This window comes from Podarcis erhardii (assembly GCF_964252035.2).
Source record: "Podarcis erhardii genome assembly, chromosome: 6".
NCBI lineage: Eukaryota > Metazoa > Chordata > Lepidosauria > Squamata > Lacertidae > Podarcis > Podarcis erhardii.
Window position 1 is genome coordinate 87301476 of NC_138510.1, and position 72089 is coordinate 87373564.

General features: G+C 43.3%; 1 long non-coding RNA gene across 1 annotated transcript; it reads left to right on the plus strand.

Annotated features, from left to right (window-relative positions):
* The first annotated feature begins 36978 nt into the window (after window positions 1–36978).
* On the plus strand, window positions 36979–38087 carry LOC309343965. Its single transcript, XR_014157449.1, has 3 exons — window positions 36979–37379; window positions 37587–37768; window positions 37966–38087. It is a non-coding gene; the product is annotated as an uncharacterized lncRNA (long non-coding RNA).
* Window positions 38088–72089: the final 34002 nt, after the last annotated feature.

Here is a 72089-nt window from a genome sequence, read left to right on the forward strand (position 1 = left end):
TGTAGGTGCTTCTTTCCTCTTGGCAGTAGGGAAAGGGAATTATGTCTATACCATATTGCAGTCCTGTCTCTTTTCCTACTCTTTTAGACATGGCAGCTATTTGGAACGATGTCATGCCCCCACTGTAGCTATTCTTCTATTGGTGCCCATCACACTTTCCCAAAATTCCAAATGTGTCTACTTGCCTCGAAAGTGACCTCTGAATCTGACCATGGTAGTCTCTGAATTATGTAAAACAACACAACAGCAACAACAAATCCCCTTACTTTTGGGTGGACTCATTTTGCCTTCAAACTCTAGTTTGCTACTGGAGGAGATGATTGATAGGAGACTCCTCATCTCTGTGAAAACTTTTTGCTTCCTGAGGATCTCTGGGGTGGTGCACCTTAACCTGTGGCCATGACCCTTGGACCATGACTTGATGAATTGAATATGGGGAGCAAAGGAGACAGAAACACACATACAGAGAGAGATCAAATTTAAGCCTGAAGCTTTATTTGTGATGGCTGAGTGGTTACAATGAATACAGAGCGTGTATGAGGAGATGAGCACTTGGGTAAAGAGATGAAATGCTGCAGTTAGAGAAGAATGCCTACTCTCTGGGTACTGTGCCATTGTCAATGGAGTCCATGTTTCAGGGGTTGACTTAAGAACTCTCCAGATTCCTGGACTCCTTGTTGAGGACTGCTGCCACTAATGCATAAATATGTAAGAATAAAAAATAACAGATCAGTGAATTTGGATGCCATCTGGGGAACATACATGATTCCTAATAATCTGAAAGTATTAACAACTCATTATTGTAATTTATTCAGATAGTCAAAAAGACAAACAATTTAGTTTTGCTGCCTGGAATACTTATTAGAAGCCTGCTTTGAAAGTGAGATTGCACACCTTATGGCATGCAGAATTAACATATTCTGCATTGAACTGGAAGTTACAATGTATATATTTTTTTTCTGTGTCAGATATTAGGGATGTACCTCCTCAAGCACCAAAAATTTGGATAAGCCTTAACATTCTGAATAGAGGCTGAGGTTCATATTGCTGTCCAGTCCATGCTATACATGCAAAGTGTGCCAGGTTTAACCCTCTGACATCTATGGACTGGAAAAGGCTCGTGTCTGAAGCCCTGGAGCAAAGACAGTACAGAGCTAGTGGGATCAATTATCTGATGTGGTATAAGGCAGGTTTCTATTGGATACTTAGGTGTGCAAAAATGGTATACATTGGCCCCATCCTCTCCATGTGCAGTCCCAGTTCCTCTGACCCTGCTAACAGCAACTCTATATTAGCTGCTGTTCAGAATCCATTTATCTTAGCATATAATAAAATTGTAAGGATGTTGTCATGATGCAGTACTTGTGGCTGCCAGTAGGTGGCCACATAAAATGCAGCATGACAACAGAACAGCAGGTGGGCAGCCCAGGCAGGCAGACAGAAGAACTGGTAAGGCAGGCTAGGACAGTGGGACAACTCCCCAGCAACCATCTTGTTCCGATGTCTCTGCTCACCTCACATCTTTCTCCCATTCATTTACACACACACACACACACACACACACACAGCAGAAAGGGGAAAGTCTAAATTGCCTAGTACTGATCCTTTCAATCTCCAGTGTCCAATGACCAGCACAGGGCAGCCTTTGCAAGCCCTTTGCAAGTGTTGGGGAGGAAATGAATAAAACAAAGTATTTCCATCCTTCGCCTCACTTCCTGCTTGCTGCTGCAGATGGAGGGGAAAGAGAAAAAATGCAGGCTTCTTTCTCTCAGCAGTGGAGAGGGGAGAGGAGTCAATTCCCAAAACTGCAGGTTGCTGCTGCTTCTTCAGAGTGGGAGGTGCAGAGCACAGGAGCTTGCATCGTTTGTCTTTTTTTTTAATAAGATATTTATTGAAATTTTCCAGAATAATACATTATAAAACAACAAAAAAAGAAACAACAAAAATACAAAAATACAAAAAAAAAATACAACTAAAAAACACACAAAATTTCCCTTTACCTATTTTCTTTTAACTTATTTTCCGGAACTCCTCGTACCTCCCTTTCTTATATTCCACTTCAAATTATAAATTATAAATTCAGCAAATCCTCACCATTAGTTTTTACTTAATTCAAAACCTTATTTTCCATATCTCTTAAAGCATTACAGCTGGAAACCACTTAATTTCTGTCCAAAATCATTCTAGCATTCATTAATTTTACAATATTTCTGCAAATATTCTTTAAACTTCTTCCAATCTTCTTCCACCGACTCTTTTCCCTGGTCTCGGATTCTGCCAGTCATTTCTGCCAATCCCATGTAGTCGATCATCTTCATCTGCCATTCTTCCAGAGTGGGTAGATCTTGTGTCTTCCAATATTTTGCGATGAGTATTCTTGCTGCTGTTGTCGCATACATAAAAAAAGTTCTATCCTTCTTTGGCACCAATTGGCCAACCATGCCCAGGAGAAAGGCCTCTGGTTTCTTCAAGAAGGTATATTTAAATACCTTTTTCATTTCATTATAAATCGTTTCCCAGAAAGCCTTAATCCTTGGGCACGTCCACCAAAGGTGAAAGAATGTACCTTCAGTCTCTTTACACTTCCAACATTTATTATCGGGCAAGTGATAAATTTTTGCAAGCTTGACTGGGGTCATGTACTACCTGTAAATCATTTTCATAATATTCTCTCTTAAGGCATTACATGCCGTAAATTTCATACCGGTAGTCCATAACTGTTCCCAGTCAGCAAACATTATATTATGTCCAACATCCTGTGCCCATTTAATCATAGCAGACTTCACCGTTTCATCCTGAGTGTTCCATTTCAGCAGCAAGTTATACATCTTTGACAAAACCTTAGTTTTGGGTTCTAACAATTCTGTTTCTAATTTCGATTTTTCCACCTGGAATCCAATTTTCTTGTCCAATTTGTAAGCCTCCATTATCTGATAATAATGAAGCCAGTCTCGCACTTTGTTTTTTAATTTCTCAAAACTCTGCAATTTCAATTTATTTCCCTCTTGTTCCAAAATTTCCCAATATTTTGGCCATTTGGACTCCATATTAAGTCTTTTAAAAGCTTTCGCTTCCATTGGTGACAACCACCTTGGGGTTTTATTTTCCAATAAGTCTTTGTATCTTATCCAAACATTGAACAATGCTTTCCTGACAATATGGTCCCACTGATCGGCTTTCCTGTCTAAAGGCAGTCCATTCCCAGGTTTTGAGGCAGCGGATATAGCTTTCTTTCCACCTTTTTCATGCAGGTAAAGATTGTTCAAATCTTTCCCCCTCCACTCCTGCAATTTGGAGGGGAAACCGCTTTCTTTTGGTGTTGGATTTTAGGTCTTTGCAAAACGTCTTTAAAGGTTTCCGCTTTACAGTCTCTTTGCTTTGATCAATCTACAAGCAGGGGAAGGCAGACTTCCTGCTTATACCTTCCCCTTTCGGTACCGAATTTATTCAAATTAATTCCTCTAATTAGTTTGAACCTACTCATGGGTAGTTGCTTTAAAGTCCAATTGTTCAGGAAAAAGTCGGCGCTCTCCGACAAACAGCTGTGCAGCTTCACTCCGTGGAAGAAGCAGTCGACTTTCAGCACCGCGCCGCTCACTCCCGTCCCGTTCCGAAGCCTTTAAAAAGGCTCTTTCGCAGTTCGGGGGGCGCGAATGGTGCCCACTGAGTCCCCACGCTCACAGGCTTCCCCCGCCTGTGATTCTTAAGGGTCCCCGCTTTGCCGCAGCGGTGATACCCGATCCCGCGGAGCTGATCCCTCCAGAGATCAGAGGGAATCCACCATTTGTCGCTGGCGCTAACCCGGAAGTGACCGAGCTTGCATCGTTTGTCTAGCAGAAGGAATATCAGATTGGCTCTACTGCTGCATGCCACACTTACTGCACCCATCCCACACAATAGCCAGAAAGGACCTATGGTGCTGGGAAGTCGAGACAGGGACAGAACCCCACCTGTACCAGTCACCATAATGAGCAGTCACTATAATGAGAGGGGTGTTGGTTTGGGGTGAACTGTGAAGGGAGGAAGAGGAAGAAAGGGTTTAGGGAGAGGCGCCAACTTCTGAGGGAGAAGGGGGGGCTGACGTCATGCAGTGTGTGATGCTGCAAGCATGATGCCAAGATGTCAGGAGGAGCCAGGGGTGGAATCGAATGTGGCAGCAGCATGTCTTCAACAGCCATGGCTGCTCCTCCTCCTATTCCCACCTCTGCCACTGAAGGAGCCATCCACAGAAGTTGCCCTGCCCTTGACTTCGTGCTTGGGTTCCTCTACCCCACTGAAGCCCCTTCATGGATCACTGCCTTGTCGTGGTGAAGGGGCTGGAATAACTCAGAGAAGCTATGAACTATGCCGAGCAGGGCACCCAAGATGAACAGGTCATAGACATCACCTTGCCAACAAAGGTCCTTATAGTAAAAGCTATGGTTTTCCCAGTATGATGTATGGAAGTGAAAGCTGGACCATAAAGAAGTCCCATGGACTGCAAGAAGATCAAACCTATCCATTCTGAAGGAAATCAGCCCTGAGTGCTCACTGGAAGGACAGATCCTGAAGCTGAGGCTCCAATACTTTGGCCACCTCATGAGAAGAGAAGACTCCCTGGAAAAGACCCTGATGTTGGGAAAGATGGAGGGCACAAGGAGAAGGGGACAACAGAGGATGAGATGGTTGGACAGTGTTCTCGAAGCTACCAGCATGAGTCTGACCAAACTGCGGGAGGCAGTGGAAGACAGGAGTGTCTGGCGTGCTCTGGTCCATAGGGCATGAAGAGTCGGACACGACTAAACGACTAAACAACAACAACCCCATTGAAAACATGGGACACTGTTGTCCATTAAGGGGGAGCAAGAAAAAACCAAAACACATAGCAGAGTTCCCAAAAATAGACCAGAGGCAATTGTACTTAATCCAGGACAGCATTTACTTGCTACTGAAGGCAAATGAGCATAATGGTCACTAATCCAGTACATTCAGAATTGGCACAGTCCATAAAAATCCAGCTGCAGCACTTACAATAAAACTAACAAAAACTTATAATGAGACTAAACCTGAACACTATAGGATGCAGAACAGAACCCCAGAACGAAAGAGATAGAAAGAGAAGGTAAGATCCAGGCTCCTTCTGGTCTATATTTATAGTCAACATGACCTTACTTGGAAGAGATAAGAGAACCAGTTCAAGCCATCTGTACTCAGCTTCTCTGGAGGTATAACCCGAACAATCATGAAACTTCCTTCATACAGAGAAGCTTCCAGAAACTTCCAGAACTCTCTCGAATGAATTAGAATCGGAAAGATCCCTACACATCAGATCAATACTTTCTGCACTAAGAAATGCAAACTGACAGACACTCCTCTCCCCAAAAATATTGGGTGCCCCCAACAAAGGGAGTGGTTTGGCAAGTGGGTGGGGTTGGAAATGGGTGGTAGGTAGATGAGGTTGGCAAGCAACACAAGCAGGGGCACAATCCTTGGTTCTGCAATAAACAAATTGTATTAAGGGGGCAACAAATGACAGCTTATTGCAGGTGCGTCATACTTTAATCTTTCATTGTGGCAGCATCACACACATGGAGAACCAGACATATGCAGGCTCTCTTCTGATTATAAGTATTGCCCTATTTTCCATGCACAACTCTGCATCTCATACATTTTTACATCCACCTTTGATGGTGCTTTCCCAATATGGGCTGTTAAGGTCTACTCTCTTTCCATTTCTTTCATTCCTTGGGCATCCCTGAAACATCTGAGCATACCAGTGGTTTTACAAAGGCACACACTGTAATTATCCAGCATCCCAGGTGTTCTCAACTTGATTGTTCAATATTAAAGCGTTAGGAGACCACCTACTGAAGTCCAAGCCTCTACATGAATAATGATGGAAAGAGATGTCACGGATGAAGAGGAAGAAAAATTGCAGGATGAGCTGAAATATTCCCGTTGGGTTCTACACATTTGGTTTGTGTTGCTGCTTAAGCAACTGCGACATGATTTCAAATTCAGCAAATGGTTCAGGAGTTCATTGTCAAAGGAGGTCCTGATCTAAAGCCATATTCAAGGGGACATTGTAGGCAGGGGTGGCTGGTGCCCATTAAGACTGGCACGGCAGAAAGCAGAGAAGTCAACTGAAAGAGGAGCTTGTGCCAATGGCAAGCAGAGTAATCTTTTCCAGGACAAGTTGCCCAAAGGCAAAACTGAGACTAAGAAGGAGAAAGCTTCCAGCTAGGTCTGCCTCCTGGATTTGTTGCTAAGAAGGTTGATGGGCTTGGATGAATGGGCCCCTTTTTGACCCGGGGCAGGGGTACAATGTACCCTCTGCCCTCCACTCTCCTGGACTGAGGTTGGTGAGGCAGTGCCCCATTTGCCCTAACAGAGCTGACTCCATTGCTGGTAGACCATCTAGTCTAACTAATGAGGAACTGACCCCAGACATATTGGCGTTTTCCTCTTTGGAGTTCATAATGTGACTACAACTTTTAAAATGTTGATGCCCGTTTTATTTCACTCTGTGCTACTTTTATTTGATTTTATTCTCTCCCCCACTGGATAATGTGTTCTATGCACTCCTTATTTTCTTTCCTTAACGGTGATCATTGACCTTAATAGTAAAGATTTGATTTGATCAAACAATTTAAGAGTAGTACCTCAGATTCTACCAATTTACCTTAGATTTCCTTTTTTTTAAAAAAAAAAAAAGAATGAATTGGCCGAACCAAAGAACAAAAAAACCAAACACTATTTTTCTGCAATATTACAAGTTACACGTTTTATTTGTCTTTCACCAACTACTCAAAAAACATTATCTAAAAATGTCATTGATATTGCAAATAAACAGAGAGCCATCTGTACCCAAACCATTTTGAGAAAAAGGAGGGGGAAACTGGGATTGATTGTTTACTATATTATGTTCTCTCTTGTGCCTTGATAAGTCAAATAAATGGATTACCCCCCCCCCAAAAAAGCTCAATAAATTATCTTTAAGAGTGTAACATGCCAACACCCTGTCTTTAAGCACACACACGTGTACTTTGTTTTACTAAATCTACACAGGGGAAACGCCCAACTCATTAATCCATGTTTCAATACTGACTAATGGACCCTACAATTAATGATCTAGCTTAGCTCAATCAAGGAGTTGGAACAAAATCAAAGTTTTGAATTTAAAGTAAAAGACACCCAAGACTAAGGATGCCTATGCCTTAGTATAATGTCACTACAAAGTTTTCATTTGTCCTATCTGGATGGATTCACTTTTTGAAAGCTTATACAATCATTTCATTTTCATTTTTTGTACATTGTAGTACTCCCCCCACGCTTTTGACTGAAAACGCCTTTTGATAAAAATGTAACAAAAATTCATAGAGAACCTAATTGGATTCCTGATTAACAAACATTTGATGTGTAGCCAAGTATATTTCCACTTGAATCTTTATATCTGTCTACACAGTTGACACCATATATGAGAGTGAGGCATTTGAAAACTCTTTTTAAGCATGTACTTAAATCTTTACCATTAAAATCAAGGGGACTTAACATTGCTTAACTTTGGCTAGATTGACTTAAGTGCCAATTTTCTCTCTAAGCAATATAATTATTCCTTGCCCAAATGAGAGAGAGAGAGAACATGCCTTGGAAAAAGAAATGCAAGTTCACATTAAGAGTTTTATTTTCCAAGAGGATATTGCTAAAAATATTACGGCCAACAATAAAAAAGTGTGTGTATATGGAGATGCCCTATAGTCACCATGACTAGCAGCTATTGGTAGGCCAACAGCTAATTCCTTTTTAGGTTGTGTACACAGTACTGGCATAAAACACAGCAGGATCATTTACACACACACACACACACACACACACACACACACACCCCACGCAGCTTTTCAAATTGCAATTGCATGTCATACACACCATTACAGTTTTATGTGTTTCCACTGTCTGTCCACATCCACTGCCTGTGTGAAGGGTGTGTGTGAATGTTTTCATAGGTTCTGAAATCAGACCGAAGCTGGTTTAGGGGAAAATGCATCAAAACACAGTTTTACTCACAAAACTACAGGATCAATGTGAGTTGTGCTAACATGTGTACACAGCTTGACAAACCAGTGGCGGAAGAGCAGTGGATTCAGAGTAAACAGCCTTAAAGCCCGTGAAACCCACAACCATCAACACATCTTGGGACTGTTAATTCCATATTTAAGTGTGCATTGTGTGAAGAAGTTCTAATTCTAAGAAGTTGGGGAAATCATGGGATCATTGACTCCTCCCATTCCATTGGAAAAGCAGCTGATCCATGCACTCCCTCCCCACACTATTGGCTAAGGTGGAAGAAGAGTGTGTGCATGTGTACATGCATGGGAAGAGGGGAAATTCATACTCCAGAAATATTGGCATGGGAAGGGCAGAATCTTGACTTTGATTAAGGAACCCCCAATCACATCTGCACTGGTTTGAAAAGATGTGAAACAATATATCACAAACCCATGATACCGCACTCTAGATCTTATCAAGAAATGCAAGCATCACCTCAATTTCTGATTCCTGAACCATCCTTTCTTCACTTTTCAATAGCCTAGGAAATAAAAATGGACATGATAGATAAGATACCATCCTTGTTGTTTAGTCGTTTAGTCGTGTCCGACTCTTCGTGACCCCATGGACCAGAGCACGCCAGGCACTTCTGTCTTCCACTGCCTCCCGCAGTTTGGTCAAACTCATGCTGGTAGCTTCAAGAACACTATCCAGCCGTATCATCCTCTGTTGTCCCCTTCTCCTTGTGCCCTCCATCTTTCCCAACATCAGGGTCTTTTCCAGGGAGTCTTCTCTTCTCACGAGGTGGCCAAAGTATTGGAGCCTCAGCTTCAGGATCTGTCCTTCCAGTGAGCACTCAGGGCTGATTTCCTTCAGAATGGAGAGGTTGGATCTTCTTGCAGTCCAGTCTCCTCCATCACCAGTAGATGCCATCCTACTGCCCTTCAAACACAACTAAAGTAATTCCAATAAGGAGTTATAATTGCTTTGTATTTTAGAAAGTGCTATGTCTGTTCATTTGTTCATTTGTTATATATTCAGATGCCAAACTTGGCACAAAGGTTCTGGGCATGGGGGCAGGGCTCTTTGTCAATTGTGAATCAAGTTGGTGAACCCAAACATGACTTCATCCCTTTTGTGACTTCGTCCTTTTTGGGGGAATAGGTTCGACCACCACTGAAGACATCATCGCCAAACTTAGTTACAAGGATTTTGTTGAAGTTTGGATGCCAGGAACCTTTTAAAAACAAGATGGCAGACCAAGATGGCAGACCAAAACAATATCAGCATTGAGCATTTGACTCAAATTCCTGTGGTTCCTTCCTTGGAGTAGACTGCCGAAAGCTTCTAAGAAAAAAGGGGTCAAGTACACAAAGTAGGCTCAATGGAGATTTATTAATCAATAAGACAGCACTGAATGGTCAGCCACAAGGCTATTGCCACAAGCATGGTCTGACAACGGCACATGCCCTCAGGCTCTTCTTATATACTCCTCTTCTATCAGGTAAATACATGAAATCCTTGTGTCTTTATCATTTACGCAACATTATTGGCTGAAGCAATGAATGAACAGCTTGTGGACAGTCTTCTAGCCTTCCAATTGGACACACCATAATTGGAGTTGTTTTCCACTTAGAAACCCCCATTATCTTATTAAGGTGTCAGCCTCAATCATTCCTTTTCAGGAGGTTTTGGCTTGCATATTCTGTTACTTTTCCCTCCCAAACTTTTCCTTGGCAATTCTCCTTGTTTGTGCCAACTCCTTATCATTACATCCCAATACGTTTTCCTCCTCTTATCTGGCCAGCTATTAATCTCCTGTTAAAGAATATAGTTGCTGAGGGCAAGGTTCTTGCTGCTTACATAAAGGTAAAGGTAAAAGGTAAAGGACCACTGGACGGTTAAGTCCAGTCAAAGGCGACTATGGGGTTGTGTGTACATAAGCAGCAGGTAAAGGTAAGGTAAAGGACTGATGTGCTTTCAAACTGCTAGGTTGGCAGGAACTGGGACAGAGCAATGGGAGCTCACCCCATCAAGAGGATTTGAATCGCCAACCTTCTGATCAGCAACCCAAAGAGGCTCAGTGGTTTAGACCACGTTGCTCTGTCTCAGCTCCTGCCAACCTAGTAGTTGGAAAGCACACCAGTGCAAGTAGATAAATAGGTACCGCTGCGGCAGGAAGGTAAACACCATTTCCATGCGTTCTAGTTTCCATCACGGTGTCCCGTTGCACCAGAAGCAGTTCAGTAATGCTGGCCACGGAAAGCTGTCCGTGGACAAACACCGGCTCTCTTGGCCTGAAAGCAAGATGAGCGCTGCAACCCCATAGTCGCCTTTGACTGGACTTAACCGTCCAGGGGTCCTTTACCTTTTCCCTTTACCTGATACTTATGTACATGCTTTGGACAGGCAGTTCTAATTCCAAGCATAGACAACAATTTTTATTTCAAATACTCCTATAATATCCATAGAATTATACATGCCCTATATATCTAATACACATATTTCTAACACTGACTCCCCATGGAATATAATAATATTATATCCATGTTAGCCCTCAATACAGGTGAATTTGGATTTGGATATAAACTCCTGAATTCAACAGTCAAATGATGATCAAAGTCAAATATGAACATTAAATTGAAAAATTTGAAATTGTGCCATATTTCAGTTCACTTCTAATGTCTGAGAACTAAAATTATGCACAGATCATTCTAAATGAAATGTCCATGTAATATTCTGTAGCCAATTTATTTGAGTAATTGTAGTTTCACTGCCTTAGGTACCCTTGAGCAAACTTTGAAATTGCAATTTCAAAAATATATGTATTTCATAATACACACAGAGACATGCAGATCCACAGCATAACTTTAGTTCCTCTGAGACAGAGAGAAGAAAAATGGGATTGTGTTACTTTTGTCAGTGCTTATAGAGGCATTTTATATTCTAGGATAATACAAAACCAAGCTCATTCAGGCATAAGTAAACTTAGTTAAGAAGCAGAGTTCTTTATTTTGCTTCGATCCCAATTCAAAAGGCTCTGGTATGCAGCTCAAAGTGACTAGAAGAGACACAGATTACACAGAGGGATTTTTCAGAGGTTTCATGGATGGTTAAAGTCCAGTCAAAGGAGACTATGGGGTTGTAGTGCTCCTCTCACTTTCAGGCTGAGGGAGCTGGCGTTTGTCCACAGACAGCTGTCTGGGTCATGTGGCTCTGTGGCATGCTCCTTGGTGATCCGTTATAACAATAACAATAGCAACAACAATAACAATAACAGCAACAACAATTTATTATTTATACCACGCCCATCTGGCTGGGTTTCCCCAGCCACTTTGGGTGGCTTCCAGCATATACAGAATCATAATAAAATACCAAACATTAAAAACTTCCCTATACATGGCTGCCTTCAGATGTCTTCTAAAACTTGTTTATTTCCTTGACATCTGATGGGAGGGCCTTCCACAGGGAGGGCGCCACTACCGAGAAGGCCCTGTGCCTGATTCCCTGTAACTTCACTTCTCGTACTGAGGGAATCACCAGAAGGCCCTCAGAGCTGGACCTCAGTGACTGGGCTGAATGATGGGGGTGGAAACACTCCTTCAGGTATACTGGGCCGAGGTCATTTAGGGCTTCAAAAGTCAGCACCAACACTTTGAATTGTGCTTGGAAATGTACTGGGAGCCAATGTAGGTCTATCAGGACTGGTGTTATATGGTCTCGGCGGCCACTCCCAGTCACCAGTCTAGCTGCTGCATTCTGGATTATGCCGCCTCCTTGGTAGCCCCTATGGCACTACCCCAGTGGCTTTGAAGACACTCAAACTCAGGACGCAAGAGAGAAATGTGCTAAGAGGAAGGCACGCTTGGCAAATCCACACCGTGATCAACTCCCACCCGAAAACCAATGTCCCCACTGTGGAAGGACGTGTGGATCCAAAGTTGGCCTCCACAGTCACTTACAGACTCATTGCTAAAACCATGTTTATGGAAGACCATCTTATTCGGCTACGAGTGATCGCCAAAGAAGAAGAAGGAAGACCCCTTCCTTCTCAGAGGAAGGCCTCTGAGCAAATAGGAGGCATTGTTGGTTTCCTCCCACTGCTAGGGGAAAAATGGCAGGGGGTGTCCTCTGGGGTCTCCTGGGCTTTGCACCCATCTAGATTGATTCAGAGTAGGCCCCTTTGACCCAGCGATGGCATTTGGATGAGGTTGATTTGATTCCCCACCTTGTTCCCAATATATATCTTCACTACTCACTTGTCTCCTGGTGGGAGCACACTATTTTGTGGTTCATCTCAGGTGCCAAAATGTCTTGGGCCAGCTCTGATTACTGCTCTTTTATCCAGGCAGGGTCAGAAGGTCAGGTGCCTTGTATTTTTACCAGTCCTGGCCAATCCAAAGGGTTATTGTTGTTGTTTAGTCATTTAGTCATGTCCGACTCTTTGTGATCCCATGGACCAGAGCACGCCAGGCACTCCTGTCTTCCACTGCCTCCTGCAGTTTGGTCAAACTCATGCTGGTAGATTTGAGAACACTATCCAACCATCTCATCCTCTGTCGTCCCCTTCTCCTTGTGCCCTCCATCTTTCCCAACATCAGGGTCTTTTCCAGGGAGTCTTCTCTTCACATGAGGTGGCCAAAGTATTGGAGCCTCAGCTTCAGGATCTGTCCTTCCAGTGAGCACTCAGGGCTGATTTCCTTCAGAATGGATAGGTTGGATCTTCTTGCAGTCCATGGGACTCTCAAGAGTCTCCTTCAGCACCATAATTCAAAAGCATCAATTCTTTGGCGATCAGCCTTCTTGATGGTCCAGCTCTCACTTCCATACATCACTACTGGGAAAACCAGAGCTTTTACTATATGGACCTTTGTTGGCAAGGTGATGTCTCTGCCTTTTAAGGCCTTATAGTATCTGCCAATTGCAAGGGCTGGTGTTGCAAATCCTTATATATAGTGGTACCTCTGATTAAGAACTTAATTCGTTCTGGAGGTCCTTCTTAACCTGAAACTGTTCTTAACCTGAGGTAACACTTTAGCTAATGGGGCCTACCGCTGCTGCTGCGTCGCCACATGATTTATGTTCTCATCCTGAAGCAAAATTCTTAAGCCAAGGTACTATTCCTGGGTTAGCAGAGTCTGTAACCTGAAGCGTCTGTAACCTGAAGTGTCTGTAACCCGAGCTCCCACTGTATGGTCTCCTAGCAATAATACCAGGTAAGCTTTTCGGTGACACTGAAACCTCAGGCTATGAGCTTCGTCTTTCAAACCAGTCACCCGGGATGGATAATTGCCAAGAACCCCAGCAACTACCCTTAGATATGTGTTCCTTTATTCAGCTCTCAAAGTACCCATAACCAAGCAGATAAGAGGATTACTTCTTTCAAGATTGAATAAGAGCATATTTTCTCGAGCGGCACAGCTGAGTTTTTAATCTAATTTCTTTACAGCCGTCAGGTTGTTAATTGATAGTGATCAATTTCCCAAGTTGTAAGAAATATATTTACATTCCAAGGGAGTGAAATTTGAAATTCTCTCTCCCCCCCGCCCCCATATCTTGTTTGTATCACATACAAAGGGATCCTTCATGTCCATTAATTAAGAGGCAGCTTCACATTTCGATCCATCATACGACTTGACATTATCAATCAATATGTTTAAAGTGAACAACTAATTTAGAGGTAGCAACATTAACCTCATTTGAAAACTGCCAGGTTCAGGGATATGTGTATTCCCTGCTGGTATAATTAAGAGTAAAGTTTCCATCTTTTGTTTTGGTACTTCTGGCTTTTAGCTGTTAACTAAGCCATTAGACTGTTTATTAGTATATAAGGATAGCACAGGGCTGAATAATATCCTGGGTTGAATAGAGATATCTGACAAATTATATATTTCCAAATTCCTATACAGAATGAGCTGATCTGGACTTCTAAAACTAAGGCACAGGGTGACAGAGCAATCCACCATATTTTCACTTCTCCAAATCTTGGCAGTTTAAGTGTTTTGGAATATGCATTTAAGAAGTATTTGAACTGAAGCACACATTTACATGAATATTAGAACAAATGTTTAAATATTTTGAGAGGACCTTAGAAAAATAAACCACAGTAGGGTTGTATCAGAGTAGACCTGCTGTAATTCATGAACCTTAGTCATGTCTACTCAGTGGGTCTACTCGATAGGACTAGCATTGGGTAGAACCATTCGTGTTTAGCCAAAGTCTTCCAGTTCAGTATTCATAGTGTGCTTGAACAAATCCAGAATCGAAGCAGATTGCTTTGAAGTGAATCAGGCTTTGACCAAGGTGAAGCAGAACTTCCCCAAAGACTCTTGAAGCAATTCAGGTTGCTCTGGGAAGCCTCCGTGTTGCCTCAGAGATTCAGATGAAACAGAGAGTCTCACTGTTGGTTAAAAATAGTTTCATTTCCAACAAGGGAATAACTTTACTGGGCCTCTTCCTTGTACTTCAAATCATGGTGCCTTTGGGAACAACGCAGAAGGTAGAACATTTCACTTGGTGTCAGCTGAGCAGAAAACAAAAATAAAGCCTCAAACTGTTTTTCATCACTCATAAGTCCCTAGCACTTCCACCTATTTTTCTGAAATTTTTAAGTTTACTTTTCTTGGGACCTCTCTAGGGATGGGTGAAGGTGTCAGTTTATGTTTCTCTCTGCTTCTCATTTTTCCAGACTTAAGTCCAGCTGTTCACATTTCTGCATCAGTCTGAAAATCTTTTAAAAGCCCTCATGGAAACTCATCAGCACATCTCTCTAAATAGGCACATTTTTAATACCATTTTGTACAATATATACATTTTTTGCAGGCGATTTCCCCTAACATAATATATTTTGCTACGTTATTTTCACCAATATATAACATTTTTTGCATACGTTACTTGACAGGCATTGCATTGCAACAAAATGGCTGCACCTAGCAATCTGAACAGTAGTTTTATTTCACTCACTAAGGGATACAGTGCCTATTAGAGACATCAAATTATGTCAAACAGTATGTGACTTTTGTTCGGTTCCCCACATAAAGTATAATAGCTAAGAAACCTCTGATATCCCCAAGTATTGGTTTCAGACCCAATGTTATGTACTGAGTTGAATAGGATCCAAATGCAGCAGTCTGACTGGTCCTAGAACAATAGGATTCAGAATGCAGCAGTATGATTGGTCCGCAGGAGCCACCCAATCCAGCTCCAGGTGGAAGTGAATCCACAACCTGATTGGCCTACAGGAGAATCCCAGAATTAGCCAATCACGTGGGGCCCATTATGTAAATAATGTATATAAAGCAGACAACCTGGGAAACTTCCATTCCTCCTCACCACTATGAGCTGAATAAAGAGCATGAAATCCACTCTCGACTCTGAGTATATTTCACCCAAGAACCAAGCAAGTTGTGCCCAATGAAGTTCTTGTCAAACTGATCCACTTCTCGCAATGCTGTGCTGCTTTTGAGCTGAATCTTGCCTTTCATGTACAGCTTGCAAAAGGGACATTGATCAGAAACATTTGGATCTGCCCATGCCTCGGATTTCATTTTTGTTCTCCCATAAACTATCAGCTCCAACTGTTGGCCTCTTCATCAACAGATTTAAAGCACGAGTTCCATGAGCATTTAAAACAAACAAACATGCCTAGATGACACCTTTCCCTCTCTTTTTAAAGCACTTTGTTGGTCAAATTGGTCGAGATGTTTCAGAGCTTTCTGATGGAGACAGACAACACAAGTTGATTATGATTTGTGGTGATGATGATTTCGGCAACAGTAAAAAGACTTGGATCCTGATTGCTTGGATCCATGATGTGAATATTAACTAGCATGCCTATTTCTATCATCTAGATTTTTAGCTTAGCTGCCTGAACATATGCTACTGTTTGTCAAACAGCTTGGAGCCAATTTGCGTTCGGAAAAATTCTAAAATGCACTGGCCACAATTCAACAGAGGGTAACACGTGCTTGATCTCACTAAGTTTAGGTGACAAACCATGCTTAGTTCCATGCTGGATTTTGCCCACTGAAAAAGTATAGCAGGCAACAATAATATTTTAGGGTTGGTTTAATTTTTATTTACAACTAGAAGTGTATAGGAGGGGTGGGGAACAGAAAAATTATAAAGGACACATCATTATTGCTTGGGAAATAAAGTGATATCAAGTAGCTCATCTGGTTAGAGTGTGGTGCTGATAATGTCAACTACACACCTGATGCAATGATATACACATCAACATGGCTCTAAACTGCAGTTTTGAGCGGGGACCATAAACAGCAAGCAAGCCAGCTTTGTATGTGAAGTGGAAGCAAACAATTCTTCCACATCAGCATAGTCTTACTGGTTAACCAAAAAAGATTTAAGGCATTTGCTTCAGACTTCAAAATAACACAACAAAGCCCTTTAACTGATTTTGTTTAAAGACAACTATACCCTACTGATAAAATTATTCAGATCTCCTGGTGAAAACAGCATAGCTGTGTTTACAGATTACACATCCAGTGGTACCTCAGGTTAAGTATTTAATTCGTTCCAGAGGTCCGTTCTTAACCTGAAACTGTTCTTAACCTGAAGCAGCACTTTAGCTAATGGGGCCTCCTGCTGCTGCCGTGCTGCCGGAGCACGATTTCTGTTCTCATCCTGAAGCAAAGTTCTTACCCCAAGGTACTATTTCTGGGTTAGTGGAGTCTGTAACCTGAAGCACATGTAACCTGAAGCGTATATAACCCGAGGTACCACTGTACTAAACATGTGGTGTAGTATGAAGGCAGGCATTTTGAAAAAAAACAAAAGGGACAAAATTAACGCAGGCATGTTCTGAATCCAGTTTACAACACTGCTCGGGTAACTTCCTGCACCTGGGAAGAACAGCCTCCCCTTAAATAACATTTACATTAAATTTATCCCCAAAACTGTTTACAGGAGCTTTCTGACATGCTTTACTTAAATACCTTGAAAGCAGCATTTAGCAACACACTGCCATCTGGACCAGACTTTCATCCAACTCTGGGTTGAAATGTTTCAAAGACCCATCTGGTTTAGTGTCTCTGAAGTATATGCAGGAGACAGAGGATCTGTTTCTGGCAGTTGCACAGGAAACATAAAGTCAATTGGCACCTCTCGAATCTTAAACTCCTGATCCATGATAACATAAATTTTGGGAGGATTTCAGCAGTCTTTGTAACCTTAAGCCTTTTCCAAAACGAGAAGAGTATTCAGAAGTCTTGCAGAACATCAGTAAAAACAGTAGCACTTTTAGTCTGCTAGTACTGCCTCTCTTTAATCAGCAAGTGCATCAAAATAATTTTAGCTAGACCTGAAACCAACATCTGTAAACCTTTGAAATGTACCATAATCCCTAAAGATGCCTCTCAAGTTTAAAAATTCATAATTCGAAATTTTTAATGGGACATTTGAAATTGGGAGAGCTTTTGACTTGATGCCATCTTGTGATTGTGAGGGAGGTCGGATATGAAGTCTCATAAGCTGGCAGCTGTCAAATCCTAAGTAAATAATACTGATGCCTCATTTATCAAATACTACATCCTTTTGCATATAAGTTGTTATACACAGTAAAATATAAAATGTCATTGGATGTCAGTCATCATATAACTGTCAGACACTGAACAGCACTACAGAGCAATGAAACATGATCAAATCCTAGTCACATGTCACCTTTCAAATGAGTTTTCAATGGTTAACTATCAAATGCTTAAAGAAAAAATGAAATGGTGTTCAATACAGATATCGACTATTTGACAAATATTTGGCAATGGTTTGGATATCTGGCAAACATTTGACATAAAAATTTGCTGAATAGAATTTTGCAGACCGGGTTTGGTTTAACTGTACTTGAAACATTTATGTATGCAACAACAGCAGCAAGAATACTCATCGCGAAGTATTGGAAGACACAAGATTTACCCACCCAGGAAGAATGGCAGATGAAGCTGATGGACTACATGGAATTGGCGGAAATGACTGGCAGAATCCGAGACCAGGGAGAAGAGTCGGTGGAAGAAGATTGGAAAAAATTTAAAGACTATTTACAGAAATATTGTAAAATTAATGAGCTTTAGAAAAATGGTGGAATGAAGTTATATGGCTTTGGCAGAAATGTTATAAGGAACTAGGTACAGATAGATTGTTAATGTATTAAAGGGGGAAAAACAAGGTATGAATATGTTAAGATTAATTACAGGACAGAAAACAGAGGAAGATGGAAAGGAATTGCTGAAACAGTTAATTGAAGTGGAATACAAAAAGGGAGGCATGAGGAAGTCAATGAAACAAGTGAATGAAAGCTAAGATTGAAAATATTGGAAGTGTTTTTAATTGTTTTTGTTTTGTTTTGTTAATTCAATGTTCTATGTAGTGTTTTTTTTGTTTTTTGTATTGTATTATATTGATTTGTTTAATTCTTTTTCTTTCTTTTTGTAATCTTTAAACTCTTAATAAATATTATTTTAAAAAAATAAAATAACTGTACTTGAAACAGATTCAGTCAGAACAGGACGTACTTCACTTTTCTCTCCAGTCAGTCCCCTTCTGTATTTTCTTTCTGCTCTTCTCCACCCCTTCCCCTAACTTTCCCCTAAAGTAAGCTTTGTCCTACACCAAGCACTTTCCTGAAGGTTCTCAAAAACCTTCACAAAGTGCACCAACAACCCACAAGGATGGCACTTGGACCCAAAGACTTTGACATCTCCAGAGATTCTTCCTCAGGAAATGACTGTTCACCTCATGGCTGATAGGTCACTCTCATCTCAACTGTTTAGTCAAACCGACATTTTGACCCTCACAAAATCCACACAATAACAATCATTTCTTCACTCTTTTCCCAAAGGGTATGGCATTGTTAACAAGTGGGCAAGTATCAGGGAAAGAGAAAGACATCCATGTTGTCAGGTCAGCCTAATTGGCATTCCCTCAGCAGGGAGATAGGTTCTGTTAAACATACAGGTAGAAAACACCTTGCACTTGGATACTGGAATGTGCATTTGTTTGTTTGTTTGTTTTTTTGCATTTTCCTTTACAAACATTCATTTCTTTCTCTGTTTTTCTCTCCCCCCCCCCCATTAGCTCGAAATGTGCATTTGGATGTGCACCCCAGTATAAAGGAACTGTTGTCTCCATTACTTCAGGGACAATTGTTCTGTCACACCAGCCCAGGCAGCAGCCAATCAGTGTGGTGTAGTGGTTAAGAGCGATAGACTCGTAATCTGGGGAACCGGGTTCGCGTCTCTGCTCCTCCACATGCAGTTGCTGGGTGACCTTGGGCTAGTCACACTTCTTTGAAGTCTCTCAGCCCCACTCACCTCACAGAGTGTTTGTTGTGGGGGAGGAAGGGAAAGGAGAATGTTAGCTGCTTTGAGACTCCTTTGTGTAGTGATAAAGCGGGATATCAAATCCAAACTCTTCTTCTACAAACAGGGGTGATGATTGAAAGACAGGTGGCTCCTCCTCCACCACAGCAACTTTCACAGTAAAAACCACATCTCACAAAAATGGGTGGAGCACTACTCTGCATGGCTCCAAGTGTCCTTGGCGTAGCAGGAATGAGAGTTTGAGGGGATGAAAAAAGGTGGGTTTTTTTGGAGGCGTGAATGAGCTTCAGGTTGCTGACTCTGGATTGGATTATGAGATGTGAGTCTTCACCATGTATTTATTATTATCAATAGAACATCCAGCACTATAACCAGTTGGATCCAAGAGGAAGCATTTATATGTGCTTATATATAAAAAGATGTTTCAGCCCCTTGAGCCTTTGTCAGTACAATATGCAGAAGACTATGCCCCACCTACATTGGGGGCACTTAAGAGTAGACATGTTTTCTTCCTCAAGTGCAGCATTTTAGCATCCCACTAGAAAAAGCAAGCATTTTAGTCTCCCTAGGAAAAGCAAGTGGTATGGAAAAAAGTAAAGATATGCATTGAGGGACATCATTTGGTTGGGATTAAGTATGTGATGAGTGGATCCAGTGTCTGGAATAAGGTCCTTCATTTGACTTGGTTTCAACAGCTCCAATTTAACTGAGATGAAATGAACAGATTGCATTATGGGTGCAAAACCTTCTCCTTTCCCAACAGTTTCTCTGAATGTCTCGTTGTGTCTTTTCCACTAGTGGCCATCACTCAACCAAGTTGGATCTCCCATGCTTCAGTTGGCATGGCAACAGAAGTGAGACAGATAATTTTAAAAAAGCAATACTTTTCAAAACACTGGCCCTAGCATGGGGTGGGAGGGACATTTCCCACTTCAGACAGCAAAATGCCATGGACTGCCATTGCCCAATGATTCTGTAGTTGCATAGGGCACATAGATGTCTTTCAACCCCCCCTGGGGTGGCCACAATTTACAGGCTCTCCCACTCCCCACACACCTGAACTTACGCAGTCTCCCCGCCCTGATAATGACAGCCATTTTAATGATAAAGGTTCCACTGTAGACTTGAGCAAGAAAGAAATGACATGCATTTCATCATTTTCCCATGTTAGTATAGGTAGCTTTCAAACATTGTCCTTGTTATTCAAAGAAACAATGTGACAGAATGAATTAATTACATCTTTGTTGGCAGATTTCTCTTCTCTTCCTGCTGGGTTACCGAATGCTAGCATGCTTAATTTGAAGGTGTTTTGTTCACATACACCCCTTTCTTATGTAGCACAAGTGATTTTTACCCTGTTTTAGCATATGTCTTACCTTTTCTTTCAACACAACACTTCCCCCCGCCCACATATGCATTTTCATTCCTAGCCCCAGTCTTTTCACATTATAACAACCTTGACATGAAACAATTGAACGGCCAGTTTAAACAACAGTTCACTTTAGGCTGGGAATAAGAGCCGGCCTGGTTCCTGGGGAGAAAAGAGCTTTTTTTTTTTTGCTCTTTGAATTAATCTACATCAAGTACACTTAAGGAGGATAGAAAAAAGACAGGGTGCATCTGAAACATTTGTATGTCAGTCGTATTTGTCTAGTCTATGTTTGTGCAAGAGCGCATACATATTCATGGAATACATCAAATGCATTTGTTTTTGACAAGCTACGATGGCACCATAAAATAAATGGGTTGCACTAAAACACTTGAAAATTTACTTTTCTCCACTTCTCCCATGACAGGAAAAAAATATAGTAAAAATATTCCATTGACTTATCTACTTCAGTGATTACAACAAAGAGGGGTATTGATTTCTCCCCCCTCCCTCCGTTACAATACTATTTTGCATAAGGAAAAGCATTTCAAACGCAAAGAGAAGCCATAGGCACCTGAGTCACAGAGAGTTAAGTGTGTGTGTGTATTTCTTTGTGTTTATTCTGCGTTAGTAAAGCCACATTTCATTCTGCAACCACAGATCTGTCTTCCAGGCTGCTACTGAAAAACACTCCAAGGCCAATTCGTGTGTGTGACTGAGCCAATGGAAGTCACACAGACACATTTTCCATCCTGTTTGTTGTCATGCATTCCTGTATAAGCAAAACTCCATACCCTAATTCTAGATTCAGGTAGGTAGTCATGTTGGTCTGACGCAGTTGAAATATATATAAAAAATAAAAAATTGTCCAGTCGCACCTTAAAGGTAAAGGTAAAGGTAAAGGGACCCCTGACCATTAGGTCCAGTCGTGACCGATTCTGAGGTTGTGCACTCATCTCGCTCTATAGGCTGAGGGAGCCGGCGTTTGTCCGCAGACAGCTTCCGGGTCATGTGGCCAGCATAACTAAACCGCTTCTGGTGAACCAGAGCAGCACATGGAAACGGCGATTACCTTCCCTATTTATCTACTTGCTTTCGAACTGCTAGGTTGGCAGGAGCAGGGAGCGAACAATGGGAGCTCACCCTGTTGTGGGGATTCAAACTGCCGACCTTCTGATCGGCAAGTCCTAGGCTCTGTGGTTTAACCCACAGCACCACCCACATCCCTAGTAGCACCTTAGAGACCAACTAAGTTTGCTCTTGGTATAAGCTTTCGTGTGCATGCACACTTCTTCAGATACACTGAAACAGAAGTCACCAGACCCTTATATATAGTGGGAGGGTGGGGTGGGGTTTTTCTCAGGAGGGTAGTAGGAGATGGGTGATTGACTCAATGGGTATGGTAAACCTGTTGACTACTGTTAATGACTGCAATTAGTCCTACAGGAAAAAGCAAGGCATAGTATGTAGATGATTAGCATATGTAATGAGACAGGAATCCAATATCTCTGTTAAGACCAGGTGTCTCCATAGTTTTCAGTTTAGTGATAAGTTGTAATTCAGCAACTTCTGCATGCACACGAAAGCTTATACCAAGAAGCAACTTAGTTGGTCTCTAAGGTGCTACTGGAGAATTTTTTATATATTCCATACCCTGAATTCTTCATGCAAAAATGCCCCAAAGGCACTTCGGTTGTCAAACATTTTGGAAACCGAACAGGCTTCTGGAACGGACTGCATTTGACAAGCAAGGTCTGACTGCATACTAATAGTCTTTCTTTGCTTCCAACAGTGTCTCTTCAGAAACTTGAAATGGTTACTCTAGTGGCAGTAAGTAAACGATCAGCCAGTCCCCTGCTATATGGAACAAACAGTTTCTCGGTAAAGAGGTCTAAAGGGCTAACTGCAAGGATGACATTACTGTACCTTTTAAAATAAGGCCAATCTCACATAACACAGCATTCCTAAACAATTTGACTCAACGACATTACCTCCATATATGCAGATATGTTCCTATATCTTGATATCCTCTCCAGCACCTTTGTGAGGAATACAGAAGCATATGTGATCATCTTTGTCGAGGTAAGTATCACTTATGGATCCTTTTTGGAAAACATTTAAATTTGCATGCACTGCAAAGAGGTAGAAGGGTAATATAAGCAGGGATAACTTAGATATTTATATCTGCAGTCCCGATTCAAACTAAAGCAAGCACACGCATGTAGCGTGGTGGTGGTAAATTAACCAATAAAGCTCCAGTATAGATAGATAGCTATTGAAATATTTGGAATATTTTTTTCTAATGCAAAAGAAGGGTCATCACAGTTTTTAATTCAGTACAACAAATCCTCATTGGGCAGAGGCTGAAGATAACTTCAATATCCGGCACTTAGAGACTCAAGAGTCCTTCAACATTATTAACAAGATGGATGGAATACAAATTAATCCATAATGTATCCCAAGGTATTCTTAAACATCTGTTGCTGTTTTTATTTCAGAAGTCATGATCAGAGGTCTTTTTCTTTTTTCTTTTGAGGAGGGGTGGGGGGAGAGAAAGAGAGAGACCATCTCTGATGAATTACAGTGAGTCGGTGCACGCTGTACATTTAGGAATATTTCATGTCTGGTTCTTCAATCCTAAAATTGCGCTTCAGCCGAAAGAATCTGACTCTCTGCCAGATCCCCACAGGGATGCGGTTGGCTCAGATTCCTCACCATCGCAGTAGACAGGACAAGGAAAGTTTGTAGTGAAACAGCTTGCAAGACTAAAATGGGATTGATGCATGCACCACAATGAAACGATAGAGCCCCAGTCATACCAATTTAATGGGGGAATCATGTTTTGGGGAAGAACTTTTGTTAGAACTTTTCACACAGTATGGTTTTCTACTGGCAAGGAGGGCTTTTTTTTCAAATGCAATCTAAATAATACACACTACACACCTTGGCTGCATAAGAATGGTTTTGCAGAACCTCTGTAATATCAGCTCTTGCTGGTACAATACCGCAACTCCCATTTCTTAGTGAAAATCAATTTGGTTCTAGCCTAACAGAGCATGTAGGAAGAAACACCTCCTTTCCCCAGAAACATGGAGTCAACAATTAATGCACCTTTCTCTTCCAAATTACCTTTTAAAAATTTATTTAGCTAAGTATATGTTGAAGTCACCTGAGAAATTTGCTTCTCTTGAACTTCCATGGGCATGTCTCCTGAATGGGGACCTTTCTGAATTCACTCACTCTTAAACTAGGGTCTTACCAATTTGATCTTCACTTTAAAGTGTTTATGCCTCTGTGTCCTGCCAACAATCTTGGTTGGGAAGTGCGAAGAAGAGTCAAAAAGCCTCTCCTCTCCCACTCATAGTCAAGTCCAATAGCCTTCTCTCAGGCCATGGTTTTAAGTACAGCAGGGTGATTGGGAAGAGAGAAGAGGCATTTGGGGGGGGGGGAGAGATTTTAATAATTTTATAAGTTATGTGACTGTAGCTCAATTTCATCTTTTATGTCGTTTTTTATGTATTGTAACTTTGCAGTTATTTTTTATTGATTTAAAAGGTAAGGGTAAAGGGACCCCTGACCATTAGGTCCAGTCGTAACCGACTCTGGGCTTGCGGCGCTCATCTCGGTTTACTGACCGAGAAATCCAGTGTACAGCTTCCGGGTCATGTGGCCAGCATGACTAAGCCGCTTCTGGCGAACCAGAGCAGCACACGGAAACACTGTTTACCTTCCCACTGGAGTGGTACCTATTTATCTACTTGCACTTTGACGTGCTTTCGAACTGCTAGGTTGGCAGGAGCAGGGACTGAGCAACGGGAGCACACCCCGTTGTGGGGATTCGAACCGCCAACCTTCTGATTGGCAAGTCCTAGGCTCTGTGGTTTAACCCACAGCACCACCCTCGTCCCTTTATGGATTTAGCAGGGATTTATTATAATTGTTGAGAGTGAATTTCTGTTTAATTATTATTTGTTGATATTTTGAGAGTCAATTTTATTCTGTCCTATTATATTCTAATGGATTGTTGAATATTGATATAAGTTGCTTAAGTCACATTTTTTTTATTTTGCCTTATCTGTATTGGATCGGATTGTTGTAAGATTTGTGATCTTGTATATTTTGCTTATAAACCACCTTGTGTATAGCAATGTGAAAAGGCGGTATGCAAATTAAAAGTGAGATGAAATGAAGCAGACTAAAATTCCAGTGGAACGTAAAGTTTTGGTGAGAGGGAGCTGAAGGGGAAATGTCTAAAAAGAGCCACCTGTCCTGCTTCTCCCTTCAAAATGTAGCTCACCTGTTTGCTGAGTTGATGTGCAGCCTCACCCTAAGCTCTTTGGCAGCTTGGCTATTAATAGAGTGCAGTATTTTTGCACCCTCTGTGCCCAGCATCTCAATGGGATGGGTGTCTGCTTATGTACAAAAAATAATGTCTTCCTGTTATGTGCCAAATGTGGCGTCTGTGATCCTGTTTATGATGTGCAATTGTCAGGAATGTTGGCTCTCAACTCCAGCTCCATCTGTGCTTATACTATACAGGATATACTGGATACTAATTATTTTGTCAGCTCTTTTCCACCGAGAGGCAAATAATTATTGGTTTCTTTGGTGTTTCCCATGATAATCCATTATTATAGCTTGAGGAACCCATTTGAAGTAGGCATATCACTGCAACATACACTTACCTAAGACGGTATAATTATAATTTCAAAACCCTTAATGTTCACATCTTATGGAGAGTGAAAAAAAAGAGGCTCCTCTGTAATTAATAACAAATACAATGAGACCACTTTTTTAAGAGTTACTTTTAGTTCCGCAAAAAATGTGCTACCCTTCCATTACAGCTGTCTCTCCTCCCTTTCTCTCCAGCAAGAGACTATTATATCACCACCTAGAAAAGGACACTATTCAGTCGATGAAAATAATGGGAGAGAGTCCAGACTTCTCCCTTAGTCACTCTCTTTAAAAAATAAAAAATAAAAAAAATTAAATTTTAAAGGTTACAAAGAGAAAAAGAATAAAAAAGAAAAAAGAAAAAACAGAAAAAGTACAAACAATTAAAAAAAGAACAAATCAAACCTTTACATCACTTGCTTTCATTCACTTACTTCCTTGACCTCCTCACACCTCCCATTTTTGTATTCTAATTCAATTAGATATTTCAGCAAATCCTTTCCAACTTTGTTTTTATCTTAATAATTTATCTTAATATTTTATCTTAATATATTGTAATTTTACATTGCCTTCTTTCACCAAATTATTTTTACTTAATCCTTTATATCTTTTCTGCTAAAACCACATAATTCTATTCCAACATCTTTCTAACATTCCTTAATTTTACAATATTTCTGTAAATAAACTTTAATTTTTTTCCAATCTTCTTCCACCGACTCTTCTCCTTGGTCTCGGATTCTGCCAGTCATCTCAGCCAGTTCCAGATAGTCCATCAACCCCCTTAGTCACTCTCCATCCAGTTCCATGTCTTATGAGATGTGTTCTCAGAATGATCAGTGCCATAGGTTTCCTCAACTGTCTTTTACAAAAAAAGTTGATTAAACTGGTATGATGAGCCTCACCTGCTTGCTTGCCATTCCAAAAGGATAAATATGCATTTGGGGAGTTAATAACTCTTGCTTGACAAATAGGAAGAAGCAAGGTTGGACTTTGGTGATCCTTCATAATATAGCACCTTGTACGAGGCCAAAATTTGGTGCCCCCAAATGGATCTTCTCAGTTATTGATCTTCTCAGTTTTGCACCCCCTCAGCTCAGCACCCTGTGCACGGGAACTGCCTCTACCACCCAAAATCCAGTATATACCAGACAAGACAATGAGGAAACCAAACACTAGGTTTCTTCCTTTTCATAGTCATTCAATAACAGTGGTCCATTCACCATGGCTAAGGCATGCTGGCAAAGCATCTGATCTCTGCATGTCATGGCACCTCATCTGAAGAGATGAAGTGGAGATTGCCTACATGTGTGGACAAGTGCCTCTCTAATATGTGCTCCCTGCTTTTAGGACAAGACATGGTTTTCACATAGAGCAAAGGACCATGAGCAGGTGACAACCTTTTAGAAGAACCAAAAAGTGCAAGTAGATAAATAGGTACCGTTCCGGCGGGAAGGTAAACGGCGTTTCCATGTGCTGCTCTGGTTCACCAGAAGCAGCTTAGTCATGCTGGCCACATGACCCGGAAGCTGTCTGCGGACAAATGTCGGCTCCCTCGGCCAATAAAGCAAGATGAGCGCCGCAACCCCAGAGTCGGTCACGACTGGACCTAATGGTCAGGGGTCCCTTTACCTTTACCTAAAATGTTTTGAATGCCAATGTAGTGGTACCTTGGTTCTCAAACTTAATCCATTATTGGCTCAGTAATCTGCAGGGTTTCAGATTTGAGGCATAGGTTGTGACAGACTGCCATGAAATCCAAATCTAATATGAGATTCAGCGGTACCTTGGTTCTCAAACATAATACTTTCCGGAAGTCCGTTCCAAAACCAAACCATTCCAAAACCAAGGCGTGCTTTCCCATAGAAAGTAATGAAAAATGGATTAATCCATTCCAGACTTTTAAAAACAACCCCTAAAACAGCAATTTAACATGGATTTTACTATCTAACAAGACCATTGATCCATAAAATGAAAGCAATAATCAATGTACTGTACTATACAATAAATAAGACAATATTGTAGATGATAAAAATAAAAATTATTTTTTCTTCTGATGATAGTCATTGTTTGAATGGGGGGCTTTTATCCATTTCCACAGTCACACAATCAAGCAATCAATCAGTAGCTGAACTGGGTTCCGCACAATCACAAAAACGAATTAACTGAAAAAAGCCTCAAAAATCAAAAAGTCTGGGAGTTTAGTACACACCAGGCTTTACACATCTTGTTCTAGTGTGAGCCATGAAAAAGATTCAACGAGCTATTTCTTATTCTTTTCTAAGTGCCACAATCAGGAGCTGCTTAGACAGTAGTGGGTCTAGGCTCAAACAAGCTCCCTGCATGTAGAGAGATAAACCTGAGCCATTGTGAGTTACCACTTATTTTAGTTTTCTGATTTCCAGTGGGGGGGGGAGAAGAGGGGAGAAAAGCGCTGTATTTTGGTAAGCTTACATGGCGATAACATTGTTTAAGGCACAATGCATTTTCTCATTTGTAATCATATTGCTTATTCATTATTAGGCTGTTCATATTCAATCTAGGAAACGTTTCTTCTGCTTTATTCCTTTGCACATCCCTCCCCCCCCCCTCCATAAAACCCTGCAAGGAGTCTGTGGGGAGCAAATCCTTTTCAGCAAAAGACACAGATCATTATCATCCTCCTTACTTTCTTCTTATTGAATAGGCCAGAATGAAATGGTGACAGATTGCATTAATCTTGGGACATATTCCATTGCTTTCAAATTTAGCGAGCATATTCAGAAGGTGTGTTTTTTATTCAGACTAATACTATTCAAATCAAATCTGCTTCCATGTTTCTGTGTAGATGATGCATATTGTTTTGTCACTTTTCTCATTCTCTGCATAATCACAACCTACTGTTTGGCTTTCCTTTGTGTTCTGCTACCGGTAGTTTTATTCTTCTTTCTCAACTTTTAACTCTTAAGAGATGCATGCTCCCTAACAGCAGATAGTCTGTCTGCCCCACCTCACTCCCACCCAAAAAACCCCCTGACCATTCTGAATTATTGTTTTGGATTCTTGCTGCAAATGTTCTTCTGCATCCAAGCAACCTTATACATTGTTCCCCCACTAAAACAGATTTTGTTTAACTATGTACTACTATTTCAGAGAGGGACGGGGTTGGCACTGTGGGTTAGAGCCTAGGACTTGCCAATCAGAAGGTCGGCGGTTCAAATCCCTGCGACAGAGTGAGCTCCCGTTGCTCGGTCCCTGCTCCTGCCAACCTAGCAGTTCGAAAGCACGTCAAAGTGCAAGTAGATAAATAGGTACCACTCCAGCGGGAAGGTAAACAGTGTTTCCGTGCGCCGCTCTAGTTCGCCAGAAGCGGCTTAGTCATGCTGGCCACATGACCCAGAAGCTGTACGCCAGCTCCCTCGGCCAATAAAGCGAGATGAGCGCAGCAACCCCAGAGTCGGCCACGACTGGACCTAATGCTCAGGGGTCCCTTTACTTTTACTATTTCAGAAATTGGGTGAGTGGGGATTGTGCACTCTTAAAAAAATAAATAAAAACACATTGTGCTTACAGTACATCCATGAGCATTCATGTTTCTCTTTCATTAAAAAAGCCAGCGTTTGAAAATAGAGATGAGGGAAGAGGGAGAAACTTATCATCCCTCAAAGTCCTAACTATTGCACATCTTTCTCCATTCAAATGACTGGATGATCCATTTGATATTTCCTCTTTTGTACAACACAGTTGCTTTACACAGTATCATGAATAAAGCACCACTGGGTCTCCTGTAACAGCTGGAATATCGAATGCTTGTTCTTTTTTATCTGATAATAATTTTTATTAGTTTTTAATTACAACAATCCAATAATAGCCTCATAATAACAATGCCAAATTAGAATACAATTACAAATCTAATGCTTGTTCTAAGACTTCATTAGACACACCTGTAAATATTGGATTTTCTACTGCAGAAGACCAAAAAAAAATCAGATGTTGGTGTCTTCTCTGGTTTCTTGTTCATCGCATAAAAATCCATTTCTCAAGAAGTGTTTTTCAGGGGCAAAAATATGCAGTAGATCTAGATTGTGTATGGACTATGCAATGCTTTTCCCCCCTAAAAAAATGTTTAGGGGTACTCTCATTTTGACTCAAGAAAACCACCATTTTATAGTTCAAATCAGGGAAAATAAATACAGTAAATGGACAAAAGTACAAAGATTCACAAAATGTTTAGGGGTATGTGTATCCCTGCGTCCCCCCAGAAAAAAAGCACTGGGACTATGTAAAAAACTAGACAAAACCCAAGTACTTTGTCACCATTGATTGATTCTATAATAAAATGTTGTGTGTACACAGCCTGTTAATTAGATTTTGGCCCCAGTTTACCCAACTATTCTTGCACCTTCTCTCATTATTCTGTTGTATGCACACGAATCATTTTCCTCTGATTTTTAAGTGCCTCCAGTAATTCCTCATATATTCTTGAATCTGATTGAAGGTAAGTTAGTTTAGAACCGAACTCGCCATTTTTAAATCACTGTGGACAGAGCTTCACAAAATATAAACAATCTATGACTCTGCTTTTTAGTTGTTTAACTTAATTTAAATTAGGGTGATGTTAGGTCTTAAAAATTGCATTTTGCAGTTGGCATTTCTATTTGGTCAGGTATGATGCTTTCGAAAGTTGGATAGGATTAAACTTTAAGATTTACCCTCAAATAATAGCTAATTGGAATCTCCTTGTATTTCTGAATAACAATCAGGGAATACTGTTGCCAATGGAATTTATACCCAAGTAAAAGTTCTTTTAATCCTGTGAAATCCTGTCCTCAGCTCTGCAAAGCTATAACTATCTTTCCTGTCACACTGAATGAAGGACATTATAATTGGGGTACGATTCCGATGTCTAAATTTTAGGCATTTTTTTTTTCCTGCTCAATTTTCATTTCTCAGATCAGACCTCAAAGTGACAAGTCAATCTGTTGTGTGACTTGTCATTTTTCCAACCGAAAATATGTGGCCTGATCCTGCCTTGTGCATGTTAACTGAGTCCTCTGCTCACTTCAAAACAAAATTATTCTCAGCTGCATTGTCCCAAGACGCTAGTGAACAAAAGGCAAGAAGAAAGCTTTCAGCTTTTTCAAAGGCTAACAACATTTGGATTTGAGTTACCCGTGTCTCTTTCCCTCCAGCCTAGATGGAACTGCCAATTTGGAACTGAACCTACTAGTAATTCAGTTGCATTTAGGAACTGTGAAGCTTATAAGAGATTTCAAAGTCCAATGCACCTATGTACAGATGATATTTCTGGCACTTTGTTTATGATATAATACAGAGCCCAGCTGTGGCTGATTTGATTTGAATTCAATGGAAATATTGCCTCTAGCTGAAAGGGCTGAGGAAAATGACCGTGGCATTCCTTGGAAAACAGTGATAATTTTCAGGTGTATTTATTTCCTCTCCCACCCATCCACCAAATCGGTGTAGCTCTTGCAATATCAGTCCAATGCTACAGTCCAACATCTTGAGTGTTCAGAGGAGGAGTCCAAAGTCAATGTGATGATACAGAGCAGATGATATCTATGCAGATGGTCCTAGGCATTTCTGGTTAGAAGGATCAGGTAGAAGATGATGCGGTTCTCTGTCTGAGACCTCCTAGTCAATATAGACAGTACAAGGCTAGATGGACCAGATGGAGAATAAGGCAGGTTTGTTCTTCCATTGTCTTCATCCAGCAGCTTCCTCAGTGCTGAGTGGGGTTTCTCAGAGGAATTTTGATATTGTGTTTCAAGGACACTTTTATGGTAAAGCGTGTTCTCCTTCATGGAGGACACGTGTTGTGGTGGGGGCTGACAGGACACTCCAAAGTTGTGGGGCGGGCTAATTGAACATTGGCCACTGTTGTGATTGGGCTTCCCTTGTTGTTGGTAAGAGGTTAATGTTGCCATTTGTTGATTGACAGCCAGAAATGTTAAAACTCCCTGCACGAGGCTAGGGCTTCCTCTTTTCTCTCCATACATCGGATTACCTGTCCCCCCTCCCTATATTTAGGTTGTTCGCTTTGACCCTGCTATGCCTGTCATGGGGTCGTCTGCTCTTGGGGCAGGGGCCCGGTAGGAATTTTGTCCATCTGGCTGATTGGCTGGGGCCATTTGGTTTTTGCCTACTGCGTAGCAAATCATCACAACTTGTAAAGTTGCGGTTAGGCATTGGTTTATGGTTTGGTTGGTTGAGGGGCATGGATTGGCTGTGCCTGCCCCTCTAATGCTGCTGCTGCAAGGGATTCCGTTAAAGGAATACAGGGGCTCACTATTGCTTTTGTCCGAACCCTGTCAAGGGGCTAGGGCTACGCAAGAGCCCCTGGTTGCATTTGGGCTGAGGGCAGGTTCTCTGCTCCGTCGCTACCCCCAAATGTATTCCCCTTTTCTGACTTTCGCAGGCTTGAGAAATGTCAGTCTGTCCCCCACTGGGGGGCAGATAGTCGCAACCAATGCCTAAGCACCCACTCACATTTTTGTATTTTAATAAAGTTGTGGCCAAAATTTTCCAAAAACCTTAAACAAAAATTCTGAGTGGTGTGTGAGTTATTTGGGGTGGCCTGGGGACTTTGACACGCAACTCTCATAGAACAGGGCCATTCCTGCCCCACAACAGACCCCCAGTTGTTTGCTCCACCTCCATTTTTATAGATCATACAGAACTCACACTTTACAGTGTGGGTGCCCTTTGCGGGATTGTGCGCAGTGCTTCAGACCCCAGGGAACTTACCGGTTTGTATGGGCTGGCCTGCCTCTTAGTGTTATTCTTTGGAGGTTTATGCCCAGCCTCAGTTAGTCAATTTACACTGCTGGAAGGTGGGGCCAGTTGCATAAATAGGAGGTGGAGCAGGTCTTGTCTTCCCCATAGCAATTCATCACAACTTTGGCGGTTTAAGGCCTTGGGTGGAATCCTTTAGTCTTTCCTTCCCTAAAATGGGAGGGGGCGTGAAGTGGTGATTCACCCCCCTGCAGCAGCGATTCCAGGGTCCCCTCTTACAGGGGTTGTAATATGGGTATCACTGGCCATACACTGAAAGGTTGTCAGTGAACTACCCTGCGTGCGGGGAATTTGGGGTGGGCTGCCTGTGTACACATCTTGCAGAGCACCCCCATTTACCCTGAGGAGCCTCAGTTCCTGGGAGGGATACAGGCCTAATGCCTAAGCCAAGATCTTCTTACATTTGAAGTCTAATAATGCTGTGGCCAAATTTTAATTCCATAACACGTTGTCAGAGTCATTATTCCTTTCTGGTGGTCCCTGAGGGCTGGGGCAGTCGTCGCCTGGTCACGCAAGAACAATATAAAACAACCAGAACATTTAGAACCTACTACTCATCTTCCCAAGGGACGCGGGTGGCGCTGTGGGTTAAACCACAGAGCCTAGGTTGGCAGTTTGAATCCACGCGACGAGGTGAGCTCCTGTTGCTTGGTCCCTGCTCCTGCCAACCTAGCAGTTCGATAGCACGTCAAAGTGCAAGTAGATAAATAGGTACCTGTCAGAGCTGCCTCTAGGTCCCAGCTCACAGAGGACCAACGCCCGGTTGATGTAATGTACAAAAGTCTTTATTGAAGTTTAGTTTCCATTTCAAACCCCAGAGCGTGCAGCCCTACGTCTTGGTTCTAGATCGGCGAAGTCCCCTCTGAGTCACTACCCCTTCCGCACCAGTTTAAGATCCTAGCCCGGCTCCACCTCCTGCGCTGTTCCTTCCTCCTCTGGGTCCTTCTGCCCCCTGGGGTTTCCTCCTTCCTGGACTCTTCTGACGCTGACCCCCCGAGTCTTGCCCTTCCTTCTGGCGGGCTTTAGGACCTGGCTCCCTATCCCGGCTACCTGCTGTGCCGCTCGCCTGTACATTTGAACTTGGCGCGCGCGCCCAGCCGGTGACTTTCCTCTTGACCGTTTCCCCACTCTCCGATGGAGGCGTGGTCAATCCTGACTCATCTCCTCTCTCTGGTGGTGAGAACACTGGTCCCGAAGCCTGGGACTCCTCCCCCCCACTGCGCTCTGGTGGGGAAGCTGGTCCTGATTTCCAACTGCTGCTCAGGGAGTCCCCGCTGGCCCCTTCCTTCTGGGGTTTCCCCCTTGGCACCCCCCTTGCCCTGGCCATCGGCGCTCCTCTCTGTGAATCTTCCGATTCGCTGGAGAGACTCGTGGAATCTCTCTGACCACTGTCACTGCCTACACCCCCCTCGGATTCCTCCTCCTCACTCTCCATTTGCTCCATCTCCTGTGTCTCTGCTCCTGAACCCCTGACAGTACCGTATTTTTCGCTCTATAACACGCACCCGACCATAACATGTACGTAGTTGTTAGAGGAGGAAAATCCGTAGGTATGCCACCCGTAGGCATTCCCTCCATAACACGCACAGACATTTCCCCTTACTTTCTAGGAGGAAAAAAGTGAGTGTTATGGTGCAAAAAATACGGTTCCACTCCAGCGGGAAGGTAAACAGCATTTCCATTCGCTGCTCTGGTTCGCCAGAAGTGGCTTAGTCATGCTGGCCACATGATCTGGAAGCTGTACGCCGGCTCCCTTGGCCACTAAAGCGAGATGAGTGCTGCAACCCCAGAGTCGGCCATGACTGGACCTAATGGTCAGGGGTCCTTTTACCTTTACTCATCTTCCCACCAAACTGCTGGTTGTTTCTGTCCCATCAGCATCACCCCAATAGAGGTCATATATATCTAATTTTCTCAACATGTACCATCTATATTCAGTGGACAAATGTGCTTTATATGTATCAGTCTGCAGACACAAAGCAATTAGAAAGCTACACTAGAAAAAAATATCCCTCTCTGTTTGGCCTGTGAACAAGCTGTTACCTGGCTTTTCATCCACCCTCTTGAAAATAAATCTGTATGACAATTCCAAACTGAAAAGAAAGGTCAGATCTTTAAAAGCTATGTTCATAATTGCCATTTGTTGCCCATTTTGTGTCCTTATCTGGATTTTGCCTAGGGCAGGTGGCCCTGTCACTGCATCCTATTATATGACAAGGTTCATTATAGTCCTCCAACTTCTTTGCACTCACCCATTTAATTAGCAGAGAACACAACTGTACAAAGAAGAAAAGAGAGAAAGAAGCAAGTCAGACAGATGGAGTCATTTGCCATCCTGTTCCTGCTGCACAAATCATTATGTGAATTAATGACAATTTAAAACAAAAATAACTGGGCATTACTTTACTTTCAAAGGGGGTATTGGCTAGGGTTACCAGATGACCCCGGTTTCCGGGGATAGTCTCCGGATTTGCCAATCTGTCCCAGGGCAAATTCTGTCCCCGGAATGTCACCAGATTTGCAAATCTGTCCCCGGGAAATGTGGCAGCGGCAGCCTCAGCAGCCCGGAGCCAGCCTGGCAGCACACTTGGCTCTGGCTGTCTTCAGGAGCTGCTTGCTGCTCGCTGCCATGGCGCCCGTCATTTTTCCTCACCAGACGTCCCCATTTGATGTGTGCAACACTACCTGGTAGCGCAGTTGGCTCTGGCTAGCCTCAGGAGCTGCTTGCTGCTCACTGCCATGGTACCCGCCATTTTTCCTTGCCGGAAGTCCCCATATGATGTGTTGTGCACAAGAAACATCATATTGGGATATCCGGGAAGCAAACTGGCAGGTGCCACAGAAGCAAGCTGCTCCTGAAGCCATCTAGAGCCAACTGCGCTACCAGGCTGGCTCCGGGCTGCTGACTGCCGCTGCTGCTGCCACTTCTGAAGGGGAACCGGGGATGTCTGGTGGTACAGATCTCCTGCCCCCTTCCCCCTTTGTTTTCATAGAATCATAGAGTTGGAAGAGACCACAAGGGCCATCGAGTCCAACCCCCTGCCAAGCAGGAAACACCATCAGAGCACTCCTGACATATGGTTGTCAAGCCTCTGCTTAAAGACCTCCAAAGAAGGAGACTCCACCACACTCCTTGGCAGCAAATTCCACTGTCAAACAGCTCTTACTGTCAGGAAGTTCTTCCTAATGTTTAGGTGGAATCTTCTTTCTTGTAGTTTGGATCCATTGCTCCGTGTCCGCTTCTCTGGAGCAGCAGAAAACAACCTTTCTCCCTCCTCTATATGACATCCTTTTATTTATTTGAACATGGCTATCATATCACCCCTTAACCTCTTCTCCAGGCTAAACATGCCCAGCTCCCTTAGCTGTTCCTCATAAGGCATTGTTTCCAGGCCTTTGACCATTTTGGTTGCCCTCCTCTGGACACGTTCCAGTTTGTCAGTGTCCTTCTTGAACTGTGGTGCCCAGAACTGGACACAGTACTCCAGGTTAGGTCTGACCAGAGCAGAATACAGTGGCACTATTACTTCCCTTGATCTAGATGCTATACTCCTATTGATGCAGCCCAGAATTGCATTGGCTTTTTTAGCTGCCGCGTCACACTGTTGGCTCATGTCAAGTTTGTGGTCAACCAAGACTCCTAGATCCTTTTCACATGTACTGCTCTCAAGCCAGGTGTCACCCATCTTGTATTTGTGCCTCTCAATTTTTTTTGCCCAAGTGCAATACTTTACATTTCTCCCTGTTAAAATTCATCTTTCAACATAAAATTCAACATAAAATTCATGTTTTGGCCCAGTTCTCTGATCTGTCAAGGTCGTTTTGAAGTGTGATCCTGTCCTGTGGGGTGTTAGCCACCCCTCCCAGTTTGGTGTCATCTGCAAATTTGATCAGGATGCCCTTGAGTCCATCATCCAAGTCGTTGATAAAGATGTTGAATAAGACGGGGCCCAAGACAGAACCCTGTGGCACCCCACTAGTCACTCTTCTCCAGGATGAAGAGGAACCATTGATGAGCACCCTTTGGGTTCAGTCAGTCAGCCAGTTACAAATCCACTGAGTGGTAGCATAGTCAAGACCACATTTTACCAACTTCTTTACAAGAATATCATGGGGCACCTTGTCAAATGCCTTGCTGAAATCAAGGTAGGCTACATCCACTGCGTTCCCTCCATCTACCAGGGTTGTAATTCTGTCAAAAAACGAGATCAGGTTAGTCTGACATGACTTATTTTTCAGAAATCCATGCTGACTATTGGTGATCACAGCATTCCTTTCTAGGTGCTCACAGACTGTTTGCTTAATGATCTGCTCCAGAATCTTCCCTGGTATTGATGTCAGACTGACTGGGCAGTAATTATTTGGGTCCTTTCTTTTCCCCTTTTTGAAAATAGGGACAACATTTGCCCTCCTCCAGTCTGCTGGGACTTCGCCTGTTCTCCAGGAATTCTCAAAGATGACTGCCAGTGGTTCTGAGATCACATCTGCCAGTTCTTTTAATGCTCTTGGATGCAGTTCTTCGGGCCCTGGAGACTTGAATACATCTAAACTAGCCAAGTATTCTTGTACTATCTCCTTAGTTATTCTGGGCTGTGTTTCCTCTGCTGAATCATTTGCTCCAAATTCTTCAGGTCGGGCATTGTTTTCTTTATCGGAGAAGACTGAGGCAAAGAAGGCATTGAGGAGTTCAGCCCTTTCTTTTGACTGATTGGGGGAGGCTCAGGAGTTGTGGGTGGGCGGCCGTTGCCCAGTTTTTAAAGAAACTCTGTGCATTTATCTTCCACAGGGTGCAAAAGAAGGACTTTGCACCTTTATACAATATGCATGTGTGCTTGGGCCCAGGATCTTTTGCTTCACCATCCCCACTACTGACTCCCTGTTGCTACTCGGCTAAAAAGAAGAAGAAGAAAAAGTGTCCCCGGATTCATTGAAAAAAATCTGGTAACCATATTCTAAATTAATTAAATAAAACCACTTAACCCACTGAAATATACATTTGAAAAATAATAAGAGGAGTGATGCCCATTGTTAGGCGAGGTAGCTAAAGTGATGATGTCATGTCCTCCGTTGTGACACGTCCCCTTGCTGAGTGACTTGGCTGAGAACTTTGGGCAGAGCAACTATTTGAATTAAATCAGTGAATTTGGTGAGAGTGTATTTCTGGAGATAATGAAGGTTCAGTCGTCTCGCTTGTAAGTAGAATCTCTTATTCTTCCCCCTATTTCTTTAGCTATCCCTTAAGATTTAGACACATAGGGAACCAGGTCATGGTTAGATTAATTTTTAAAGATTGTCCTCAGGGCCCCCTTAGATGCTTTCAGGGAAATAGCTGGCAGTGCAGGGATAGAGAGTATCGAGGAAATAATCCGTTTCGTGACCTTCTTTCTTTTCTTTCCTAGATCCCGCTGTCTGTGCAGATTGCGAGAACTGCTGGCCTCCTGTTGCCGTGCCACCAAAATCCATCCCCTGGACCGTTTGGAGGAGGATACAGTAATGGTTGATCGCAGAAAGATTAGAGTTCATACGATTTATGTGAGACCGAGGGACCAGGGGATGGATGCCATCAGTGATTCCACCAGTGGTGAGTGTTGATCTTTGTTCACGAAGAACAGAGAGGCCAGAGAGAATCTGGCTGGCTGAGGGGGGGAGGAAGCTCCTTGATTTAAGAAGAGTTTAGGGATTGGATGAGTAAGGGAGAATAATGTGGGCCACTTGGAGATCCTTGCAGTAATAATAAATGAAAATATTAAGAATCTTTTCTGTTCTTTTCTCTTCCAGGCAGCGGCAACAGTGAGGCCAGCAGCTCAAGCTGAGCTCTCCCCACCAAGGCCCAGTTCCCCCTTCCCCAATTAAATACTTTTTCAATTAAATACCTTCTAATAAAGGTTTTATTACAAATATGCTGGTCTTTGGTCATTTTTTTTATACCTGGAGGTTCTTTTCCCTAACAGTATGAAGGCATCTACAGTGGCAAGAATGTCCCAGCGAAAGAAGAATGGATACAAAAACTTATGGAATATGCAGAAATGGCAAATCTTACTAGAAAAATAAGAAATCAAGATAACAAACTTTCTATATATTTTTATTAAAACAAGAGGGAGGAGAGTATCAATTAAAAGAATTTAAGGAATTATCAGGCAATTTAACAACATGGATACCACATCATCATTTGCACCAATTATTTAAGAAAGATGGGATACGAGGGTTTGGGGAACAAATATCACAACTGGAGAGAAATCTGTTGGAATGTAATGTAAAAGTGCTGTGTAAAATGTATAAGACATTATTGGAATGGGACACAAAGGATGAGGAAGTAAATTCCTCAATGATATATTGGGCAATAGCTATTGGTTATAATATAGATATGGAAGCATGGGTATAGGATGTCGATCAGGTCAACCAAAGGTCTGGTTAAAAAGGAACATTTTTGCCTGGTGCCTAAAGGTGTATAATGAAGGCACCAGGCAAATTCCCTGGGGAGAGCATTCCACAAGCGGGGAGCACCACAGTAAAGGCCCATTCGCATCTTGCCACCCTTCGGACCTCTTGTGGACCCCCAGGCTGGTTCACATGGGGAGAGGCAGTTCTTAGACTCCTTAGGGTAGTGATAAAGAGGGGTATCAGATCCAAACTCTTCTTCTTCTTGAGGTGTAGTAGTCCTAAACCATTTAAGGCTTCATAGGTCAAAACCAGCACTTTGAATTGCGCCCGGAAACTAATTGGCAGCCCGTGTAGTTGGGCCAGGATTGGCGTTCTATGCTGAAACCAGCTGAAGTTTCTGAACCATGTTAGAGAGGCAGCCCCATGTATAACACACTGTGGTAATCTATGGTTGCCTGTATTCTTCCTTCTGTTTATATGATATTCAGTCAAGAATTAGTGATTATTTCTAAATTTTCTTGTATACATATTGTTATGAATTTTGTGGGGGTCAGTGTGGATGAAACCCACTGTGATCCTGGATCAGTGGAGGTAGAATGTATGAGAGGAAGCCTGTGGAACCATTTTGTTTGTCAAGGCCTTTGGTTAACTACCCAGCATCTTAAAAGACTGAGCTCCATCTTAATGGGCTCTTATGCCAGGAAACAGAATAATGTTCACAAGTAGTGGGGGTGTAAATATGTTTTCAAAAATGGCAAAGGGTGTTTAAGGAGATAACAGAAATCACTGGCTTAAAGCTGACAAAAGTCCAGAGGTAGCATTATTATCAATTTACGATGGGGTGGAAGCTTCACAGGCTATGAAGGACTTGCTCACAAATTTATTGACAGCTGCACGAATTATGATAGCTAGGAAGTGGAAGGGGGAAGCAGAATATAAAATGGAAGAATGATATAAAGAGGTTTGGAATATAGCTATTAATGATAAATTAACATGTGCCATTGAGGTAAGATGGGAAATATGCAGGAGAAATGATTTTGAGGAGATATGGAGGGTGTTTGTAGAATTTGTACTGTTAAAATGGAAAGGGGTCAAACAATCGCAAGAGGTGTTGGAATTTTGAGAGGTTGGATAGTTACAATGGAATGGTGGTGGTGAGGTGCACATTTTTATTCTTATTTATTTGTGATCATTACTTTGTGTCAAAAAATAAAATAAAAAAGAAAGTACAGTGGTACCTCGGGTTAAGAACTTAATTCGTTCTGGAGGTCTGTTCTTAACCTGAAACTGTTCTTAACCTGAGGTACACTTTAGCTAATGGAGTCCGTAACCTGAAGCGTCTGTAACCTGAAACATATGTAACCCGAGGTACCACTGTATAAAATATAAATAAATGTATAAAATATAAATAAATGTATAAAATATAAATAATAGAATGTAATAATAATAATAATAATAATAATAATAATAATAGGCTCTGTTGTCAAAGAAACAAGTAGGTGGGCTCAGAGGCGGAGCTAGCTACTCTGGCACCCGGAGCGGCGCACAAGTTGTTTCACAGGGTGTGAAAGAAGGGCTTTGCACCTTTATACAATATGCATGTGTGCTTGGGCAAAAAAAGATGGTGTGTCTTTTGCCTCACCATCCCCACTACTGGCTCCCTGTTGCTACTTAGCTTCAAAAAGAAGAAGAAAAGAAAAAAGTGTCCCTGGATTAATTGAAAACAATCTGGTAACCATAGTATTGGCACCATTTTTTTTTTATCCGTTTCCATTGTATCACAAAAGTTTGGTTGGTTTCCTCCCCCCTCCTGCCCTCTGGAATGATTTGAAAAGATAAAATGATGAAAAAGTAACTTTCTGATTTAAGAGTTTCAAGCAATGCACAATCATGACTTTGCAGAAAGAAGATCTATGAGTTCATAAGACTGATGGATATAAGAGCTCCTTCATGCTGGAGAATCTAATCCCATTACATTTAATAGATGTTATACATGCACATCAGTAAGAATATAGTCCACTAGTCATGCATTTGCAGGAAATTGGGCATTTCTATTCATCCTCAGCAACCGCATGCCCACCTTCAATGGGAAGCAAAATCATTAGCAACTTTTAGTATTTGGGTTTTATTCCTTGTTTATATCTTTCTCAGAATTCTGAAAGCAAACTGTTATTCCCCACTGCTCCTGGCTAAGGAATTTGGCACAATTGGTTTTTGATGATCAGAAACATAATCTTTTGTGTTTAAAAGTCCCCTAATTGTATAAAGTCACCCTGAGCCTCTGAGGCAGAAGAAATCTGTGAAAAGCTGGAGGACTAAAAATGGGGAACAGCACAGTACAAATGAGTAAAAGCAACAAGAGATGAACTCAGCAGATCACGGAAGCAAGGTCTTAAGGAGAAATACAGCAACCCAGGCATTAACAAATACTGTTCAACTTAAAAAAAAACACCAAAGCAAAACAAAACAAAACTCCTTCTTTCAGCTTTCATAAAGAACCCTTCTGAATTTAACTTTATTAGAACGTCTCATTGTATTGCAACAGTAAGAAAGGATTTTTTTCCTGAGGCTCTCTCTGTTTACTCCCAAGCAAATGGCTGTGTTTATCATTGCTTAAATAAGAGAGCAATTGGGAAAATCAGCTTTGATTTTCTTTCTTTCTGTTTTCAGAGAGGGAAATGATTTGCTATCAACCTCAGCTGATTGCTTCAGTGATGGAGTAAATCAGAAGGCTCAGTTGTATTGGCACCAACAATCTCTTTCTCTGTCTGGATGGCCAATAAAGTGAAGCCAAGCAGTGGGGGAAAACCAGATCAGTGACAAATGAACTGATCAGATGAGTGCTAATGAATTCTTAGTTGAGAGGCCTTGTGCATGCAATGGCAGGGGGCACTGAATTGTGAAAAGGCAAGTGGAACCCTTGAACCAACGAAATAAAGTAGCACTTCAGAACCGTTGATTAACTTGTGATGGTGGTAGCCCCTGATGACATTGCTTACAATGACTTTAGCCATAAAGACGCAAGTTAGTACAACATAAGCAGTCATGAAAAAGAAAATAAGAGAGAAATAGAACCACAGGCCCTTCACATATGTCAACTGAAAAGTAAAATCTATTGCATCTTGAGGCCCCAAGACCCACCCCCAAAATAAATACACACAGACACTTATATTAGTTTAAGTTTTGGGGCAAATTTTGGCCACAACTTTATTGAAATACAATCACGTGAGCGGTATTGGCTTAGGCATTGACTCCCCGCTATAACTGACTCCACCTCTCAGGGTGATCATCTAATGGGGTAAACCAAACGAGGGAGCTAGGTTGATGAGGACCAACCTAAGCTCACCCCACGGTTCCTGTGGTCCTGGCATGGCCCTAGCCCCTCAAGCGGACTTCGGACGAGATCCAGGACCCCCAGATTCCTTTAATGGAATACCCAATTCCTGGAGGGGCAGGTGATGGCCGCACCTCCCCTCCCCACAATCCAACTGAGCCAATGCCTAACCGCCACCTTACAAGTTGTGACGATTTGCTAAGGGGTAGGCGAAAACCAAATGCCTAAAAGCTAATCTGGCAAATGGAAAAAATTCCTACCCAGCCCCTGTTCCAAAACAGGCGATCCAAACCAAAGCAAGGCCAAGCGACTCTACCTAAACTAGGGAGGGTGGGCGGGTGTTCAGCCGTGCAAATGCAAGTGCCCCACTTGCACCACACTGCTGCTTTTAAAGCCGCTGGGATCATGCCACCTACTGGCTATTGGCTAAAACAGCCTGGCATGATCCGAGGGGAATAGCCAGGACTTCCTGCTCCCCCCCATTTTAACCCTGTCAGGTGAGCTCTTGGGTCCCGAGCACAACTAGAACCCTCTGTTATGAGGATCCCATTTGTTGTTGCTATTACTGTAGAGTTATTTGATCTCTCAAGCGCTGGAAAGTTGTAAAAGTGCACCCCCCCAAAAAAAAACCCCAAACAATTCCTGATGAAATAGTGAGAAAGGAAGGGTGCCCAGAAGCAAATTACCTGCATTTAAGTGACTTGGGAGCTTGGACCCCACTGGCAACTAACTGACAGGTGCTTGGTCAGCATTTTCTGGCTTTGGCAATCATTAAGTCTCCCACTGACCCAGCCACTGTAGTCAGTTAAAATTCAGCTAGCCTGATCTATACACTAATTATGCTGGAGGACCAGATTTTTAACCAGCCTAATGCTGGATTTTTGTACTCGGCAATCTGTCTGTGATGCTGACAAGTAGGATTGGCACCTTTTATGGCTGGAATGAAGCAGGCGAGGCTTTTTCCAATAACTCCATCCTTTGGCTGCAAAATGTTTCTTTGACGATATCTGCTTTCTGCATGCGAGGCTGGCGGTTAAAAACAAACCCCTGTGTTGCAATGAGAACCAGTCACAGAAATATAGATATAACACATAGGCTAATAACTGTTAAATCATATGTAATAGAATAATGATATCATTCAAAAGGTAGAAATAAATCTATTGGGGTTCATATATACAATGTAACAGACCAGTGGCGCAGAACGTCAAGCCATGTGTTCAAAATAGGTGTCAAAGGTCAGTCACACAATACTTATTCAAAGGTTTCAACAAAAGACTCAAAAGTCTAAAAAGTAAGGTTTTCTCAAATGTTATTCAAAAGTTCCAACGGAAGACAGTCCAAAAGTCTCAAGGACAGTGTTTCTGGAATGATATTACTGTTTTGTGATAGTCTTCATCAGCTGAAAATACAATGCAAAGCATACAACCAATGAATGATAACAGAATTGAGCTACCCGCATACACATTGTATATTAAAACAGAATATACAAAACAAAGTGTATAAAGTCTGTTACATTGTATATATGAACTCCAATGGATTTATTTCTACCTTTTGAATGATATCATTATTCTATTACATATGATTTAACCAAAATAAAAAAAAATCCTTCCAGTAGCACCTTAAAGACCAACTGAGTTAGTTCCAGGTATGAGCTTTCGTGTGCATGCACACTTCTTCAGATACCAAAGTTATCTGAAGAAGTTATCTTCAGTTATCTGAAGAAGTGTGCATGCACACGAAAGCTCATACCTGGAACTAACTCAGTTGGTCTTTAAGGTGCTACTGGAAGGATTTTTTTTATTTTGTTTTGACCATGGCAGACCAACACGGCTACCTATCTGTAATATGATTTAACCGTTATTAGCCTATGTATTGTATGTATATTTCTGTGATAGGCTGTGGTTAAAGGCATTGGAAGGGGCTCAGTGCTCTGCTAAGAGGCAGAGGTTATCTTTGTTTTTGGAGAATAAGTAACCCACAAATGGGGTGAAGGGTAAGGACATGCAGATGACACAACCTTGATGGCAGAAAGTGAGGAGGAATTAAAGAACCTTTTAATGAGGGTGAAAGAGGAGAGCGCAAAATATGGTCTGAAGCTCAACATCAAAACAAACAAACGAAGATCATGGCCACTGGTCCCATCACCTCCTGGCAAATAGAAGGGGAAGAAATGGAGGCAGTGAGAGATTTTACTTTCTTGGGCTCCATGATCACTGCAGATGGTGACAGCAGCCACGAAATTAAAAGACGCCTGCTACTTGGGAGAAAAGCAATGACAAACCTAGACAGCATCTTAAAAAGTACAGACATCAACTTGCCGACAAAGGTCCATATAGTTAAAGCTATGGTTTTCCCTGTAGTGATGTATGGAAGTGAGAGCTGGACGATAAAGAAGGCTGATCACCGAAGAATTGATGTTTTTGAATTATGGTGGTGGAGGAGGGATTCTTGAGAGTCCCATGGACTGCAAGAAGATCAAACCTATCCATTCTTAAGGAAATCAGCCCTGAGTGCTCTCTAGAAGGAAAAATCCTGAAACTGAGACTCCAATATTTTGGCCACCTCATGAGAAAAGAAGACCCTGATTTTGGGAAAGATGGAGGGCACAAGGAGAAGGGGACAACAGAGGACGAGATGGTTGGACAGTGTTCTCGAAGCTACCAGCATGAGTTTGACTAAACTGCGGGAGGCAGTGGAAGACAGGAGTGCCTGGCGTGCTCTGATCCATGGGGTCACAAAGAGTTGGACACGACTAAACGACTAAACAACAGCAAGTCTTTATGAACCTTTTTGGAGAATTCTCAGTAAAAGCTCAGTCTCTTCACATGAATTCTTCAAAGCTTGAAAAAATCCAACCCATGGTAGCTCCTCCACCATTACTAGTCCTGTTGGCTGCCAGCTTCCATTTTCAGCGCTGGCCCCTTTCCCAGACTTATCACATGCAAGGTGGCAGCTGAGAACTCTGATTAAAACTCTTCCTATGTTCCCTGCTCCTTGTAATGAGGCTTGCACGTATGAGCAGACCCTCTATTGCCTGAAGAAGCCCTGGGAAATGTTTGCTGGTTTATTTTTTTCTGATAAATTAGTAATATGTAAATAAATAATCCACCACACTTCTCCAAGTTAGCAATAGAAGATACAAGCATCCTCAGATGTTTTGAGACAGCGGGGTGAAGAATTGCTTAGAACACTTTGCTTAACTCTGGGAATGACAGGGTGTGTTTTTAATGCCTCTAGGCCAATAGGCAAAAAGAAGTATTTATATATAAAACCCTAAGCACCCTAAAGTTTACTTTGGAAATGGGGAAACAGAGTAGAATAGGTTATTTAGCCCTTGCTGCTATTTTGCCTTCTCCTTTTCCTCTCACAATTGTAAGCTTGTGAAAGATCTGATTCGGAGGAAGAAGCTTGGCTCAATTTGTAATGACCGAATGAACTTTGAAGAAAGAGATTTTCTCTGAACCATCCTCACCTATGTTTCCTAAATTCTTCTTCATAATGACAATCGAGGAGAGTGTTCTGAATATCAGAGATTTTTAAAGTCCAGAATCATGCAATTCCAATAGTTATTATGCACAAGCTCTGCTTTGAATATTCCGTTAAGAAATGAGAAACAAATTCAGAGGTAACCTTGACAAAGAAAGAGAAATGTGGATTCAGGAGACAGCAGTAGATAGATGAAAAATGACACCAAACTAAAAAAAGGGATACTATAACAACAACAACAACAACAACAACAACAACAACAACAACAACAACAACAACAGGCTGGTTCACTAGTGTAAAAGACAATTATGAAACAATTATGAAATCCGAACATTATTAAATCCCCAATCTTGCCACAGCATTAAAAACAACCATAATTAAAATATACAATAAAACAAAGCTATTTAAAAGGATAACATTAAAAGAGTTTTAAAAACAACAACAATTAATTCAGGAAGTTCAGGTTCAGGGTACTGTTTGCCTAGACAAATGTATATTCAAGAGCTAATGGAACATCATTTTATTTTTATTTTTTAAAAAATACTATTATTTTTCTTTATATATTAGCCGCCCTTCACTCTAAGGTCCCAGAAGAAGAAGAAGAGTTTGGATATGATATCCTGCCTTTCACTCCCTTTAAGGAGTCTCAAAGCAGCTAACATTCTCCTTTCCCTTCTTTCCCCACAACAAACACTCTGTGAGGTGAGTGGGGCTGAGAGACTTCAAAGAAGTGTGACTAGCCCAAGGTCACCCAGCAGCTGCATGTGGAGGAGCGGAGACGCGAACCCGGTTCACCAGATTACGAGGCTAACACTCTTAACCACTACACCACACTGGCTCCCAGGGCAGGTTACAACAATCTAAAATACAACATTAAATCATGATGAGACATCTTGTAGTTCAGCAGGGAGGACATTCCACATTGGAGCTAACTAGCAGTTTTTTCCCCAGCCGGAACTCGTTGGAATTCCATTCCAGCACCTCTTAGGTGGGCACCATTGTTGTTGTCATTCTAAGAGAATGAGGGAGGTGTTCTGGCAACTCTTTCTCTAGAAAAATAGGACTGGTGCTAACAGCGATAAGGTCCATCTCTATGTTACCATGTGACACTAATCACATTGAAATGTATGTCTGTTGAATATTAGTGCTTCAATTCATTGTGTTTCAAATGTACAGGTGGAAAATGCTTTGTGGATGCAACAGGAAAGTACTCACATCCAGTACTTTCCAGCATTGCCCCTGAAATCCGACTCGATGAAGAATTTGAACATAATTTAGAGGCTCCTTGTCAGGTAGAACAGCTGAGAAATGTTGAGGCATTTCACTAAAAGACAAACGCAAAGTGGCTTTGGGTAAGCCTCCTCAGATGAAACAGAAGTACTGGATGAAGCCAAAAGAGTTTCAACAACAAAAGCGACATTTTTCAAGTGGGCTGCAAAGATTTCTAGGTTGTTAGCAGATTTCGCCTGATCTGTGAAGTATTTGAAGGGAAGAGGGAGCATTTGAGATTTGAGGGAAGATAATAGAATTTCAAGGTCCAGAGAATTTCCTGAGATGCATTTTGGCTTCCCTTGCAATTTCCTTCATTGGAAAGAGTGGGAAACTCCAGCTGGATTCTGCCCTCTCAGAGTATTACTATAATGAAATTTTGAATAGTGGAGAAGCAATCCATGCAGACACTTTCATTGAGCACATTCATGCTAAAGATGGCACATGTTTCTTTGTTTAATTCTACAATTGTGTGGTTGCTTCATAATTACAGACAAGTTTTAATGTTCTGCAAATGTGTTTTATGAATGCAGCACAACCTCCCCCCAAAAATCCCTGAAGCCACATTATTGCAATGCAATTAAAGCTCAAGAAATTAGCACATTGCTTTGGATGTCATTAGAAAGAAGAATGAGCAGGTTTGTGCCTGACTTTTTGCAGAGCTAGATTAGAGAGGGGGAAATTGTTTAATGTTGCATGAACAAATGAAGAATTTTTTTTTAGCAAGTTCTCATTCAGTAATCATAAGCTTTATTTTCTAAAGAGATGGTGGCATATTGTTCCCATTAACAGGGTGCTGGCTTCATATCAAAGCTTCTCAGAAGGCCTTACTGTACCATGGCTGAGACTAGGAAGAAGGGATAAACCTGGAAGTCCCCTTTGTTCTCTATTTCTGGCAACCTGCATGAACACTTGGAATATGAAATAGCCAGTATCTCAGGGTACAGCCAGATGCCAATAAAAATAAGGGCAATAGCCAGATCTAGCAAAACATGGCCTGCAGATCACCACTGAGAAAGAGATGAATAGAAACACCTTTTCTGTGCACTGCCATTCCTCTGCCAAGTTGTGTAAACTGCTGTGAACGGTGACCTGACTGAAGGCAACAGGGTTTTACTTGCATTTATTTCAAGATAAAATTATGGAGCTGTGACTAATGAGGGCTTATTGGGATTAGATGCACGTAGGAAACTACAGTGGTAAACTCGGTTGTCAAATGTCCCCATTGACAAATGTTTTGGTTTTCGAATGCCAAAAACCTGGAAGTAAATGCTTTGCTTTTTTAACACTTTTCAGAAGTCTAACATGCTGTGCGGCTTCCGTTTTGAGTTTTTTGTTTTGAGATTTCAGTTTTAAAGTTTCCATGTTGAGTTTTCGGTTTTTGAACATTTCGGAAATTGAATGGTCTTCCGGAATGGATTACGTTCGAAAACCTAGGTACCACTGTACCTATATCCAAGTTTATCTGGTTCGGTCTGGTCAGTATTGTCTACATTGATGAGCAGTTCCTCTTCAGGATTTTAGCCAGGAGTCTGTCCCTCTGTGCCAGCCATCCCAAAAAACATGGGGCCTTTTGCATACAGACAAGAATTTGGGTTCATGCAGGCTTCCTTTAGTGCTGTGTTTTGAGGCACAGTTCTGAGCTTTTGAGGTTCAGGTCCATTCCCCCCCCTTTTTTGTCCCAGTGCTTGTCCCTGAAAACCTACATTTTACTGCTGAATCAGAGTAAACGGGAATGGGGTTTGTGCAGATAGCCATTTGTTTCGATTCAGCTGTAAATCATGGGTTTTCCAAGGGAAAGCACAGGGACAAAAACAAAACAAAACCCTCTCAGACGTGGAGCTTCTAAGCCTGGAAAGTGCAGTGCAAAAGTATGGATGAGCCCTAAAATTTAGCTACACCCCCTCCCCTATATACCCATACTAGAATTATTGTGTTTGAAGGATACCAGCATATAGCTGTTTTCCATCATTTTGCCCTCCACCACAGTTCATTATCCTGGTTGAGCTTGCTGCTAAAACAACTATGTTTAATCTCTATTGAAATCAGTTGGTTTGGATTTGCCTCCCCACCTCCCTGCAAGAACTGAAGAAAAGTTTAGAAGAACTGTTTCTGATCACAGCAAATGCTCATTTTGTGTTTGCAGATCTATCTAGATCTAGATCTATCTATGCATCTAGTTAAGAACTATTGATCTTAACTAGATGCATAATTTTCCTTAGGCAGAAATAGCACAATATACCCATCTCAGATGGGTTCAAATAGGCCACAACTTTATTGGTTACAGATGTGAGCGGTTTGGCTTAGGCACTGAGGTGAAGCCAGGCTATATCTTGACTCCTGCCTGTCTGCAGAGAGTCCACGGAAGGGTAAACCACCGATAGGGGGCATCCTATGACTTACATCAGATAATGGCACCCTGAGGGGTCCCTGTAGGGGCTGTGACATGGCCCTAGCCCACGCCCAGGCTTCAGACAGTATTCACACCCTGGATCCCTTTAACAGGATACCCTTACTGAGGAGGGGCAGGTGAAGGCAACAACCTCCCCTCCAACCAAACAAAGGCTTACCCAATGCCTAACCTCACAAACGTTGTGTTGATTGCTACTAGGTAGGCAAAAACCAAATGGCTGATGCCAATTAGCCAAGTAGAAAAAATTCCTGCCCAGCCCCAACAACATGGTGACCCACAATTGCCATAACAAGGTCATATCAGAGCCATAGCTGTCAACCGTCCCTTATTTGGTGAGAAACTCCCTTATCCTAGCGCTGTGTCCCACTGCTGTCCTGGATTGCTGATGTCCCTTAAATTTCCCGGGTTTCATGCTCGCCTGGTTTGGGAGGGAAACAGCGGCTCGGGGTCCTTTGCCTCGAGAGGGCGCGCGCATGAGCTGCCGCATCTCCGTCTCTCCCTTTTCCCCCTCAGGGGCTTGTTGTGAGGAGACAGGTGGCGGCAGGTGGGCAGGCAGCCCCTCTCTTGCAAGACTTCCACCGCACTGCCAGGGGAAGCCAGAGGCGGCTGAGAAGGCGGCCTGAGGGAGGAGGAAGAGGAGGGGATGGGGAGGGACGCAGAAGGGCGGCGCTTCAGCGGCCTCCGGGGCGCTGCAACCGCCTCATGCTGGGCTCGCGGATGAGAGTCTCTCTTCCTCCCTTCCTCTCTCTCAGGCGGGGAAGGGCCAGTGGAACTCCTCGCACCAGGACGACGGCAGCCCCGACGTGCATAAGCTAAGCAAAATCCCTTATTTTGGCTGCTGATCCCTAATTTTCAAGGCTGTTGGTCCCTTATTTTCAAATCTGTAAGTTGACAGCTATGATCAGAGCAAAGCATGAAAAGAGGGTGGATGGGTAAGGTGATCCGATGAAGAGGCAGGAAGAGGATGCCATCTGGCCGCTTTGGGATTAAATCGCCTGTGGCCATGCCCACCCTGCCACCTGATTGGCTGGGACTGTCCCCAGCAGGGGTAGAGGAAGGGGGTGTGGTGGGGGCAGTCCACCCCAGGTGTCATCACTGAGGGGGCTAACAAAATCCCGGGCGGCACTCACTGAGGGGTCTGCAGTGTGCCTGAGCCATGCATCTCTCCTGGGAGTGACGCAGTAGCTTGGACTCCGCACTGCCCCAAAGGGTCCGCCCACCGCCTCCCCCTCAGCTGTAGGGTGGTTGAGTGGGAGGCAGGCAATCTCTTCAGAGGCACCACAGAGCGTCCTGCTCCTGCTAGCCCCACCCCGCAGGTGGCTGGCCCCACTCCTGGGCGCAGGGTATGCACCCCCCCCCAGAACCCAATTCACTTGCTCCACCGCTGGTCCCCAGCACAGATGATGTGGCCGACTGTGACACGTGTGTGTGTGTGTGTGTGTGTGAGGCAGCGTACCTCCACCCCTACGCCAGAAAACTGTTGAGGCTCGGCTGACTGGCTGCAAGGCCTCCCACCAGATAAAAGGTGAGCGGACTTCTGGAAATTTAATTGATTCTGTATGTGGGGAAACACATTGGCGATATTAAATCTGGATTAGTTATCTGGATTAGTTATCTTTATGGACCATAAAGAAGGCTGATCGCCGAAGAATTTATGCTTTTGAATTATGGTGCTGAAGGAGACTCTTGAAAGTCCCATGGACTGCAAGAAGATCAAACGTATCCATTCTGAAGGAAATCAGCCCTGAGTGCTCCCTGGAAGGACAGATCATGAAGCTGAGGCTCCAATACTTTGGCCACCTCATGAGAAGAGAAGACTCCCTGGAAAAGACCCTGATGTTGGGAAAGATTGAGGGCACAAGGAGAAGGGGACAACAGAGGACGAGATGGTTGGACAGTGTTCTCGAAGCTACCACCATGAGTTTGACCAAACTGCGGGAGGCAGTGGAAGACAGGAGTGCCTGGCGTGCTCTGGTCCATGGGGTCACGAAGAGTCAGACACGACTAAACAACTAAACAACAAGTTATCTGCCATGGCTGGTCACTTTGGAAAGGGGTGAAAGGTTGCTGGGATGGAATGAAAAAGAAAACATAACTGGGTGCCCTCGCCCAAATGCGAATGGAGGAGATCAGCCATTGCCCCTCCCAGTTTTATTGGTGACTGCTAGATTTCTCATAAAGATGTTAATGAGCAATAATTCCTTTAAACTCACACAAAGGGTATTTGTACTTGAGCGTTCAGTTCAGATTATTTTCTGAGACCTTTTTAATAGACTTCTGAATAATAACACCAGCTGTCTCTTCCCGCTACGGGTAGCGAGGCAGACTTTCATATATTTAGAAACGTTGGAGAATTAATGAGGACAAAAGACAGAAAGTGATTAGACAGATCCTGATGGGGTTTCAAAGCAATTAATTATTCCAAAAAAACAAAGAAATAATTAAAATATGCTGCTTGCAAAACACCAATGAAATAGTGCATCTGTTTCTGACACTTTTGTCTCCCCTCACTTACACTTTTTGCTTGTTATTAGCAACATCCCAGAACAAACCTACTCGATATACAATATGCACAATACTAATCTACCAAAAGGAGCGAGAGAAATTAAATATACCACATTCATTTTTAAAGTGATGGAGAAACTCTGCAAGAATTTTTTATTAATGGAGGGTGCAACCCTTAGGCAAGAAGAATACCATGCAACTGCCTCACAGCTTCAGTTGCTTGCAACCTCGGAGCCTGATCCTGCTGAAATTAAGCATGTTGTTCTGTGGGTTTTGGTAAGAAATGGCCAAAGGCACACATACTGAAAATCTTCCAGCTAAAATCAGTGGTATGTTTGTGCTATTAGTAACTCACTGAAGTAAATCCAATATGGTGACCTAAACAAGGGGTATTCCCTGTTTCCTCACAGCCAATACCAGCAAAGATAGAAATCAGCTTGTTGCAGTGCACATTTGTATTAATTAAAAGGCACATTCACCAAAGGAATGCAGTTTAAGCATGAACAGTAATCATTGTAAAATAGTGGGAAGCAACCATCTGCAGTTACTGAATTCTAGATGAAGGCATTTGTAATCCTCCCCTTTGGAATTTATTAGCCTTGTGCAGGCACAATAACCACTCTAGTTTAGAAGAAGGTAATAGCAAACCTTCCCCTTGATGCCCATTAAATTCCCACAACTCCAGTCTCAGCACTTTAAGAAAAACATAGCTCTCATTCCCCGGAAGCGAAACCGAGGAAAAGCCCCTTTGCTGTTTTGGTGACATTTTCAAAGTTTTGCCTCTGGTTCCAGGAGCATCTATTTATGATGGGCTGGATCAGATTATACTTTTGTCCCATCTGGCCCATGCTTGGGCAGGGGGCAGAGTGAACCTGCTCCCCCCCCCAACTCATCCAGTATGCTTGCCTCTGGATTCCCTGGATATCCAAAGAAGTCTAAAATGTTCAAATACAGTGGTACCTCGGGTTAAGAACTTAATTTGTTCCAGAGGTCTGTTCTTAACCTGAAACTGTTCTAAACTTGAGGTACCACTTTAGCTAATGGGGCCTCCTGCTGCCACCCTGCCACCGCTGCACAATTTCTGTTCTCATCCTGAAGCAAAGTTCTTAACCCAAGGCACTATTTCTGGGTTAGCAGAGTCGGTAGCCTGAAGCGTCTGTAACCTGAAGTGTCTGTAACCCGAGGTGCCACTCTAAGAATATAAATTTAAATGTGCACAGGCTGATTTTGCATAGTCTATTGGAATCATAAAATCCACTAATCATGTGATAAGGACCTGCGCTCACTGAAATTAGGCTTAGTAAAAATGGCCACTCCTAATTCTCCACTATATTTGTGGGTGGCAAAATGTGGCTGTATTGGGAGGGGGTTTTCCATGAATATTTCCTGGGGGAGGGCTGGATTCTCTAACAGTTCAAAAAAGAAAAGAAAAATATAGGATTGTTATGAAGTTGTAAAGAAGCAAATGAAAGTTTAAAGAAGGAGCACATCATTTGGGCATCCTTATAACGCTTTCTGAAAGTTGGATAGAAAACCCCCTGCATGCACCCCCGCAGAGCATTTTACAGAAAGTGTTTTCCTTCTCACAAAAGCAGGAGAAAAATGCTCCTCACATTTGCAGTGGGATGAAGAGTTTCATGAAATTAGGATAGGGGCCTCAGCACAGCGCTGGTTTTAACCAACTTCTCAGCAAACGTCGCTTACAAGCAAAGATGGCATGCCGTGCAAAAGCACTTGCTAAATAAATACGGAGTGTCTCCTTAATTGGCTCCTAGCTGAGAACAACACTGGAAAGAGGCTGTGATTATTATTATTTTTATCATTCAGAAGTGTGTTTAGCATTCTTCGTGGTCCGTGTCTCATTCATCCTCCCAATTCTCTGCTGATTGCATCTGCTCTTTTTGTCAATATAGCGGGGAAAGGATACATTTACAGACGGAAAAAAAAGGGAAATATCAAAACACAACCACCACTAATTGTGAAGAGCAGGAAGCGATTTGTGCCAGTGTCCATGTGCCAGGGGAGGAGGAAGGGGGGCGGTATGCCCCGGGTGTCAACACTGGGGGGTGAAAAATGCCGGGCGGCACTCACAGTGGGGCCTGCAGCGTGCCCAAACCAAACAGTCCGCATGCTGCCTCCCCCTCAGCTGTAGGGCAGCTGAGTGGGAGGGGAAGGCAGATTCCTCAGAGGCCCCATGGATCATTCTGCCCCGGCTCGCTCCGCCCCTGGGTGCAGGGCATGCGCGCCGCCCAGGAGCCTGATCGGCTTGCTCCGCCGCTGCCATGTGCCACAGACTCTGGCTGGACCAGATGACAGCATGGGGATAGCCGCTCCATGTGACACCAACTGAGGTATGTGCATATCCTATCCTTTTCTGCCAACATAGAGGGGAATTGTGCAAGTGGGGAAGGGAGACCACTCTTAGGAACCAACTCATAGGAGCCAACTCTTAGCAACTATGTGGCCTTCGCCTCCCCTAAAATATTCGAGGGAGCTAGTGCCCCCAAACTTGATAGGAATTGCCATTCAGATGGTGTGCAACGTTAGAATTCCTGCTCCATGACTGCAGTCATGGGATTGTTGTCTTTTACATGATGGTGTATGTTTTGACTCCACAGAGTGGGAAGTGACGGAGACAGGATGTTTGTGTTACTGTGTTCCGTGAAGTGGGACTATTGTCCTTTGTTTTTTCTCTTTGCTGTCTGATGCTAGAGAAAGCCACATGTGATCGATTATGCAGGGTGGGGCTTACCTGCCCCCCCCCAATATTTTATTCAAGTTGGTACTCCTGCTAGCGCTCATGCACAACTAAGAGCATAGAGGCATTTCCAAATGGTATGTTTGCTGGTTAGTACACATCCTACCATAACTGCCCCGTTTTCAGGCATGCGGCCACCCTAGGTATACTGCTTGGAGCTTGATCACATGCAAACATACCCTTTCCCCAAAACAAATGATCTTCACACTAGAACCACATTAATAATATTGAGGGTTTCTCTATGTAAAGGACCCCTGGATGGTTAAGTCCAGTGAAAGGCGACTATGAAGTTGTGGCGCTCATCTCGCTTTCAGGCTGAGGGAGCTGGTGTTTGTCCACAGACAGCTTTCCGGGTCTTGTGGCCAGCATGACTAAACCACTTCTGGCACAACGGGACACTGTGACAGAAACCAGAGTACACAGAAACACTGTTTACCTTCCTGCCACAGTGATACCTATTTATCTACTTGCACTGGCATGCTTTCGAACTGCTAAGTTGGCAGGAGCTGGGACCAAGCAACGGGAGCTCCCCCATTGTGGGGATTCGAACTGCTGACCTTCTGATCACAAGCCCAAGAGGATCAGTGGTTTAGACCACAGTGCCACCAGCATCCCAAGAGGGTTTCTCTACATGTACTGTAGCTCTAAAATTATCAACCAGACGTCATACTTTTTATGAATGGTTTCCAAATATCATTGTATTTATCTGCACGTAATCTGTGTCTAAAAGCAACCCATTCATATGTTGCTAGAGTTGTGATATCTTCTATCCATTGATTAGAGGAGGTCATGGCATTATCTTTCCAGTGAATTAATATCAGTCCTTTAGCAGAAGTAAGGGCATGGAGAGTCCATTTACGCTGACCCTTTGTCAAGCCCCGTATAGTTGTTATATAGTTTAAAATAATATTATCATCTGATGGTTTTAGATTTTCCCCAAAAATAGTAGTTATGCATCCTAGTAATTTTCTCCATAAATTTGTAAGTGTTGGACATTGAATAAACATATGTTTCAAACAAGCATTTTCCTTATAACATATTATGGGACTCCACTACACTTGAATGAATGAAACTTTATTTGTGTCAGCCATCGACCATAGCAATAAAACACACACACACACACACACACACACACACATAGAAAGAGAAATAAAAAGTCAATTATATAAAATACATTTTAGGGTTTTGAATCAATAGTCAAATAGTGGATCTTATTCTGATTGCCCCAGCTAAAAACCTTGCAGCCTTTGCTGGCATCTGCTCATCTTGATTTGCCAAGAGAAAGGACAATGTGGCAGTGGCTGGGCGACATAGGATGGACAATAAAAGAGGGGTGATAATCTCATTCCTCTAGGCTTTATAAAGTGTGTGAGCCAGAAGGGCCAATTAGGTACTGCCATCTCCACAGGGACATAAGCAGTTTTGGAGTGGAATCTGTTGGAATCGTCCCTCAGGTACAGCCGAGGGCAATACATTCAATCTTGCGAGAGTAAAAGCGCACCTGTATTTTAGAATATAGACCACTGGTCCATGGAGTCACAAAGCGTCAGACATGATTAAACAACTAAACAACAACAACATTTTAGAATTGCTAGGTTATGCAGACTACACATGTTTAGAAAGGGACTACCTACAACAAGGCCAATTTTACACAGTACATACAGATACCAATAGGCATGGCTGCTTTGGGCAGCCCCACTCCCTGCTCCCTCATTGCTGGAACACATGAACGATTGAGCTTATATCCACATAGAAAACTGGATCTCAAGCAGAAGAGTTGCAGCCTAGCTCTCTCCTTCATATAGTCAATTTCTATGGAGGAATTCAGTTTCCATGGGAGACTATTTTACCACTTGGAATATAACCCAGACCACACTGAGTAAGAACTTAGCCTAAGACAGCATCTTCGATTCAGTTACTTCCCTTTAAGCAGGTTTTGGGACCTGAACCTGGGGGAAAAAATATGAATGCATATCTTTGATTTTATTTCATTGTTACAGTAGAAATTCACTGGATTAAAAAAATACGAAAAACAAATGAACTACCGGTATTTAAAGACATAATTATAGTTGGCTAAGAAATATAAGCAAGGTGAGAGCAATATAGGATCTTTTTATTAGAAAAGGGCAAAGAACACATGAACTGCAAGGCAGTAGATATTTTTACCTGTTGACTTTGCTGCTAAATCAAAAGTCAATAGTAACAAATCCCCCGGGCACACTGTGTGGGCCACGGTGATATTTCTTTTGCTCAAGCAGCAGGCCTAGTCCTTAATAATGAGAGAATTGTCTTTTGTAACCTGGCAAGTCAGGTACTGAAGAAAAATGCCTCAATATATATAAGGGTTGGGGAGGGAGGGAGAGAGAGAGAGAGATTTTCATTTTAAAAATAAAAAATAAAATATGCCCTGCGATGCATTGCCGAGACAGTATGCTGGCAAACATTTTCTTGATACCCATTATATTTTTGTATCCTGTGAAGAGAAGTGGGGCAGATTGCAACAGGGGGATTTGAGCCTGAGAGTAAGGGCGAAGGGTCAAGAGGCAGTTCATTGCCTTACCCAAAACACTTGCAGCCTTGCTACAAGGAGAGGTGATATTCTGATTCCAATATCATAATGATTTCAGCTGAAATTGTGAGTGTGTGGACAGAATTGGAACTGGGAACCAATACAGCAATTACTGAAAAAGTCAACACTCCAAAACAAATGTGTGCTATTAATTTCATTCTCCCAATGTGTGCGTTTTCGTTTTGTTTTGGGGTGTGTGTGTGTTTGGGGGGGTTGCTTTCAGATGGTACACACATAAACCACTTTTCAATTTGAGAGGAGTTTCTAAAAAGTCAGATAGTTGTTTATTTCCTTGACATCTGACATCTGACATTCCACAGGGCGGGCGCCACTACCGAGAAGGCCCTCTGTCTGACATGTAATGGATGAAGGGGGAAGTATTATTTATTTTCTAAGAAAATATATATATTGCTAGCTTCTTTGATATGCCCAGTGTAGCTCTTTCCATTCCATCCCACTGTCTCTTCATTAATAAAAACAGAAGTTAACTTTTTATGATAAATAATAATAATAATACCTTTATTGTCGTTGTACAACCTGTGCACAATTAAATTAAATGAGCCTCCCCCCCCAAACACTCAATCTCTTATCAAACAACACACCACTTCGCAAGTCAATTGCCCTGTGTTATTTTCCGTTCAAAAGCCTAACAGCCCACAGATAGAAGCTATTTTTTAGCCTGTTGGTATGGCTGATTATGGGATGCGGGTGGCACTGTGGGTTAAACCACAGAGCCTAGGACTTGCTGATCAGAAGGTCGGCAGTTCGAATCCCCGTGACGGGGTGAGCTCCTGTTGCTCAGTCCCTGTTCCTGCCATCCTAGCAGTTCGAAAGCACGTCAAAGTGCAAGTAGATAAATAGGTACCGTTCCGGCGGGAAGGTAAACGGCATTTCCGCGTGCTACTCTGGTTTGCCATAAGCGGTTTAGTCATGCTAGCCACATGACCCGGAAGCTGTATGCCGGCTCCCTCGGCCAGTAAAGCAAGATGAGCGCCGCAACCCCAGAGTCGGTCACGACTGGACCTAATGGTCAGGGGTCCCTTTACCTTTAACTTTCATGGCTGATTATACTTCTATATCTCCTGCCCGATGGTAGAAGATTAAAGAGGTGGTGGCTGGGGTGTGAGTCATCCCTGATAATATAACATAGGTAAAATAATATGCACAACCACAGAAACTGTCTACGAAGCGTCCAGTTGCACATTGAACCCCATGTTGTCTTGGGTGAGGTTTGCTCATGGGACTGGATCCAAAGGATATGATTGGATCAGAAGTGTCTTTCCAGTCATGGATAGTGTCCTTCTGCTTACAGAAGGTTTTCTCCCATGTGTGGAAGACCACACTTCAATCCAACCCATTGTCAAGAGTGATGGGCAAATTTTTATCCCCACTCCAATTTTGTCATCAAGTTCTTCACTTTCCCTTATAGGCATAAATGTCCTGTTCTTAAATGCTATGAGAAACTGTAAAGAGGCACATTTAGGTAAACCTCTTTCCTGCCCTTGGTGACTCCAATGACTGGAATCATTGGAGAAAGGGATGGCTGAAAAGTGCCTCCCCACCTTTGCAGCTGGTTCAGGAGTACCTAAGGTAAGGTAAAGGACCCCTGGGTGGTTAAATCCAGTTAAAGGTAACTATGGGGTTGTGGCGCTTATCTTGCTTTTCAGGTTGAGTGAGCCAGTGTTTGTCCACAGGCAGCTTTCCGGGTCACGTGGCCAGCAGGACTAAACCGCTTCTAGCACAACGGGACACTGTGACGGAAATCAGAGTGCACAGAAACACCATTTACCATCCTGCCACAGCAGTACCTATTTATCTGCTTGCACTGGCATGCTTTCGAACTGCTAAGTAGGCAGGAGCTGGGACAGAGCAAGAGGAGCTCACCCCATTGTGCAGGTTCGCACTGCCAACCTTCTGAACAGCAAACTCAAGAGGCTTGGTGGTTTAGACCACCCTGGGCACCACCCACATAGGAGTACCTACAGAGCCTCTGTAGACACCCTAGACAGGCCCCTGGATGAGCCACAAATCTGATACTGGGGCCCACAGTTCTGAAAGGCTTAAATTCTGTTCAAATGCATCCCCCTCCCCCACGTCACATTTCTATTTAGAAATAGGTAACCTTAACCTTTATGGAGGGTGAAAGAGGAGAGCTCAAAATATGGTCTGAAGCTCAACATCAAAAAAACGAAGATCATGGCCACTGGTCCCATCACCTCCTGGCAAATAGAAGGGGAAGAAATGGAGGCAGTGAGAGATTTTACTTTCTTGGGCTCCATGATCACTGCAGAAGGTGACAGCAGCCACGAAATTAAAAGACGCCTGCTTCTTGGGAGAAAAGCAATGACAAACCTAGACAGCATCTTAAAAAGCAGAGACATCACCTTGCCAACAAAGGTCCATATAGTAAAAGCTATGGTTTTCACAGTAGTGATGTATGGAAGTGAGAGCTGGACTATAAAGAAGGCTGATCGCTGAAGAATTGATGCTTTTGAATTATGGTGCTGGAGGAGACTCTTGAGAGTCCCGTGGACTGCAAGAAGATCAGACCGATCCATTCTGAAGGAAATCAGCTCTGAGTGCTCACTGGAAGGACAGCTCCTGAAGCTGAGGCTCCAATACTTTGGCCACCTCATGAGAAGAGAAGACTCCCTGGAAAAGACCCTGATTCTGGGAAAGGGAGAAGGGGACGACAGAGGACGAAATGGTTAGACAGTGTTCTCGAAGCTACCAGCATGAGTTTGACCAAACTGCGGAAGGCAGTGGAAGACAGAAGTGCCTGGCGTGCTCTGGTCCATGGGGTCACAAAGAGTCGGACCCGACAAAACAACAACAACAAGAACCTTACAACCTTACACAGCCACAGCAGAGAATTCAGTGCATGTGCTTGAAATAATACCAAGGGCGGGCAATTTTACCCTTTTGATTCTGTATCAGCTCACATTTCTTTATGCATTTAAGGTCTAATCTTGTACTCAGTCAATGAGAAATTATGACTTTCAGGGTACATGATTTGGCATAATATATATATATATATTTTAAATGAAACATTGTCTTGCACAGAAGGAAACTCAAATACTTGCAAAACCTCTTGTGCTGTCTATATGACAAGGTAGCAAGAGACTTGTGAACAAGTTGCAATTACAGGCATCCCATGATTATCATGACCCTTGGTGTTCCTAGAGGTGTGAGTGACAAGGTGAGAGACAGCCTTCCCTTTTTGTGGTTTGACAGAATCCACAGGTATCTAGTTTTCTTCTTTCAGTCAGTTTCTAATGGGAGAATTGCAGACAGGAGATTACACATCATGACAACCAAAAGTTTCAAGTGACTAACTGTCATCAGATTCAAACTGTCTTTTCGGATTCAAATAAAACACGAAATAAATACTAACATAACAGCACCCTGATACAAAGTGGAATGTCTAGAGCCAACAGGGCTTCTTAATGCCTGTGTACTGGTAGAAGCAAAGTTCACCAGTGTTGAAGCAATGATTCTTCAACATCCACTTTGTTGGACTGGTCATGTTCTGCTGATGCCTGATTGTCGTCTTCCAAAGAAACTACCCTATCCCAAACTTAAAAATGGGATGCATAATGCTGGTGGTCAACAAAAGAGGGTTAAAGACTCTCTCAAGGCAAATCTAAAAAAAAATGTAGTATAAACACCGACAACTGGGAAACACTGGCCTACGAGTGCTCCAGCTGGTGAACAGCCTTTACCAAAGGTGTCATGGGCTTTGAAAATGCTCAAACTCAGGACAAAAGAGAGAAATGTGATAAGAGGAAGGCATGTTGGGCAAACCCTCACCATGATCGACCCCCACCCAGAAACCTATGTCCCCACCATGGAAGGACGTGTCGATCCAGAATTGGCCTACACAGTCACTTACAGATTCACTGTTAAGACCATGTTCATGGAAGACAATCTTACTCAGCTACGAGGGATCGCCAAAGAAGAAAGAAGAAGAAATACAGAGCCATTTCAAAAACTTAAAATTCTAATAATCAGTAGGGAAGGAAGAGCCACACACTAGCAGTTAAATCTTTGGAAGGGGCTCTGTGGACCAGCTTGTGTTCAGTGCTCTCCATTGGGGAGGGGGCAACGTATATGCATACCCAAATATAAGCCACTCCATTCCTCGCTGAGCCTGGCTGCATACTGGGGTGTGTGTGTGCTGCATTGCCGGTGGCCTTTCCCCTTCCTTGCTCTTTCCTTTCCTGGCCTTGGGGGAGAGGATGGGGGACCACACAGAGGGCACTTGCTGCTTTGCCGCGCTCCTGGCGCTGTTTGCCCCACACTCCTGGTTGCATACTGTAAAGTTGCAAATATAAGCCGCACTTTAACTTTTCACGGTTGGAATTTGGGAAAAAGGTGAGGCTTATATTCAGGCCAATATGGCAATAAAATCAAATAAAAACAGGATTAAGGGTTTTTCTGGGGATGGTGGAGGGTGTGCGTCCCATTGGCGTAGTGATGGGGCAAATGCTCTGCAGTGGGGTGAGGACAAAATGGATGGGGGGTCAAGGAGGGGTCAGTTGTGGGGAAGTGAGAAATGTCCCTATTTTCATCTGATGAATGTTGGAGGGCATGGCTGCTAGCAGTTTCTGGTCCTCCTTTAACTTGCGAGAGCTTTGCTTTTCACTTGTTGCCTCAACATGTGCCATTTGTTGGGGCCTCTGCATCCTCCAAAATATTGTGCTTACTTTTGAGTAGGAAGTGGTGGCAACCAAGCCATGCATCCTCACAGCCATATCACTCATTACCTTGCTTTTGCCTCCCTTCCCCCCATTTCTTTCTCAGTCCTTAGCCTCTCTTCTCTTGCCATCCTTAGATCATCTACATCTGCTTGCCCTCCCTTTACAGAAAAAGCAATTAAAATTGTTTTAGTGGAGGTTATAATCCTACTGAGATATAATGAATTCAGAAAGCTGGGGTTTCTGATCAAGTAACCCAGAGGAAAAGAAGGTGTACTCCTGGGTGTGTCATATCACATCCCCATTCACAGGTTTGCTACAGATTTGCAGATTCGGAACCTCAGTGGCCTTCTAAATCCTCTCTGATTACAAAAACAAAATCTCCCTTTTAGCCTCTCATTGCAGCCTTCGGCCGGCAAGAAGCTCATATCTATAAAAGTCGCCAAGCATCAGAAATCAAACTGACTAAAGGGGACTTTGAAGAGATATTCCCAGTCTCCAGATCCAGCATGGGGAAAACGTTCACAAATGCCACAGGAAAATAGGTCCAGCGACACAAATAGAAAGAAAACAAGTATGTGTACACACACATACAGAGAGAGAATGTGCCTCTGTTCCCCTTGTGGGAAGGAAATGTTAATATAGGATCACTAAATTTTAGCTGCTCATTCGCAGTATCAGTAGAGCACAATTTATTTGAAAGTCAGCTCAACTTGCATGAAAATGTCAAAGTCCCGTCCCTAAAGTGTGGGCACACTTTTCTTGCCCCATGAGATAACAGCAGTCTAAAAGAAATTCTGCACATAAAGGCCTCAGAGGTGACTTGTGAAAGGGCAAAGAAATTCATCAAAATTGAGGGAAAACGTTCTGTCCTCTTTTTTTCCTTGGGAAAAAAAAAAGTGAAATCTTGCATGACAAATTTAGTCTGCTTTATCCAGTGTAATTGAACAGGACTGTTCAAGTGGAACTCAATCGGCTAAAACGGCATGTCATATGGGTCAGAGAAGAAAGGGGAGGGGGAAGGCGGTCTGCGATGTATGGTGGGTGTTTGCATAAAATACATAGCCATGCACTTCCAAGGTGAGCAGGTTCAAAATGAACAGAATCTGGCTGCAAATACCAAAGAAGGCATGCCAGTTGTTAAATACTACGCAGTAATAAATAAATACCATTGCATGCTCACTATCAAATGGTATCAAATACCAAAGGATGTCAAATGCAAGCATCAAATAGCCAACAGATATCTAGAATATGTGGAGTATTGAAAGATTACGCAGATAGCATCTGATATGAAAAAAATCATAGAGGATAATCATGGGAACAATTTTTTCAGTGCATATATTAGTCACCATGTAAGCTGCTCTGAGAAGACTGTATTTTAAATGGGGTAGATAAGAACAGGGCTATGTCACAAGGAGTGGGGACGATCACACAGATAAACACACCTACTCAAATTCTTATATCCCACTGCAAGTGGGCTCCCATGCATCAATATTGCTTCCATACCCTCTACATTTCCCTGGCATCTACTTCTATCCATCCCCAAAGGAAACATCAGGGGGGCGGGGTGGACCTTGTAGTTTTGCTCCATTTTTTCTTTATTTTTCCCTTTATGAAATATGCTTCCATTTCCCCACCTCGGCATCAGGACACTTTAGCATCTGGGTGGATAAGGATTTGAGCTTTCTTTATTGCTGAAAAGGGTGGTTAATAATGTGTCTGCTTTCTTCTTCTCATTTATCCAGCACTCTGCAGCCTCCCTGGGTGCTTGTGCTTCCTTATCTGAAAAAAACCCCATGGGAGGAATGGCCACATAGTATCTTTCACTGGGCTTAAGTTTACGTGGGAGTACCTGGTGAGGCAACAGAGTGAATACCACTGATGAGATGATTTGTAGAATGAAAGATAGGACACTTACAAACACCCATCACCTACCAGGGCCCATGAGGCAAGGTGAGGCAACTGCCTCGAACAGAGAAAGTCAGTGGATGAGTGGTACTGGATTCCAGCTAGATCTCTGGAAAGAAAAATGAAATTCTCATGGGTGGGGCTTCTGTTGTGCTTACAGTTTGTTTTTTCGTTAACTGAGAACGTTGCCCAGGCAGGTGCATTATGTGACCCACAAGAGTAGCAAAATAACCAAACTGTACAATGGTGATGGGATACAATCAGGCCAAAATCTTTATTGACAGCAGCAGGCACGGCAAGGGTTGGCATGGCACTGGGTTCCAGAATCAGTTCATCATTCCACAAGCCCCATGTTGATAGAATGGATCCACTGAGTTTGGATCGCTCCAAACCTACATGATGGGAGTTAATAATAATAATAATAATTTATTATTTATACCCCACCCATCTGGCTGGGCTTCCCCAGCCATTCTGGGCAGCTTCCAAAAATATATATATTAAAATACTGTAATACATCAAACATTAAAAGCTTCCCTAAACAGGGCTGCCTTCAGATGTCTTCTAAAAGTCTGGTAGTTGTTGTTCTCTTTGACATCTGGTGGGAGGGCATTCCACAGGGAGGGCGCCACTACCAAGAAGGCCTCTGCCTGGTTCCCTGTAACTTAGCTTCTTGCAGTGAGGGAACCACCAGAAGGCCCTCAGAGCTGAACCTCACTGTTCGGGTAGAACGATGGGGGTGGAGACGCTCCTTCAGATATACTGGATATAGTTGGCCAGTGTTGAACCTTGCCATGGTACAGGCCAAGCAAGCAAGGCCATACTAGGGTCAATTCTCCCCTCAGGCCCCTTATGCCCCCTCCATACTATGTTGATCCTGCCCAATGCCATTTCCACCCTCATACAAACAACATTATTCCACCTAACAAAGGAAAGCCATAATTTCAGTGAGGGAAAGGCAAAAAAAAACCAATCAGGTTGAGAGAAAAACATTCCTTTCTGGCCCTGCCAACCAGTAACCCAAAACTGCTCAGTGAAGGCTCCAACCCAAGCTTCCTCAAACTCGGCCCTCCAGATGTTTTTGGCCTACAACTCCCATGATCCCTAGCAAGCAGGACCAGTGGTCAGGGATGATGGGAATTGTAGTCTCAAAACATCTGGAGGGCCGAGGTTGAGGAAGCTTCCTCTAACGCAAGGGTGGGCAGGCAGGAAGCTCTCTAAGCAAAATAGCTGTGAGATCCAGGGGAAGCAGCCTTATATAGGCTTCCCCTCCCCTCTGCAGCAAGGGCTCATGGGACAGCATTTTCCCATGGGCCCATGACACAGTGAAGACACCTTGCACAGCATGTTTCTGCAATTCATGGACCACAGCACCGCTGGGCAAAGGTGTCCCGTGCTTATTGGGCATGGAAAGCGCCATATATATATATATGCTTTTGCACTGCTAGGCTGGCAGAAGCTGGGATAGAGCAACAGGTGCTCACTCCATCGTGAGGATTCGAACTGCCAGCCTGATCAGAAAACCCAAGAGGCTCAGTGGTTTAGACCACAGTACCACCCGCTCCCCTGCCAGTGCAAGTATATAAATATGTACCACTGCAGTGGGAAGGTAAACAGCATTTCCGTGCGCTCTGGTTTCCGTCCTAGTGTTCCGTTGCGCCAGAAGCAGTTTAGTCCTGCTGGCCACATGACCCAGAAAGCTGTCTGTGGACAAATGCTGGCTCCCTCAGCCTGAAAGTGAGATGAGCGCCACAACCCCATAGTTGCCTTTGACAGGACTTAACTGTCCAGGGCATGGGTAGGCAAATTAAGGCCCAGGGGCCGGATCCAGCCCCATCGCCTTCTAAATCTGGCCCACGGACAGTCCAGGAATCAGCGTGCTTTTATATGAGTAGAATGTGTCCTTTTATTTAAAATGCATCTCTGGGTTATTTGTGGGGCATAGAAATTAGTTCATTTTCCCCCCTTTCAAAATATAGTCCAGCCCCCCATAAGGTCTGAGGGACAGTGGACCAGCCTCCTGCTGAAAAAGTTTGCTGACCCCTGGTCCAGGGGTCCTTTACCTTTTACACACCCACATATATAGTAGAAGACGATGAAATCAACATAAACAGAATAGAACAAGGACAATAAGCCAACCCAACAGAATGCAGCTACAATGAAGTACCCAGACATTCTTTCTCATTTTGCTTATCATAAAGGCTATGGCAGTTTGTAAACTGTTCAAGAAGTCACTTGGGAAAAGGAGTTGCCGCCACCTGCTACCTCACCTTGGGGATGGGACAGGATAGCTGGCAGCCAAGAGGGAAATCTGGGAAGGATTTTGAGCATTTAGAGGGGATGCTTGCAGGAGTTGAAATCTTTTCAAGGCAAACATACAGCTGCTTGCTCCTCTACAATTATGAGTAACCATAAAGAAGCTAACCAAGGAGTCCACTATAGATGGGGAGGAAGGCTAATAAGATTCTTAGTGGCAGGCAGACAAAAGTGTGAAAACTCTTGGAACAATTTCACAGCGCCTCTGTTCACTTTGAGATACAGCTGTCATATTTGTAAGTGACGAAACAAGGACCATAAAAAAGTATGCATGCATACATTTGAGTGATATTGAAAGCTTAAATTATAATTAGTTCTAAAAATGGCAGAAAATGCTCTAAAAATAATGAAGCTGTTCCCGTAACCCCAACAGAGACTTACATATAAAATAGGAACATCTAACAACATAAAAAATAATTTAAAAACAATTAAACATTAATAGAATTAAAATTATATCTATCAATATGATTATTAAAACGTACAAATAGTTGCAATAAAAACAGCATATCACCAGCCCTTTTATTAAAAGCACTCAGCTCCCAAAAGCCTGTTTGAAGAAGAAAGTCTTCACCTGCCAATGGGGATTTCTTCTCAGCCCCAGCTGCCAGACAGTGTAAAAAGGTAAAGGTACCCCTGACCGTTAGGTCCAGTCATGGACACCTCTGGGGTTGTGGTACTCATCTCGCTCTATAGGCAAAGGGTGTTTGTCCGCAAACAGCTTCCGGGTCATGTGGCCAGCATGACTAAGCTGCTTCTGGCGAACCAGAGCAGTGCACGGAAACGCCGTTTAGCTTCCCGCCAGAGCAGTACCTATTTATCTACTTGTACTTTGACGTGCTTTTGAACTGTTAGGTTGGCAGGAGCAGGGACCGAGCAACGAGAGCACACCCCGTAGCGGAAATTCGAACCACCAACCTTCTGATCGGCAAGCCCTAGGCTCAGTGGTTTTCAAGGAGTTCCAGCAGATTCCTTTGGGGACTGGCCTGAGAGAATATTTGGCATTAAAGCTACGGTCATGACCCACTTACTTGGGAGTAAGCCCCATTGAATGCAATAGGACTTACTTCTGGGTAGGTAAAGGACCACTGGATGGTTAAGCCCATTCAAAGGTGACTATGGGGTTGTGGCACTCATCTCGTTTTCAGGCCGAGGAAGCCAGTGTTTGTCCACAGGCAGTTTTCTGGGTCACATGGCCAGCATCACTAAACTGCTTCTGGCACAACGGGACACTGTGACAGAAACCAGAGTGCACGCAAACACTGTTTATCTTCCCGCTACAGCAGCACCTATTTATCTACTTGCACTGGCATGCTTTCGAACTGCTAGGTTGGCAGGAGCTGGGACAGAGCAACAGGAACTCACGCCATTGCTGGGATTTGAACCACCGACTTTCTGATTGGCAAGCCCAAGAGACTCAGTGGTTTAGACCACAGCGCCACATGCCTCCCTAGTCTAGCTTCTCTAAGGCAGGTGTTTCAAAATCTGAGAGCAGCCACTGAGAAGGTGTTGTTCCCCAAAAAGATCAGTGTGGATCATGCAAATAATAAAAAGGTGTCTGAGGTCCATCCAGGTTTGGCATGGGGTTGTTGGAATCTCCGTTCGACCGAGCTACTCCTCCAGTCGAGCCTTTGGAATCTCCTCCGATGATAATTAACAAACTAAGCCTTTGATGAGGCTTCAGGCACGTTCACTCATTACACAGAGTATCCAAGCAGCAGAAGGACGAGAAATATGAGCTACATTACTAAGAGTTTTATTTCTAACTACGCAGACAGAAAAGAATATACACCCTCTCTCTGTGAAAGCAGAGAGCAACTAGTACAAAGAAACAGGAAACCAGTAATATCAACATCCGTCTCCCATCTCCCGTGAGACTTCCAACAGTCTGGAATGTCGGGAATGTAAACAGAGTCTTGTGACTCCAAGCACTGCACAGTGGCATAAACAGAAACCTAACATCCTTCCCTTTTCTGTGAACACCACTGGGAAGTGGTGTTCCTTCTCAGGCTCAGCTGCCAGACAGTGTAGTTCATGCTATTTCAAGGAGAATTAGCAGATTCCTTTGGGGACTGGCCTGAGAGGACATTTGGCATTAAGCACTAAGGCTGCATTCATGACCCACTTACCTGGGAGTTGTTGTTTAGTTGTTTTGTGGTGTCCGACTCTTCTTGACCCCATGGACCAGAGCACACAGGCACTCCTGTCTTTCACTGCCTCCCACAGTTTGGTCAAACTCATGTTAGTAGCTTTGAGAACACTGTCCAACCATCTTGTTGTCTGCCATCCCCTTCTCTTTGTGCCCTTAATCTTTCCCAACATCAGGGTCTTTTCCAGGGAGTCTTCTCTTCTCATGAGGTGGCCAAAGTATTGGAGCTTCAGCTTCACGATCTGTCCTTCCAGGGAGCACTCAGGGCTGGTTTCCTTCGGAATGAATAGGTTTGATCTTCTTGCAGTCCATGGGACTCTCAAGAGTCTCCTCCAGCACCATAATTCAAAAGCATCAATTCTTCAGCAATCAGCCTTCTTTATGGTCCAGCTCTCACCTGGGAGTAAGCCTCATCAAATTCAATAGGACTTACTTCTGGGTAGACATAGGAGTGCGCTGTTGGGCCGCTCTCATCCCTTCTGTAGACTCACCTGTAGCTTCAGCCCATTCTCCAGCAACTCTCCCACTATGACTGCATACAGGGTCAAGGAGAGATAATTGTGTGGAAAAAAGGCCGATTTTAATGATGAAGCACATATTTTACTTAATAGTTTAGCAATTGCACATTTGTGTCTGCACATGTGGCCTACAGTTGTACAGAAGCTTAGATTTATAGAGGAAGTACCTAAAACAGAAAGCCAAGTTAAACAGATTTAACACTTGCTCTTTTCAACCAACCTGGAGCAATTAAATTTATTCAGTAATATAACGAAGTGCTAAGATCGAGCCTGAGCAACATTAGCAAGTAATTGAACACTGAAGGAAGAAATCTGATTTAAGCCAACAAACAGTGATTAATAAAAACATGCACAGCATAATCAATGGGGCCTACTCCAACATAAGAGTGTCTAGGATTTCAGTCATTTGATTCACAAAATTGCCAATAAAGGCTTTATTTAAACTCAAAGTGGAGAAGGATTTGGGAAATCATGTTTTGAAGCCTCAAAATTTGAGCCTTAGCAACATCACTGCTTTCAACAACTGTTTGATATGATAGCTAAAATGAATATCTAAATGCAGTGGGGGTTTTTTCTAAAAAAAATGTTTAGGGGTACTCTCATTTTGACTCAAGAATATCACCATTTTATATTTCAAATTGGGAAAAATAAATACACTAAATGGACAAAAGTACAAATTCACAAAATGTTTAGGGGTATTCGTATTCCTGCGTCCCCCCCCCCTAAAAAAGCACTGTCTGAATGTATTGTACATTCAGGGGCCTTTGTCTAGTCCACCTAGATTGTGCTTATATCCTTACATAGTTGCCAAAAACACACATCATGGGGGTTTTGCACAAGATTGCAGTAGACATTGTGGGCACCACAATCTTGTGTATTCTTGTGCTGCATTCATGCCTCAAAAAAGCACTTATTTCAGGGCAAGATAATGGTGCAGGTCATGTGACTCACCTGGGATTGTGTCCCAGAAGACACGCATTTGGGGGTTTTATCTGAAAAAGTTGGACAATATGCAACCAAGCTGCCACCAGATGTGTTGATATCTGTTCTGGTTTCAATATGTGCAGTCTGTTGTGACGTGGGGTTTGTGATTTCAGCTCTCTTGACATAATATGCTGGAGACAGTTCTCTAGTAACACTTCTTTATTAAAGCAACAAGACTCAGACCTGAGGAGGGGAGAGCTACATTTATAGGGACAGGGAACTAGCTAGAAAGGATACATTTTGGAGGGAACAATATCAGGCAATCACAGTCCTGCCTTTTGGAGGAAACCAATAAGACAGAGGATCCAAATACAGCAGCTTAAATGAACCAATAGTAGCTGTACCCTCTGGAACCAAAAGGCAGTTACTTTACCCTAATGCAAATACAGACAATAATAATACAGATATAAAATCCTTTGACTCAATACACAACACAGTCCATGTAGGTACTGGAAAACTTTGAGCCTGTTTTTAGGGCCTAGATTTTACATAATTGTTTTACTTTGCTTCAAGACACACCCAGGGATCCCCAGTTTGGGGTGGATCAATGCAGTTAATAAACTAACCCCACTTTTCTGGCAGTTAGCTACATTGAATTCAATAGGAATTATTTAGGAGTAGACATGGTTAACAATGCAGCCTAAGGTAGTCACAAGACCCAACAGAATTGGCTTGTTCATATTGCTACCTTCACATGACCAAGCTATTCTATCCAACTGAAACAAGTGAATCCATTTTCCTTTCACACATGTAGATGAGTGATGAGTACTGTTAAGTTGTGGGTTGACATAGCCGATGACACAGCGATTTCTCCAACTAGCTCTTTATTTCGTAAGCTGGAATAGAACTGACTGCAAACAGCTCAGCCGGCCTGCTTTTATAGGCAGCCGGCTGTCAACATTGTAACAACAACAGCCCAGAGTTCCCGCCTAAAATAACTGACGCGGACCTGAGGGAAAACTATCTACAGACCTGAGTGAAAACTATATACAGTATCCCCCTGCTGGCCCAGGGTGAAACTTCACTACATAACACCCCTCCCCACCGAGATAAGGCGTTAGTTACAATCGTAATGGTTTCCTTATATACAGCACTACGCGTAATGGTTCAATTAGGCACAAAAGCATATCGGTTACATTTCCCATACTTAGACCAACAGTGATACATGTCCAACAACATAGTCCTTTAAATAAGTTGGGCGCTTGGGAACTCTGCCAGACCGCCGGGGACTGGTAGCCAAGTCCGGGGGGCCACACAGTTCTTGCTGAGGCTGTGGTGCGACCCTAGGTGGCGTTGGAACCAAATCCCCTGGATCCGCTGCTGTGGGTGGAGCCTCCGCAAGTGGAGTGGTCTGAGTCTGTGGTAAGTCTGGCAGACCCTCTGAAGCGGCTTGGTTCGGCTCCACGCTGGCAGTTTGCGAGGGAGGTGTAGGTGGGGCCTCGCCATCTGTACGTGTCTCTTCTGGAGCCACAAGCGCAGTTGGGGGCACCTCGGTAGTGTCCAAGTCCCCAACCCTGCGCCTAAGCTGGTCTATGTGCCGTCGCCACAAGCGTCCGTCTTCGAGTGCCACCTGGTACGAGCGAGGTCCAGTGACTCCCACTACTGTGGCTGGCACCCAAGGAATGTCCCCCACATAGTTCCGGGCAAAGACCTGGTTTCCTGGGACAAATGACCGTGGCGCGTTGGCACAGCCTGGGGGTTCAGCCACGGCAAAGTCCGGGTGTAGCCGGTCGAGCGGTGACCTGAGGCGGCGGCCCATAAGCAGTTCAGCAGGACTCCTCCCTGTGGCCGCATGAGGGGTGATGTGTTGCACGAACAAGTATTCGGCGACCCGCTCATGCCAGTCTCCCCGGTCCAGGCGCGCCAGTGCCTCTTTTGCCGAGCGCACCATTCTTTCCGCTTGCCCGTTGCTGGATGGATGAAAGGGTGCCGTTAGGGCATGGCGGATGCCCAGTCCCAAAAGATACCGCTCAAACGTGCCTGACGTGAACTGTGGTCCGTTGTCAGAGACAAGGACATCAGGACACCCATGCGTTGCAAACAGGCCTCGCAGCACCCGGATGACAGCTTCGGTAGTGGTGGAGGGCATCAGGGCGACCTCCAGCCATTTGGAATAGGCGTCCACCACTACCATAAAGGTCCGGCCGTGAAAGGGGCCAGCCAGATCAATGTGCACCCTCGACCAGGGTGTCTTTGGCGTCTCCCAGGTGTGTCCCTTAGCTGCCGGTGGTGCAGGCCTCGACTCTTGGCACGCTTGACAGGCGGACACCCAGGCAGTGATGGCATCGTCCATATTAGGCCACCAGACGTAACACCGAGCCAACGCCTTCATTTTGACAATTCCCGGGTGGCCAACGTGCAGAGCCTCCAGGACGCGCTGACGGAGTCCCTGGGGAATCACGACGCGGTCTCCCCACAGCAGACAGCCGCGATGAGCTGAGAGTTCATGTTGTCTGGTTGCGAAGGGCTGGAACTCCGATGCAAAAGGCCCTTGTGGCCACCCCCTCCACACCCAGTTGAGCACCCGGCTGATGGTGCGATCCTGGGCAGACGCGGAGGCCACTTCACTACATAACAAGTACAGTGGTACCTCGGTTTTTGAACGTAATCCATTCCGGAAG